The following is a 72,089-nucleotide window of genomic DNA, read 5'->3' on the forward strand; positions in this document are numbered from 1 at the left end:
TCCACCCTCCCAAATCCAACAAATTATTTATCATAACTCTAGGGGAAATGTTCAGGCTCATGGAATCACTTAAAGACAGAAGTCAGATGCTATAGGGGAGGACTGGGAAAGCAGGAGACCTAAAAATTGTTGCTTTGAGCAAATTATTTGAACCAATTTCTTCATTTGAAAAGTAGAATTTACCTGCAGAGTTGTGGTTATGCCCACATGGTAGCTACACCAGATGGGGTGTGTTCTCATAAGTTAGTTCCTTTGCCAAGAGAATTGTTAAATATTTTATACATCACCTCTGGTCCCACACCTACTCCCCTTGGTTGTGAAGGTCAAGTAAGACCTCAGTAAACCTGAAGAACACTCTACTCTGATGTTAACAAGAATTAGTATTCTCAGGGACTCAGGACTTACTTCATAGTCATGTAATGTATGCAGTCCTACAGGGCTTGTGCTTAGTTTAATGTCCTGCTGTCCCCATCTTGCAATTCTTAATGACAGGAAACCCCCATATTTTCATATTGCATTGGATTCCACAAATTATGTAGTCAGTCCTGAGGACAAAACAAAGGCAGTGGCTGGTAAAATTCAGGAAAATATTCTAATGTGTCCAATCTGATACCAGAGGACTAAAAATATATCACAATCATTTTTTTTCTGGCTGAAGTTCTTTGAGTGTTGACTTACCTGCCTTCTGACTGTTGAGAGAAAAGAGTTGCTCTTGAGGAAGTGTCTGTGTCCTGTACAGTGTAGGACAACAGTAAGTTCACATTTGTTCACATGTAATACATACAATACAATACAATGTTTTGTATTGTATATAATTTGGATTGAATATAATACAATGTTTAATAAATAATAATATAAGAATAAACTCCATGTTTTGCATACTCACAACTGTAAACATACTTTTGCCCCATCCTGTACATGGTCAGCATGGTGCGTTAGTCCATTTGGGCTATTATAACAATATGTGATAGACTGGGTGGTTTATAAGCAACACACATTTATTTCACATTTATTTCTCACAGTTCTGTAAGCTGGCAGTCCAAGGCCAAGGCACTGGCAGATGCAGAGCCTTGTGAAGGCCAACTTCCTGGTTCATAGCCTGTACCATCCCCATGTGTCCTCATAGCGAAGAAAGGGCCAGGGAGCTTTCTGGGGTTTCTTTTAACAGGACGTGAATCCCATTCATGAGGGTTCCACCATCAGGATCTAATCACCTCACAAAAGCCTCACCACCTAATACTCTCACCTTAAGGGTTCAGATTTCAATATATGAATTTTAAGGAGACATGAACATTCAGTCTATAGCACATGGTGCGTGAAAAACAGTAAGCAAAAACATCTGAAGAACACAAACATTGTCTTCAGAAAGAACAGCTTCCCAGCACCTGCTCTGTGGCTAGCCCTGTGCTAGTTGCTATGAGAATACACAGCTACCCCCACCATCCTCAGAAGTCTTCCAGCTTGATGGAAAGGTAGGACACAGAGCTCTCTGGATTTCTCTTTGGGATTAGCTTCAAATGGGGCACAGACCTGTGGTTCAGGGGTACAAATATGCGATTCAGAAAGGGCCTGTGGGAGCTTGTGCTGTCAGAAAAAGCTTCTGGTCAAGGTGAGACATCCAGCAGTGTCTTAAATGATGCAGAAGAGGAACGGAACCAGCCAAGCCTTAGCTCTGGGTATAGACGCTAACATACTCCTTCATGTTGGGTCTGACTTTTGAATCCATCACAACAGACTGGAGTTAGGGGTACTGCAGGCTGGGTTCTCTGGAAGCAGACACTCAGATGAAGTTCATAGTGTGTATTCATCTCTTGAGCTGCAGTAACAAATTACTACAAAGTGGGTGGTCTGAAGCAATAGGCTTTTATTCTGTCACAGTTCTGAAGGCCAGAAGTCTAAGATCAGTTTCACTGGGCTGAAAGTAAGGTGTTGGAAAGGGTTATAAATCCTTATCATTCTGACCAGGCTAGAAGGCAACTGTCTCAGACTCTCAGCCTGCCTGACCCTGCCCTTCCAGAAGCTTGGCCTGTCACCTTCACTGTCATGGCTGCCCCAGGGATAGTGCCTGGAGCAGTCAAAGGCAAACCCCTCAAGCAACTTATTTGCCATAAAATAGGACTTTTGTTGGCCCAACTTTAAATGTGAGTGAAAGGACCAGAATTAGGTAGGCCAGGGTAAGAAGCAGAGGCTGAAGGGGAATGCAAGAAAAGCATGGATTGGTAGCAAGGGTTCTGAACTATCCCAGCAAGTCACTCTTCATCCCTGGGCCTCTGTTTCTATGTCTGCACTGTGAAGCCTGTTAAGCCAGGCCTTCTAACCTAAAGGTGGTTATTCAGAGGTAGAAAAGAGAGGTTAACTAAGAAGTCCTTGTGGGGGACAGGGCTGGCAGGGAGGCTGGGCAAAGGTTCAAAGAGCTCACCACTAATGTCTGTGGGGCCAGGGCAAAAACATATGTGGAGGCCCACATACCACACGGCTAAATATTTAAAAGCCACAAAGCAAACTAACAAACACTTGGTAAAATATGTTTTGTTGCTGACCTTGAAAAAAATTCTATAATAACCTGTAAGGTCAAGTTTCAATGAAAATTCTCAGACTCCTTAGAGTCCTACATTGGAGGCTACAAAGTGGAGAAAGCTGGCCTGGGTCCAGCTATGGCTACAATGAGAATGGTCTGCTTACAGACCTCTTGTTCCAGGGAATGGAACTGGCTAGGTGCCCTGTACTGAGCTTCAAAATACATCTTTGTGGTTGGGCTGATGCCATGCTTTCCCTGGGCTGTTCCCTGCAGCAGAGGCATAAGGGATGCCCATTATTGGATACTTGTTGCTCATCTAATGGCTAGCTTTGGCTCAAGGACACCCTGACAACCTTGCCAAAGCTTCCTTCCATTGTGTAAAGCAGTCTAGAATACTCCTACTCAACCTTCGGGCTCAGACTTGCAATCTGGCCTGCTGGCTCTTCCAGCTGTTTCTGAGTCCCTCCTTCTTTCCTTCCACACAAGCACCTTCCTTAATACAATCCTTGACTGTTTTATCCTGTCTTGATACTTGCTTCTCAGAGGATCTGGATAAACACACTGACCTCCAGCCCATCCCCCACTTCTTACCTCTGGCTCTTTCCCACACCATGATGTGCTTTACTTGTACCTGTATGAGGCCCCAGACATCCAGGGTGTGTCCTTATCCATATGTGCCTTTGGCCTGCGGTCTTCTTATCCTGGCATGGTGTGGGGAGTGTGACAGAGGTAGCTAGCTCAGAGGTAGAGGGAGCAGGAAAGGGCCCCTTTTGTCTGAGTCTAACCTAACGTGCTACTGGCCAGGGGCCTCACCCCTCACGCCAGCCTCTTGACCTCCACTGTTCTGCCTCATTCATCCTGCCTGTGTATACTTCTGAACATACCTTATAACCACCTGGGCTAAAAGTAGGAAGCATATTTCCCTGGCCCTTTACATCTCTGTCTTCTTTCACTAATTCGAGACTCTGGTGGAGAACAGAGGAAACAGAGGCTCAGAGGTTGAGTGAGTGTCCACACTTGGATCTTCTGATGCCCACCTCTGGCTCTTTTGTGATGTTCCAGCTAGTGGAGACAATGACACTGTGTCACACAACTGCCCTCCAGTCACTGGAGTGTTCCTTATTCCCTGGGAAATTAATGTGCATTTCTGCTAATGTCTAAAACATCTGCTTCTTTCAACTTTGCAACAACCCAGCTGGGAAATGGAGAGCCAAGGATGTCGTCCCTGGAGGCCAGCCAGGCTCCAGCCCATTAGAACTTATCATTATACTTGCAGTCTGGATAGCGGTAGGCAAATCTGGGATCACAGGTTCTCAGGGGTCTCAAGATGTCCTTCAGCTGGCTGGCAGCCCCTAGAACTTCAGGGTCTGGGTGGGTACTCTCTCCACACTTAGCCAGAAGGACATCTATCTGCTCCTGCACTGGAGAGGGGAACTTTCCCTGGAGAAGTTGAGGCAGCACCTGCTGACACACCAGCACCAGGCTCTGCTTCTCAGGGATGGTATCACAGGAGGGCAGCTCGGTGTTGCAGCCAGTAACCAGGCAGCTAAAGATGTCTTTATTCTCTCCTGCCCTAGTGGCTGCTTGGCAGTCTGGAAGAGAAACAGGAAATGTTATACACCCTACAACCTGCTCTCCTTGGGGGAGGTGCCATTAATTACAATCGCTGGGTGAAGTGGTTTAGTCTCCTAGCATCTCCTGTCAGCAGGAGATTTAGGGCTCTAGAACACAATGGCCCCTGCTGAGAACAACATGGGAGGAACTGCTATAGTAGGTTGATGCCCGGGCATGGAAAACACACTTATCCCTACCAGAAGTTGGGCTTACAACTATAGGGCTCACCTCTGTATTGTGATTCTCCCATTCTTACTACTGAATTAGGGAACTCAGGAAATTACTAGAACCAGTATCATTTGCCCTTTAAAAATACAAAGTTGGTAGAAAGAACAGGTAATTCAGAATATGCATCCAATGGATTGTAGTGGGACTGATATTCAGTGGTTTACATATCCCAAATATTCTGAAATCAGCCATATTTCTTCTAATAAAGGCAAACAAGGAAATGAGTAAGTGTGGTTTAATTGGTCTATTTTGGTAGGCTTTCTCATATAAAAAACCCTCTGTCCTATTATTTGGTGCATAACATTTGGTCACCATTAGAGACTGGGATACTCAAAGGGCTCCAGAAACCCTGATGAGTCTATACACACTGTGAAAACCATGATTCACTTGTATACCTCATGTGGTACCATGCTATTTAATTGGAAACTTTATAAAAAGCAAAGGTGCCAAAATGTTGTAAAATATACAAGTGAATCAGCCAGATAATTTTCAGGCAAAGCCTAAAAGCATCTGATGAGAAAAGCACTGAAAGGGAGCTAGAACCATGATCAGTGTGTGTGTGAGGAAGGGCAGGACAGGTCCATGGACCACAGAGACCAAACTGGACAACAGTATTGCCCTTGGGGCCATGCCATGATGCAAAGTGCCTCCCCCCACCCCGGACAAGATCAAGGCCAATTCCCCTTTGGAGATAGAGTTGGCAGCGTGAATTCTAAAAGGGGAGAGGGACATTTAATCTGAACTTGGGCTGCTCTCTCTATGACATACAGAGGCTGGAAAGGCCTAACGGTGCTATCCCTGGGCACCCTTTCAAGCTCCTGTCACTTTGACTTCCCTTTTGACAACTGCTCAGCCATCCCATGCTGAGTACCTTCCTGCTTGTCGATGACACCCAGGGCACTAGCATCCCGGATGAACAGATGCCCATTGTTAAAGATACCAAACATGGTGGCATCCACATGGGTGAAGTAGAGGAAGTAATTCAAATCGTTGCTCCTCAGAGACTCCAGGACCCTGAGGAGCTGGTAGGCCAGGTCGGCTGCCTGGTCTGGGGGTGCACCATAGAATTCCTGCAGTAGGTTGGTGCTGGTGCTGACCAGGAATCGTCCACAGGACCCCAGGTACTTGGGCAGTGGCCATCCTTCGGCTCCAGGGAAGATCTGCCAAGCCAAGGGGAGGAGGAGGCATTAGATTAGAGAAAAAAAATCACAAACACAGTGTTCTCTCTCTCTCTCTTTCTCTGCCGCTGCCTCTCAGTCTCTTGGAATGAAGCAACACTGGCATCCCATTCCTCCCCTCTTTCTTTACTTGTTTTAGATGAATAGATTCAAAAAAGGAAGCTCTTATTTCTATGTGCTGGATTGCATTTTAACAGTGTCTCCAAGTGAGATATAAGAATGTAAGCTATGAAAATGCTAAGGCACTTGCCAGGATTTTAGATGGTATTCAGATTCAAGGGAATATGTTTATTTTTAAGAGGTGTATAATTGAAAAAATATGATTACTATGTGAGATTTCACAAATATCACTGCTTAGGAAGAGGCCATGGGGGTGGTGGAAAGAGGGTCAAGTTAGAGATGATTTAGAGAAAAATATTTTTAAAAATAACAGTGCATGTGGAGGGTAGGGTGGAGATGGGAGAGGGAATGGGGGGATAAATGGTAAGGGAAAATAAAAAATAAATAAAATTTTAAAAAATTAAAAAAATAATAGTGCAAACCCCATGTTCTATGCAAACACCAAGGTCTGTGGTAGGCCAAAAATCAAGAAGCCTCCCCTTGGGAGAAACCAGTTTTGGGAACCACTGAACTGGCCCAGAGTCCCTTTGTACTTCCCTGTCTTGTTGACAAGTATATCCCCAGACTCTAGTGTTCATCATTCCCCTATTGATGGACATTTAGATTACTTCCATTTTTTTTCTCCTTTCCAACTGTATGTACCTACAGGGCACTCTTCCTGGGGGGTCATTCTTTGGCTATTTCCCCACCTCCTGGGCTTGCTCAAATCTTACTGATCAGAGTTGCTGTCCTTCACAGAACCCTTTGGGGCTACCTCATACAGTGAAGGTGCCTGTTATACCCCTACCTACCTCAACTCCCACACTGCTTTTCTTTACAGCAACTATAGCAGTTTCTCCCTGTAGAAGCCAATGAACCGAATGCCACAAAGGTACTAGCATGGGCTGGTTGCCCCATATCATGCAATAAAGAGGGAGAGAGCTCAACTCAGGGTTGTCCCCCTAGGAGTCTGATGTAAACCTCTTTCCTGGAGTGGCTTTATAGGGTTGCTATGTACCTGTAGGAGGATGGGATGCGTGTTGACAGCCAACGTGTAGAGCAGGCGCAACTTGTCACGGTCCGTGAAGTGGTCCATGAAGATGCTACCGGCATCAGCCACCTCAGCATAGCGCCGAACCACACGGTCCAGAAGTCGCTGTGAGGGGCAGCGTAAGAGGGGGCTAGGCAGGCCCTGTGGGGAGGTGGATGAGAGCGACTCTGAAGGTTGCCGAATGCTTGTGGGAGGTCACAGCAGGCCAGGGCACTGGAAGGCCCTGTTTGTTGGGGATACCTTAGGGTTGGGGGACTAAGTGGACCCTGGGAGGAGAGAGACCCCAAGAAGGTGGAGGGAGTGGGGAGTGGGCTGAGTGCTCCTAGGGGTTGGCACAGGAGGACGAAGAAGAAGACCCCTGGGGTGGGGAGTAGGGCAGGAAGAGGCCCAGTAGGCTACACAGGAGGGGGTAAGGAAGCCCCTGGAGTGGAGGAAAGGGGCCAGAGCTATCTTGGAGGCAAGGGACCCCCTACAGGCCGTCAGCAGGCAGTCTAAACCATGGAGCTCTGGTCTGCATTCTCATCCACCATGGTGCCCCACCCTGCCCTTCCACAAAGAGCTGATCTCAGGCTGAATTATGAGATCAGGCCTCTGCAATTGGCCTTTTTAATTCCCTCTACCATTTCACTAGGATGTCACCACAGTTATGATGTTGCACACTAGCATCTTATGTATGCCACTTTGTTCTTGGAATAAAATTGGGATATGGGCCTAGGCTTATTTCCTATGACTTTCTAACCATCTCCTACACCTTTCTCCTCAGGCTGAACAAAGACAATGAGCCTACTAATAAAAGTAAAGAATCATTTCATAACAGGGCCCTGGGGCCCAGTCTGCGACAATTAACCCTGGCTCCACATATACCAGCTAGCTGTGTGACCTTGCACAAGTAACTTAGTCTCTCTGTACTTCAGGTTCCATTCTAAAATGAGGTGCCAGTAATAACACACTAAGAGGTCATAGGGATCAAATAAATTAATAGATGTAAAATGCTGAAACAGGGTCAGGTGAGCAGTAAACACTCAATAATACTATCTGTTCTTATTAAATTAAAAAGTTAAACTCTCAGCACAGACAACAGTGGTGATAGGCAATGATACCAATGACAGAAAAAGTCAGACTTTGTGAGTGAGAACAGGGTGTTCAAGTTCCAAGAGCCTGGCTTTGAAGATCACAAACCACACCTGAAAATCCCAGGGCAGAACATGTGTTCACAATGTGTCTATAGACAGTGTTTTCAGGTGGCCTGCCTAGGGGAGGCTCTAGCTGAGTGAGCCATTGGGACAGGCAGCTAGAGGCAGTCCCCAGAGCCCTGGGAACTGCAGTATGGGGCAAGGACAGCAATGTGGAGCCCTTGATCTGCCCAGTGGGAACCCAGGAGGGTGGAAAGACTTCAGGGGACCTAGAGGTCAGAGCCTGGAGTTTGGAGAAGGCTAGAACAGGCCAACAGAGTAAGTTGTCCAACCATCCTGCTTGCTTGGGACTGAAAGTTTCCTGGGACACAAAACTTTCAGTACTAAAACTGAGAAACCAAGATGGTTTATCACGCTACCACAGTGCCACAGCCTGATCATGGCCTTGGGCAGCATAAGCTCCTACCCCCAGATGAGGGCCAGTAAAGACTGGTAGAGGCCAGTGTGGATGCCTGTTAATTTACTACAACCTGGGCACTTAACAGGGGCCTTCTGTGCAGGGTGGTATTAAGAGTAATTGTCACATTTCTTCACCACAATCCCTAACAGTCTTTAAAACAGTCAACACAATTTAGTGGGTTTGTCACTATATGGTCAGTTGTACATGTCAACTTGGCTAGGCTATGGTGCCCAGTTATTCAATCAAACACTAATCTAGATGTTGCTGTGAAGATATTTTGTAAATATGGTTAACATCTCCAGTCAGTTAACTTTTAGCAGATGAAATACTTCTTGATAATGTGGGTGGGCCTGTCCCAAACAGTTTAAAGGCCTTACAAGCAAAAGTAAGGCTTCCCTGAGGAGGAAGGAATTCCATCTCTGGACTGTAGTGTGAGCTCCTGCCCAAGGGTCTCCAGCCCACTGGATTTGAGATTTTTCAACCCCCACAATCACATAAGCCAACTTCTTGAAATAAACCTGATTTACATATACATAAAATTATATATTATACTATATATAATAATTTTCTATGTAAACTTTTATATTAATTAATTGATCACATGTCAATTGAATATGAATTAATAATGTTTTATATTTGCATAATATATTATCATTATAATTATAGATTATATCTCTATAATACACACACAGATTATATGCTGGCTAAGGATAAAGCACTTGTTCCTTGTGGAAACGATAGCAACTGAGACCAAAACTAGATTTGCTTTCATTTTTTCTAGATGACTTTTGGCTGCTTCCCCAAAGCAAATATTACTCAAAAGACAAAGATTTACCATCACTAAACATATTTAAATACTTGCTCCAGTGGAAGTAAATGTGTAGAAGAAAGAACACTAACTGCTCTTAGAAAGAAAATCTAAGACAAGTGGCATGGCTCTCCCATTCAGATCAGAAGTCAGGAGTTTGAGATCACAGTACTAGCTGAAGACACAATCTAGTTCAGAACTCTGATCTTTCTTTCCAAGGACATATGCAACTGACTATCAGAGAGCTATGAATACAACCCAGTACAGAATCATAAATGGACTTGAAATCTTTTTTTTTGCTCATCAGTTTTCATTAGTATTTGTGTATTTAATGTGTGGCCCAAGACAACTCTTCTTCTTCTAGTGTGGCCCAGAGATGCCAAAAGGTTGGACACCCCTGGAAGCCTTAGGACATAAACTTAAGGCAAATAAAAATTATTTTATGTTTGCAAATTATAGCACACATGTTAAAGACAGCAGATATGCTAACTCTAGTCATTTTATTCCTCTTCTTACCCTTTCCAATGGCCACCACTGTCTTCCCCATCAATGAATTAGGCCACAGACAGTGCCCATGTTGTCTATATAGAATGGTTAACCAGTGCATTTTTTTCCCATGCACTGGGAGAAAAAAGGGTTTTAAAGTTGGCCATCCTGTGCATGTTCATTGTGAGACATTGAAACAACATGGAATTGTACAGTGCAAAAATGAAAAAATCTCCTGTTGCCATTCCCAGAAGCCACCATTGTTATGTGTGGGGATACACACATATAGTGATATCAGAAGAAAAAAGCTCAAACGTGATTTTTTCCAGTAAGAAGGTTGCTATGGCCAGCTTGATTTGGAATGCTGAGGGAAATCTCAAACAAATGAGTTTTTACTTGTAGTGAATTTACTGTTATCAAGCTCTCCTAACACCCAGGGAGAAGAAGAGAAAGTTCAAGTACTAATAAACCTGTGAGTTGACTTTCTGGTTACACACTTAAATATCTTCTACATGATTTCATTGTTAAAGATGCTTGTGAAGCCGGGTTTAGGTTAGTTATGTATCATAGTTAATCAGTGTGTCATAATTAAAATGATGACAAGTCAGATGGAGGGAAAATGGCATCAGGGTAGGAGGGAGCAGATTCAGCTTCCCCCTACACATGGGAGAGAATCATGGCCGATCTACAGAGTGGAGGAGCAACCAACCAACATACCTCAGCATATGTGAAAATAGGGGGCCAAGGATTGTGGCCAAACCGAAAAACAAGTTGGTGAGAGGAGTGCTGCAACACAGTAGGGTACCAAGGACCAGCACAGGGTGGCGGGGGTGCTGCAGAGAGCCGGGACAACTGCTCCCTCCCCAGCTGAACAGGGTCTGAGTGGCACCGAGAGGAACCCAGTTGCTAGCAAACACACCAGGGCTGTGAGCACCCTCAGAATCTGTGGACACTGGTGGGGTTGGGTTGCCCAACGGGCGCTGACCCCCACAGTCACTGGTCTGGCTGGAGAGTTGGGCTGAGGAAAAAGCCAGGCTGAGCGGGCAGGCTTGAATAGAAGGAATTTCTCAAGAGGAAGGAGTGAAAAGACAGACACTGTTTGGGGAATTCTCCTACAGCAATCGCCGGCCTCCCTGCCACCCAGCCAGGCAGCGATCCCGAGTTTGCACAGAGGGTTGTGCTTGTGTGGAGGACCCTGAGCACCCCCATAGTGCTGGGAAGAGTGAGGCATCTGCCAAGGGTGCGCATGCAGGAGAGCACCACCACACCCCAGTCCACAGCAGTAACCCTGCAGAAAGACCGGATTCCCACACCCAGGGCGCAGGGCCCAGGAGCCACAATAGCTCCCCAGACAGTGTGCACCACTTACTTAGTGCAGATTCCGAAGGAAGAAAAGCCATACCAATCACCCCTCAGCCTGCTGCAGCCAGCAATATCAGAAAAAGTGGTTTGGCCACTTTGAAACCAAGAGACTTTTTAATTTTATTCTATTTTTAAAAACAATTGTTAATTTTTTAATTTTTATTATTTTTATTCTCTTTTAATTTCTTTTTCCTTTCTTTCCTGCTTTCTTGTTTTATTCTCTCCTCCTTTCTTTCCTCCAGTTTTATCTCTTCTTCCTTCCTTCGCCTGCCTTTTTTATTTTTAATTTTTAAATACCTACAAGTAAGACAACCTGAATCTGTGAAAAGACCAGAGTTGAACCCAAAGAAGGGGAATCACAACAGCTGCGACAGTGAGACAAATTTCAGTTTGCTATTAGAAAACCTGCAAGTTATTACATATTTGTATTATTATTTTTCTATTATTCTTACATGTTTGTAAATAGTATTTTTGTATTCCTCTTTTTTTCTGTATAGCATGCATTGCTAGGCTGGTATATTGTATCACTTGCCATGTTTCCCCTGATATCTCTTTCACAGTGTATTGTTAATGTACTGTCCTTCACCTTACCTGTGTCCCATTAGCACACTACTCAAGGTTCTGCACTCCCTATTCTTGTTATCTAGATCTCATAGATTCTGTCATATGATTGTTGCCCTAATATTATTAATTGTAAATTGTTTGCTGTTCCATGCAATTGTAAATAATTCACAACACCCCTCCCAGATCTTAGCCCACTTCAAAATTTCCAGAACTCTACTACTGTAGTGGTTAACTCTATTCTCTCACACACTACATCTATTTACTATCCTTTACTCTCACCTTACCTCAGAATCTCACCTCCCACAACCTCGCTGCTCTCTAGATCCAACTCACACTCCTTCCTTCCCCAACAAGAGTCTTATCTTCTTTCCATCCTTTCTAAAACTCAGCTAGCTGGGTGGAAGATCACAGTTAATACTATACATAGCCGAAGGATCTCCTATCTCTTCTCTTCTGGATGCTACTGTAAATATCATAGAATACTCTCTTGCTGTCTTAAACCATTTTGCTTCCCCCCTCGAACAGATCACAAAAAAGTGTAGGTGGAAGTGGTGAACAACAGGATACCCACTGGAAGAAGAAAGCCAACAACAAAGGAACCACTAACAACTAACAGATAACAACAGAAGAAAGTGAAGGAGGGAGTGGAAATCACACAAACTTCAACCCAGGACGTAACTGGAAATATGACTAAATAGTAGAGACAGTACCCAGTACAAACAACTGAACAAGAGCAAGAGAGAATCCTCAAAACCTTATACACATGGAAGAATCAGCTTCAACAGAACCTGCCCTCACCACCACAACAAAATACAAGAGGTGGTGGACAGAGTGACCCTCATTTAACCAGCTGGTGGGAAGGAACCACCAAAGAAAGATCCAACAATAATGAAAACCCAAAGGCAAACACAAAGCCTACTTAAATGACAGCCCAAGACCAGTGATCTCAGGAGGTCAAGGAAACTGCACCACTGAAACTCACTGGTATTCTACCACAGAAGATCACACCACAAACCCAGGGAGTCAGAACAGATCAATTTAAGAAGCTGAGGCTAACAAGAAGAGTCTCACAAACAATGGGAAGACAAAGAAACAATCCCCACATGAAAGGAAAGGAGGAAGCCTCAGAAAGAATGCTAAATGAAATAGAGGCAACTCAACTATCAGATATTCAGTTCAAAGAAATGATTGTCAGGAAGCTCAATGAGCTCACAATGAGCTACCAGAAACTACAGGGAAGCTACAATGAGCTCCCTGCAAACTATATCAACATGAAAAAGGAAATAGGAACTATCAACAAGGGAAAAGAGAAAATGAAGAATACAATTTCTGAACTGAAGAACACAGTAGAGGGAATGAAAAGCAGGATTGATGAAGCAGAAGATGGGATCAGCAAGCTATATGACAAAGTAGAAGAAATCACCCAGAAGGAGCAAGAAAAGGAAAAGAGGCTCAAAAAGAATGAAGAGGGATTAAGAGAAATGCAAGACAATATGAAAGGTAATAATGTCCGTATAATAGGGATATCAGAAGAGGAAGAGCAAGGGATAGAAAACCTATTTAAAAAAGTAATGATGGAAAACTTCCCTAATTTGATGAGAGAAAAAGTCACACAAATCCAGGAAACACAGAGAGTTCCAATCAAGAGGAACCCAAAGAGGGTCACTTCAAAATATATCACAATTAAAATGGCAAAGTACCAAGACAAAGAGAGAATCTTAAAGACAGCAAGGGGGAAACAGGAAGTAACTTACAAGGGAACCCCAATAAGGTTAGCAGCTGACTTCTCAATGGAAACACTCCAAGCCAGAAGAGAATGGCAAGAAATATTCCAAGTAATGAGAACCAGAGGTCTGCAACCAAGGCTACTTTACCCAGCAAGGCTCTCAATCAAGATAGAAGGCCAAATAAGAAGCTTCCCAGATAAAAGAAGTCTAAAAGAATACACCTCCACCAAACCAGCTCTGCAAGAGATGCTAAAGGGCCTGCTTTAAGGGAAAGAAGGAGAAGAGAGAGAGAGAGAGAGAGAGAGAGAGAGAGAGAGAGAGAGGAGCACAGGTACAAAAATGTCATTGAATAAGTACCTATCAGTAATAACCTTAAATGTAAATGGATTAAATGCTGGAATCAAAAGACATAGAATAGCTGAATGGATAAGAAAGCATTACCCACACATATACTGCCTACAAGAGACCCACCTCAGGATAAAAGACCTGCATAGGATGAAAGTGAAGGGCTGGAAACAAATTTTCCAAGCAAATGGACAGGAAAAAAAGGCTGGAGTAGCAATACTCATATCAGATCAAATAGACTTCAAAAAAAGGGTCATAAAGAGAGACTCAGAAGGTCATTTCATAATACTCAAAGGAAGAATCCACCAACAGGACTTAAACATTGTAAATATATATATACCCAACATAGGAGCACCCAAATACATAAAGAAATCTTAGAGGACTTCAAGAAAGATATTGACACAAACACAATTATAATGGGAGATTTTAACACCCCACTGTCAAAAATGGACAGATCTTCCAAACAAAATATCAACAAAGATATTGTGGCATTGAACAATGCCCTAGAAGAGATGGAGTTAAGTGATATACATAGAGTCCTTCATCCCAAAGAAGCAAAATACACATTCTTTTCAAATGCACATGGAACATTTTCAAAGATAGACCACATGAGAGAACACAAAGCAAGCCTCAAGAAATTCAAGAAAATTGAAATTATACCAAGCATTTTCTCTGATCACAAAGGGCTGAAACTAGAAACCAACCCCAAGGGAAGAAACGCAAAACACTCAAAATCATGGAGATTGAATACCATGCTATTAAATAATGAATGGGTCAAGAATGAAATAAAGGAAGAAATCAAAAAGTTTCAGGAAACAAATGAAAATGAACTCACAACAACCCAAAACTTATGGGACACAGTGAAGGCAGTTCTGAGAGGGAAGTTCATAGCAACACAGGCCTACCTAAAAAAGATAGAAACATTTCAAACAAACAACCTAACCCTAAGTCTACAAGAACTCGAGGAACAACAACAAAGACAGCCCAGAGAAAGCAGAAGGAAGGAAATAACCAAGATCAGAGCAGAATTAAGTGACATAGAGACTAAAAGCACAATTCTAGAGATCAATGAATCCAGGAGCTGGTTCTTTGAAAAGATAAACAAAATCAACAAGCCTTTAAGCAGGCTCATCAAAAAAAAAAAAAAAGAAAAAAAGAAAGAAAGTATCCAAATAAACACAATCAGAAATGAAAGAGGAGAGATTACAACTGACACCACAGAAATACAAAGGATTGTAAGAACTTACTATGAAGAACTATATGCTAAGAAATTTGAAAACCTAGGTGAAATGCACAAATTTCTAGAGATATATAATCTTTCAAAACTCAATAAAAAAGAGGCAGAAAGCCTGAACAGACCAATAACAGCAGATGAAATTGAAGCAGTAATCAAAAAACTCCAGAGACAAAAAAGTCTGGATCTGGATGGTTTCACAGGAGAATTCTACAAAGCATTTAAGGAAAAGCTAACCCCTATCCTTCACAGACTATTCCAAAAAATCCAGAATGATGGAAGACTCCCAAATTCTTTTTATGAAGCCAGCGTCATCCTAATCCCAAAACCAGATAAAGACACAACAAAGAAAGAAAACTTCAGGCCAATATCACTAATGAACATAGATGCTAAAATCCTCAACAAAATATTGGAAAACCGCATCCAACAATACATTAAAAAGATCATACACCGTGACCAAGTGGGATTCATTCCAGGGATGCAAGGATGGTACAATATTCGCAAATCAGGAAAAGTAATACATCACATAAACAAAAGCAAACACAAAAATCACATGATCATATCAATAGATGCAGACAAAGCATTTGATGAGGTACAGTACCCATTTATGATAAAAACACTCAGCAAAGTGGGAAGAGAGGGAGCGTTCCTCAACATAACAAAGTCCATATAAGAGAGACCTACAGCCAACATCATACTCAATGGGCAAAAACTAAAATCTTTTCCACTAAGATCAGGAACAAGACAAGGTTGTCCACTTTCACCAGTTTTATTCAATATGGTATTGGAAGTTTTAGCCACAACGATCAGACAAGAAAAGGAAATAAAAGGCATCCAAATTGGAAAAGAGGAAGCAAAACTGTCATTGTTTGTAGATGACATGATAGTGTACATAGAAAATCCTATAGACTCCACCAAAAAACTGCTTGACCTAATAAACTCTGGCAAAACAGCCGGATACAAAGTCAATATCCAGAAATCAAAGGCATTTTTGTACACCCTCAATGAAACAGCAGAATCACAAATCAAGAAAAAAATCCCATTTGAAATAGCAAAAAGAAAAATAAAATACCTAGGAATAAATCTAACCAAGGAAGTAAAAGATCTGCATACAGAAAACTACACAACACTGAAGAAAGAAATTAAGGAAGACACAAACAAATGGAAACATATACCGTGTTCATGGATTGGAAGAATTAGCATTATCAAAATGTCCATACTACCCAAAGTAATTTACAAACTCAATGCAATACCTATTAAAGTGCCAATGGCATATTTCACACACATAGAAAAAAACATTTCAAAAATTTATATGGAACCATAAACGACCCGGAATAGCTGTTGCAATTTTGAGAAAGAAAAGCAAAGTAGGAGGGATCACAATACCTGATATCAAACTGTATTACAAGGCCACTGTAATCAAACCAGCCTGGTACTGGCATAAAAACAGGCACATGGGCCAATGGAACAGACCAGAGAGTCCAGAAATAAGCCCAAGTCTCTATGGTCAATTAATATTTGACAAAGGGGGCAGCAACATAAAGTGGAGTAAAAACAGTCTCTTCAACAAATGGTGTTGGGAGAACTGTACAGCTACATGCAAAAAAAATGAAACTCGAGCACCAACTTACACCATATGCAAAAATAAATTCAAGGTGGATAAAAGACTTAAATATAAGCCATGTCACCATTAAAGTCTTAGAATAGAACATAGGCAGGAAAATCTCAGATATTTCATGCAGCAACTTTTTTACTGATACGTCACCCAGAGCAAGGAACATAAAGGAAGGAATAAACAAATGGGATCTCATCAAAATAAAAAGCTCTGCATGGCTAAAGAAAACAGTATTAAAATAAAAAGAGAACCAACTGTATGGGAAAACATATTTGCCAATGATACCCCAGACAAGGGTTTAATCTCCAAAATATATAAAGAACTTACATGACTCCACTCTAAGAAGACAAGCAACCCCATTAAAAAATAGGCAAAGGACTTGAACAGACACTTCTCCAAGGAGGACATACAGAGGATCCAGAGACACATGAAACAATGTTGAATATCGCTAGCTATCAGAGAGATGCAAATTAAAACACAATGAGATACCACTTTACACCAGTCAGAATGGCCATCATAAACAAAGCAACAAACAAGTGTTGGAGAGGTTGTGGAATAAAGGGGACCCTAGTGTACTGTTGGTGGGATTGCAGACTGGTACTACCACTATGGAAAACAGCATGGAATTTTCTCAGAAAACTAAAAATAGACCTGTCTTTTTTTGACCTAGCAATTCCACTGCTAGGATTATATCCTAAGAACCCTGAAATACCAATCCAAAAGAACCTATGCACCTCAATGTTCATAGCAGCACAATTTACAATAGCCAAGTGCTGGAAGCAACCTAGATGCCCATCAGTGAATGGATAAATGAATGGATCAAAAAACTATGGTACATTTACACAATGGAATTCTATGCAGCAGAAAGAAAGAAGGAGCTCCTACCCTTTGCAACAGGATGGATGCAACTGGAAAGCATTATGCTAAGTGAAATAAGCCCAACGGTGACAGACAAATACCATATGATCTCACCTTTAACAGGAACCTAAACAACAAAACAAAGAAACAAGCAAAATATAACCAAAGACACTGAAATAGAGAACAATCTGACAGTGTTTGGAGGGGAGAGGAGATGGAATTTCAGGGGAATTTCAGGGGAAAAGGGGAAGGGTTTATAGGAAGAAGTATAAAGGACACATGGATAAAAACTAGGGATGGGTGGAATGGGAGGGAGGAGGGGAGGGCTGGGTGGGTGGGTTGGGATGGGAGTAAAAGATAGAAAATTGTACTGCAACAATTAAAATAAAAAATATATAAAAATGAAAAAATAAACATAAAAAATGATGACAAGTCCACGACTTTATCAGTTCTTGTGCATAATTAAGGCAAGTTACTGAACATTTCTTTAAGCTTCACTGTATTTAAAACCATGAAAACCTCCATTTGGTTTATGTTACTAGTGGAAACAGTTCACAGTTCTTTTCCTGCTCCAGTAATTGGATTTTTCCCCTTTTATTAAAGTTTCTTTTGATTAATTTTCTTCTAAAACCGAGATACAACCTGAGGCTTCTTGGTTTGTTAACTTTTTATTCTACAAGTGCTTGTCACCACAGTAATTATTATTTTTATTGTTATTTTTAATTTTAATTGTTATTCAAGTACAGTTTTCTGCATTTTACCCCCATCCCAGCCCATCCCCCAGCCCTCCACCCCTCCTGTTTCCACCCCTTCTAGTTTTTGTCCATGTGTGCTTTATACTTGTTCCTGCAAACCCTTCCACTTTCCCCCTGAAATTCCCTCTCCTCTCCCCTGTGGTCGCTGTCAGCCTGTTCTCTATTTCAGTAATTATTTTTAAAAATAATTTGCATGATTTTAAAAGTTTACAAAAATGTCCTCATAATTCTCAGTTGTGATACTTTATGACACAGTTCATCCTTTCAGCCACTGTTCCTGGTACTAGAGGAGGGAGGGAATTTGGTGTAGTAGATGGTCCCCAAATCATTTCTATTGTGCTTTGAAATTCATAAGATATGGTAGATTTATGATAGGCCCCTTCCTTGTAATAAAGTTTCTCTTTGCTACCATTTGCCTACACTGATAAATTGAGGTTCCCTACAACTCAGTCACTGATGGAAACTCAGGCTCAAAGGGTAGAAACAGAGATAGGAAATCAGTCAGGAGTGGATCCAGAATTTGGAGTTTGCCTTGGAGCATCTCAGAATGAATAACATATCCAGGAGGGTTGAATAGATGTTAAAACAATATTAAATTAAACACTAAACAAACTTGGTGGGGTGATATGAAGGATATACAATGTTTCTCTTGTACTGGAAGGCCCATCTCTTGCAGAGCTCCAGTTTCCATGTAAAACAGAAATTCAAACTCTGGTTGACATCCTTTCCTTAGGCTTCTGTTTATATTCTTGGTGCATTCTACTTTGGGTGACAGTTATGTTTTTTAAGTAGCTATTTAATTTGCTGGCTCTGTGATTGGCTTGGTCAGTGTGAGTTGGCTCTTCTGTGGGTGTGCTGGTAAGACCACCAAATGGCAGCTCCAAGAGAGCAGGGACTTTGTCTCATTAACCATTATGCCCCTAGTACTTGGTAGAAAGTTCACACTTAATACCTGCTTGTTAAACAAAGCAGTGGAGTAATTATTGAAAATCCAATCTTGGACTGTAGTGAATTTACCATTGTAAATGCCAAACTCTGAGGCCCTTTGGGAGGCAGCAGAAATGATGGCCTTTCTGGTGACACACCTGTACATTGCTATGTATTATGACCTATGAGAGTGATGACTAAAAACCATAGCTGACATTATTGAATGCTTGCTCTTTTTCAGAGACATTTCCATGGAGGGGGGGTAGGTGCTGTGACAGCCCACATTGAGGATTTTGTGTGTCAGAATATATAGGGACATACTCAGGGTTTCCTACTAAGTGGAGGTCCCAGCACTCGAACCACGGCCAAACCATACTGCCTTCTTGTATTGAACCTGAAGCCCACTTATGTTTTCTGTCTCCTGTGCTGTCAGGTGATTTGGACCTTGAGAGCAGGGCTTGGATCCTGTGTGTTCTCATTTCTCTGGGAACACTGAATACTGGCAGGCCTATGGCAGATGTGTCCTCCCTTCCCTACTTTTTTTTTTTTTGCCAGATGCTGTGTGTATGTGGCCCCATCCTACTTTTGCCACACAGCCTCCCTGAGCACACTCACTTGCCCATTCACCCTGCCTACCAGCCTCCCTGAGCACACTGACTTGCCCATTCACCCTGCCTACCACTTTTAGGCCAATTTGTGGAAAGGTCCACTGTCCTCGAGCCACTTTTCTTGAGAAATGCAAATGTTCAGTCTCTACCCCAGATCTGATGAATCCAAACCTTTGGGGAAAGGGCCCAGCAATGCTTATGTCAACAAGTCCTCCAGGGGATTCTGATGCTCACTTAAGTTTGAGAACACTGTCCTATAGAATGAAATTTAGCTCCCCACCATTCCTGCCATTGCAATGTTTACCCACTGCTCTCAACACATACTGTAATCATGGATCATAACACTTGCTGCCTCCCTGAATCATACCTTATTCTCAATTCCACATCCTTGCTCTGCATGCTTTTCTTTTATTCTCTGGAAGACTTTCCAGTGACATTTTCCCTAGCCCATCTTTCCTCTCTCAGTTGAGCTCACACCTCCTCTAATCAGCTTTACTGACCCTCCACACCCTAGCCCTCATTTTCTTCCATCTCCTGGGATTTGTTACACACACTTTATGTTGTATGTGTCAGATTTCTCCTTAGCCATTCAGTGCCTGTGGATAGGAATCTTGAGTAACTACGGTCTGTAAACTCCTTAGCTCCTAGTTGGGGGTGGACACCTAGGAAGTCCTGAAGAAGTAAATACTAGGTCCCAGACAGATTGATATACCACAATGCACTTACTTAGACTGTTTTCCCAGACCCTGAGAGGCTAAGAGAGGCAGTTGGTGGTCCATCCAGGAACTGTAAGGTCATGTCATATTGGGGAGGAGCAAGGAGCATGACCACACAGAGAGATCCAATCTGATGATAACATAATGGAGTGGACATGCAGAGGAGCAGAGATGAAGGGTGATGCTGTCCTGGAGGCAGAGACAGACCTTACCACTTCCAAGTTTCCATGAGACCTGGATGGATGTACTTCCAATGCAGGAAAGCCCCCTTTTATTTCCGTTGCTCTGAGGAGGTTTCTAATCCTTGAAACTACTGACCCCTAATTAAGATACAAGCAATTATTTCCTTTTGGAAACATACACCATTGTGGTCAGGTAAGTGACCATCTTAGCTGAATTTCCCACCATGCCTTCATGGAATATATGTAGCAGAAGCCCTGGTCAGAGCTACCTTCCCTTACCTACCTGTTCCCCTTGTTGTCAAACCTTTGGCAAACAAAAGCTCACTTGGTGGCAATCATGATCCCCTGTTCCATGCAATAGTCAAAATCTTGGATGGCCCTTCTGGTGGAAGTGATGACTAGCTTTCCCCTCCTATTGGAGTCTATCTCTTTCTTTCCCTCCATCTTGTCCCTCGACTTCCATCCATTCAAGGGCTCTGAAGGATTTGACACTGAGATATTTGTGGGCTGCTCAAAGATTTTCACTGTGGCAGGTGAAATAATCATTGTGGCAGGCAATTCAGCTGATAGTTGGGACTGGCAGGACAGCTGGTACAGAGTAAAACACAATGTTTCATGGCCTGTCATTTTGATTCAGTTATGCCAAGACTGGTGATAATTTTTCACTGGGCCATTTCATTTTATGGACTGCTGTCTTTTCTCCCTCCCTACTTCCATGCCTCTGTCCCTCCATCCCTCTCTTCTCAAAATAAAAGAAGTTAAGTGCTTCTGACAACTCATTTGTATATGTAAGCTTGCAGAAACTTCCATAGGAGCTCAGTGGCTTCTGCTGTGCAAAAGTCCTATAGTCCAGGAAGGTCAACAGAATTCTGATTGTCAGGAAAACCTTCCAATCAACCTTGTATTTTCCTGTGGGGGGAGTGCTTGGCAGGCTTCTTCCTCTCCCCAGTTCCTCTGTTAGGTTGTACCACTTGCATCAGTCAGGATTCAATCAGAGAAGGAGAATCACTAGATTTTTTGTTTTTATAGGGATTTGACCTTACATAATTGTAGGAGCAGGTTAAATAGTCTCTATGAGGCTGGTGTCCTCCCATCTGATGCTGGATCTTGGAGTCTATGGGCAGACAGTAGGGAAGGGAAGATGGATGAAAAGTGGGGGAAGGTCAAGTACAAGATTAAATCCACAAGCACAAATTGGAGCTCACAAGGAAGAACTGAAATCCATGTCAATTCTTATTGCCTTTGAGTTTGATGGTGTTATGACCAGCAAGAGTCAGGGTCCTTTTGTATGGAGCTAAACCTTACCTAGGAAGCAGAAAAACTGAAGGAGGCAAGGGAAGGCTCACACAAGCAAGGGGAGCCAGCAGCTAGGAGACATTGTGTGTGAGTTACAAAATGGCTACTGTTTTCTTTTCACCCTCCAAAGCTCCCATTAGATTCTCTCTGTGACTCACACTAACAGGAAACATACAGGGGAGGGAATTCTGGGAATTGTAGTTCAGCTTGTCCAAGTTGACACATTACAAAGACCACCATATCATCCTTGGCTTTCTTGCATCTCCCATAGTAACTTTTCTCTTCTTTGACCTGAATGAAGTATATCACCGGGGCCCAACAACCCTGAGTGCATATTTGGGGTGTGGAAGGTTATTATTTTGAGGAAAGCCTAGATACATCCAGTTACTTTCACAAGGTACCATCTACCAGGTCCTTTCTTGGATAGGGGAAAGGGTCAGGAAGCAGAGAAAAGCAGATGGTGTCCACTCCATCCTCACAAACAATAATCTTTTCCTCTAAGATTCCCTAAAGAGTAGGTATGGAAAAGTAGTACAAGAGTCTCTGGTAGAGCTGAGTGTTTACCCTGAGAAGGAGTTGCTGGCTGTTCAAGCCCAGGTCTGTTACTAGGTTCAATTACCTTTTGTGACTGCATTGTAGGGAAAGCCAAAAAATTTGGGGACACTTTCCCCAACCCAAATAAACTGCCATAACCACTCATGTGAGTTAAGAAATTTGTAAAAGCTCCCCCCACCAGACTGTTCCAAAATTATTGAACAAAAATTTATCAAGGCCTTATTTTGTATAAGGCATTATTCTAAACAGTGGAGTCATAAAGATAAATAAGAGAGGGCCCCTACCTCTAAAGAACTGGTACTCTTGTGAGGCAGAGTGACATGCACAGTGCAAAGATCAATATGAGGAAGAATATGAAAAATGCTATAAAAGATGTAAACAAAGTGCTATGAGAATACAGAAGAGAGAGCATTAAAGGAATCCAATAAGACTTCACAGATGAGGTGACATGAGAATGACCTTAAAGAATAAGTAGGATTTTGGCAGGTGGAGATCTAATGTCAATGCATTTCAAGCTGAAGGATCAGAATTGAGCAAAGGCAAGGAGTAGAATTCAAGGCCATTGGATACAGACATGGGTTTTTGGGAAAGAAGGCTGGAAAAGTATGTTGGGACCACACTTCAGGGACTCTCAAATACAATATTTAGAATTTAAGTTTTATTGTATAGATAATGTATATAACCTTAGAAGCAAAAACTGTTAGCAGGGGTTAAATTCAGTTTGGCAATATTCATCTAGAGATTTAATAATGTATATACCCTTTGATCCAGTAATTCAACTACAGGGAAATAAGGAAGCAACAAAGCCTAATATTTAAGGGCACGACTCCTGGATTCAAGAAATAAACCTATGTTCAAATCCTAGTTCCAAAAATTTTCTAGCATTTGTAAAAATTTGGAACCCTACTTCCAAAATTATCTTGAGCAAGGTATATAAATCTCTGTATGACTCAGATTCCTCATCTGTAAAATGACTGGAACAAGAAAGGGTTGTGAAGATTAACTGTGACAAACATGCATGAAGCATGCATGGCCCACAGAGAGTAGTCAGCGTGTGGTAGTTTTGAAAAGGAAATTTGACTAAAAAATATCATATGAATTTCAGGCAAAGACTTTGTGAAAGATGTTCACCAAATTATTATTTATGGTAACAAAAAATTAAATGATGTGAATATTCAAAGATAATAAATCAAATTATGGTATATCAGTGTGATTAAATAGTGCTTATAAATAGTTTTAATGATATGGGGGATAGTATGTGATACGATGTTAAGCCATAAAAGAATGTGCAACATTAAATATAGAACTTATTTTTAATCAAGTTAAATATGACTAGAAGAAAGAGTAGAAGGAAAAGTGCTAGTGTTAACCCTTTGACCCAATAATTCCACAGTAGCTGCCTCTGGGTCATGCATTTTAAGTGATTCCCCCCCCCCCTAATTTCTAATAGGTTTAAAATTTTTTATTGAAGTATACTTGGCTAACAATATTATATTAATTTCAGGTGTACAACATAGCGATTCAACATTTACAGTACTTTACCATGTGATCACCAAAATAAGTCTAGTGACCATCTGTTACTGTGCAAAGTTATTATGGTATTATTACTATATTCCTCATACTGCATACTACATCCCTGTGGCTTATTTATTTCATAACTGGAAGTTTATACTTCTTATTCCCCTTCACCTATTTCACCTGTCCCTCTACCTCTCTCTCCCCTGGCAACCACTACTTTGTTCTCTGTATCTTTGAGTCTGTTTCTGTTTTGTTTTGTTTTGTTTGTTCCATATTTCCTTATAGGTTTTAAAATATATAAACTTTATACATTTTCAAAACAAGAAAAATGGCTTTAACAGCTATATTCAGGATTTGTATATATGCATGCCATAGCACCTGTCTCTTTTTTTCCTGGGGAGTAGAATATTCTGGAATTCTAGTTCTAGTTCTGGTTACTACAGAGTAACTAGCATCAGACTTACCCTTCTGCTGTCAATAGCTCTAAAACCTGGACAAAATTTATATAACAACTGTTTTCAGGCATTGGACCACAAATAACATAGGGCAATGACTTGTATGAGAAAGGATGTTTGTGAGGTTAACTTCATATTCACACTATCTTTTTCCCTGAGGGAATTTTCTAAGCTGCAATGTAGGGTCTTGCTAGACAAAGGAAACAGCAATCAGCGTTTGAGGCTGCCAGAGTGGTGAGGATTTGGGGGAGGGAGTAGGTCTTATAAAGGATAAAGCCATAAAAGGGAACCCAGAAATAAATGTAAAAGTTCCCCTCAGGTCTTTGGCCAACTCCTAAGCTGCATAGGAGTAAGGTAGGAGTCTAGAGGCTTGGTAGAGAAGCATATTAGAAGGCTGTACTGCTGAACAGAGATTTCAGAGATGGCATAATGCTGTTAAGACAGAGGTTAGAGTGTGGGGTAGACATCTTGGTGAGCACCCTGGGCTTTCAGCTGAACATCAGAAAGCCCATATTCCAGTAGTAAGGATCATATCTTACCAGCAAGGTCCATGTCATAGGACTAAGGGCAAAATCAAAAGAGATCTGTACTCACGTAGCCTAAATTCCAGGCTCAAAAAGGTTAAGGCCTTGGTTCTCTCCTGGGGCCAGTTTTGCTCCCAAGGGGACATCTGACAACATTTGGAAACAGTTTGGTTTGTCACACTGGGGGTTGTGATGCTACTGGCATCTAGTGAGTAGAGGCCAGGGATGTTGCTAAACATGTTACAATGCACAGGATAGACCCTACCCTCATCCCCCCAACAAAGAATGAGACTCCAAAATGTCAATAGTTCTGAGATTGAGGATCTCTGGATTTAGATAATCATTTGGCAATTTAATTGGCTACTAGAACAAAACTCAACAATCTTTAGAGGAATATAACATAATTCAGAACTTCTACAATGTATTATCCTTAACATCCAACATAAAATTAAAATTACAAGAAAAAGTGAAGAACCAAGGAAAGCTAATTGATAACCAAGAAGAAAAAAACAATCAAGAAGAGCAAAACCAGAGATACTGTAATCCAGATATTAGACTTAGCAAACAAGGAATTCAAAGAAACTATGGTTAATATTTTAGGAAAATAGAGGGAAAGAGAGGCAAAATTAATGAAAAGGGGAAAATTTCAACAGAGATTTGGAATCTGTAAGAAATACTAGTAGACATTCTAGAAATACAAAATGCGACATCTAAAAATAAGAATTTATGGACTGGATTTAATAGCAAATGGGAACAAGAGAATGTAAGATTAGTGAGCCATATATGAGAAGTAAATATTAAAGTTTTTTGAAGTAAGCAGGAGAGTGCCTTTATGACAATGGCATAATCAAGACACTAAAAGCATTAAACTTAAAATAAAACAATTAATAAATTGAACTTCATTTAAATTAAGAATTTTGGTTCATCAAAAAGATAACATTATGAACATAAAAAGGCAAGACATGGACTAGAAGACGATATTTCTAAGTATTATTCCCAATAAAAAACTTGTATCCTGAATACAAATATAACTTATTTATTTTAAAGTATATTTTATTGATTATGCTATTACAGTTGTCCCATTTTTTCTCTCCCATCTTTATTTTCCTCCACCCTGCACTCCCCTTCCCATCAGCATCCACCTGCCCCCATCAAGTTCATATTCATGGGTCATACATATAAGTTCTTTGGCTTCTCCATTTCCTATACTATTTTTAACTTTCCCCTGTCTATTTAGTACCTACCATTTATCCTTATTTTTTCCCCTCCTTTTTGTTAAGGTATTATTCCTTGGACCTTTTCCCCTACTGTCCTCCCTTCCCCTCCCCACTGATAACTCTCTATGTAATCTCCATTTCAGTGATTCTGTTCCTATTCTAGTTTTTTGCTTAGTTTGTTTTTGTTTTTACTTTTTTTTTAGGTTGAGTTGTTGATAATTGTGAGTTTGTTGTCATTTTACTGTTCATAGTTTTGATCACTTTCTTTTTCTCAGAGAATTCCCTTTAACATTGCATATAATAAGGGCTTGGTGATGATGAGCTCCTTTAACTTGACCTTATCTAGAAAGCACTTTATCTGCCCTTCTGTTCTAAATGATAGTTTAGTTGGATTGAGTAATCTTGGATGTAGGTCCTTGCCTTTCATTTCTTTGAATACTTCTTTCTAGCCCCTTCTTACCTGCAAGATTTCTCTTGAGAAATCAGTTGATAGTCTTATGAGAACTCCTTTGTAGGTAACTGTCTCCTTTTCTCTTTCTGATTTTAAGATTCTTTCCTTATCTTTAATCTTGGGTAATATAATTATGATGTGCCTTGATGTGTGCTTCCTTGGGTCCAATTTCTTTGGTACTTTGTAAGCTTCCTGGACTTCCTGGAAGTCTATTTCCTTTGCCAGATTAGAGAAGTTCTCCAGAGACAAAACCCAATAAAAATGGATAACTTAAGCCAGCACTTCATAAACTATGAAATCAAAGCAGCCAGTAAATATATGAAAAGTGTCTATGTCCTATTAGTTATGAGAAGAATATGAATTCAAACCACACAATGAGATACTGCTAGACATCCACCAAGATGACTAAAATGAAACTCTAACAGTGTCAAGCATTGATGAAGATGTGGAATGATGGCACTTTCTCTTCCATTGCTTATAGGAGGAAATCAGTAGAACCATTTGGAAAACTGCTTGTCAGTCTCTACTAATTCTGCCCATATGTGCATGCAAGCACTGAGCAGTTTCACTTTTGTATGCTTATGTTTGCCAACTGACATATATAAGAATGTTTGCAACAGCTTTAATTCACAATAATGCAAACTAAATACAACCCAAATGTTCATCAACAATAGGATGAATAAATTGTGACATTATACTGTGGAATATTACACTGCAATGAAAAAACAAACTACTGGTTCATTCAACAGTATAGATAAATATCATGACAATGTGTTGAGAACATATTCTGTGACTCCATTTAAATGAAGCTCAAAAACCAGGCAAACTAATTAATGTGATTTAGTTCAAAGCAATGATTACTATTGGGAGAGGGTAAGGAGATCAATTGTTCTAGTTTTCCAGAGACTAAGTAGTTTCCAGGATGTGGGACTTTTAGTGCTGAAACCAGAATAGTTTCAAGAAAATTGAAGGTTGGCCACCCTAGGAGGGGGTCTTTTTAGGGAAGGGACACAAAAGAGCTTTCTGAGGGGCCAGAAATGTTCAATATATTGATGTGGATGGTGGGTGTGTGAATAAATATATGTGTAGATCTGTGCATTTAAGTATATAATTTAAACTTTGATTAAAATACTTTAAAATAGCTATTGGCTTATTTTTCTTAGCATATGCTCTCCAGTTCCATCCATGCTGTTGAAAAGGGTAGGAGCTCCTTCTTTCTTTCTGCTGTATAATATTCCATTGTGTAAATGTACCACAGTTTTTTGGTCCATTCATTCACTGATGGGCACTTAGGTTTCTTCCAACACTTGGATATTGTAAATTGTGCTGCTATGAACATTGGGGTGAATAGATTCTTTTGAATTGGTGTTCCAGGCAGAGTGGAAGGGGAGAGGATAATGGGGAAAGAAGGGGAAGAGTCATTAAGGAACATGTATAAAGGACACATGGACAAAGACAAAGGGGGAGGATTGAATGTGGAAGGTGGGGATGGGTAGGGCAGGGGAAAGTAATGGGGGAAAAATCAGGACAACTTTAATTGAACAACAATAAAAAATAGTTATTGGGCTGGCTGAAAAGTTCACTTGTTTTTTCTGTAAGATGGCTCTAGGAGTGCTTAGTTGTCTTTAACTTCATTTGAAACAATTTTCTTAGATTGTATTGTGACAGCTGTCATATCAGTGTGCATTTAAAAAAAACACCAAATTGGTGAATTTTTGTGTAGCAATTTTAATATCAAAGATGGAAGAAAATACACATTTATGACATATTATGCTTTATTATTTCAAGAAAGGTAAAATTGCAACTGAAATGCCAAAAATGATTTGTGCAGTGTATGGAGAAGTTGCTGTGACTGATCAAACATGTTAAAAGTGGTTTGTGCAGTTTTGTCCTGGAGATTTCTTGCTGGATGATGCTCCATGGTCAGGTAGACCAGTTAAAGTTGATAGCAATCAAATCAAGACATTAATTGAGAACAATCAATGTTATACCACATGAGAGATAGCTGACATACTCAAAATATCTAAATTAATAGTTATTGGTTAAAATGAAACAAATGTGCCTTTTATTTTATGGGAAAAACCATACAGACTTCTTTTGTCAATTCAATATATTTTGCAGAGTGTAGAATAAAAAGAAACTAAAGACATTTTGAGTAGGGCCATGGGGAGAATTTGGTAGATAACAAAATGAAGACCTCATTTTCATTTTCAATGTTTGCTTATCTTCTTTGTCAGGTGTTGGGCCTTTGATCTGAAGAAGGTGGAGCAAAAAGTGGTGAACAGGAATACAAGGACAGAATATATAAAGGAAGCTTTCATTTTTCGGAATGAGTTTTCTCTTCTGGATCATGCAATGATCTTCCCTGCAAAGATATTGCTGAACACTGGGTGGTGAATGGAAAGAACAGAAAAGGTATGAAAATCCATTTCTGTATTTGAAGGAGCAAGAGGGTAGATTTCACAAATTAGTGATTAGTGAACTAATCCTGGCTCATAGGGAATATTCTAAAACAGGTTATTAATAGAAGAGGAAGTGATTCATTCAATCAAATTGTTCTAGACTAACTTTTCTTTGGCCTTATTATTTGATTTTTAATCAGAGAAATACAATAGACTATGTAGATTTGAATAGAGACTTGTAGATTAGGATATGTAAATTTTAGTGAGGCATTCAACAGAAGTCCCTAATTATCTTTGGGTTTACTTTCCACAGTTTTGGTCTGCAAATATTAAATTTGGTCCAAAAATATTAAATAAAAAATCCAGACATGAACAATTCATACATTTTAAATTGCATGCCATTCTGAATAGTGTGATGAAATCTCATGCTATCCTACTCCATCCTACCCAGGATGTGAATCACCTTGTCTAGCATATCCATGTTGTATATGCTCCCTACCCTTAGTAACCATCGGTTATCAGATCAATTGAGAGAGAGAGAGAGAGAGAGGCCACATTCACATAGCTTTTATTACAGTATATTGTTATAATTGTTCTATTTTAGTATTAGTTTTTATCTGTTAATATCTGACCGTGCCTAATTTATAAACTGTATCATAGTTATGTATATATAAGAAAAACCCTAGTATATATAGGGTTCAAAACTATCTGGGGTTCCAGACATCCATTGGGGGCCTTGGAACATATCCCCTGTGGATGAGACTACTACAATTCTCATGCTAGCCCTATAAAGGAGAAAGTGAACTAAGATTTCATCTGCATAGAAAATTAAGATGACTAGTAATTTGTTAATTGAGTTTACCTAACAATTAATGGATTAATTCCAATGGAGTAAGAAAGCTTTCTTTTTTGGCCTTGTTCTGTTTAACTATTTAAAAAAACATTACTGGGACCAGTATAAAAGTTGTGTTCATTAAAATTGAAGATTATCTGTAATTGGGGTGATAGCAACTAAGATAAGTAACAAAATCAAGTTGATAGGCTAGTGCAATGGATTTAATCTAAAAGATCATATTTAATAAGATAAATAAAAGGCTATGTCTTTGAAAATGAAAATCTATCTGCAGAAGGGGTTTTAGTTAACACAATGTTTAATATGTGACAATATGAGTGGAATGACCAAGATATGAAAATGAATTGAGGATGTTTAGACTTGGAAGCCAGGATTTAGGAGGTGAATATGTGGGAGGAGAGAATGTAATGCATAAATTCAAGGAGTAGAAATAATTTAGTAAATTAAATGAGTGAAAAATACAAGAAAAAAGTTTGAGATGAACTTTATAATGATCTACTCTTTTCAAAGAAGGGATAGGCTATTTCTGAAGGTAGTGAGTTTTCTGTTATTGTATGGTGGGGCAAAGGATACAAATATTTTGAGAGTTTGAATTAGTGAGTTTTCAAGTTTCTTTCAACCCCAATGTTCTCTGATATATATATGGGTCAGTGGGTAGAAATTTATTTTGATATTTAACAAATTGTTATATTTCTCTGTGATCTAATCTCTTATATATCAACTAGGGATAAATATACTTATTTCTTACTCTATCAAAAAGATTTACAAATTAAATCTTCCATAGAATCCTTAGTAACCCTTAGAGGGAAGGGCCAAGAAACTGAGAAAATTTTTATTGTTATAAGTGGCCCTGAGTTGGGACAAGGTTGACATGCTATTCTCCATTTTTATATCTTTTTGTATCATTCCTCCACATCAATAATTATATTTGTATTGTCAGCTGCCTAATACAACACTGTACTGATTTCCAATTTTCCTCTGAGCAATGATTTGACAAAGTTTACACTTTAGACTGGGGATAGACATAGTTTTCATCATTGTTATTTTCTTGATATGATTATAATTTCAATTATTTGCTCTGTGGTTCAAAAGATAATCTTTTTTGTTATTTTTTAAAGATTATTTACTTATTTATTTTTATGAAGAAGGGAAGTGAGGGAGAATGAGAGGGAGAGAAACATCAATGTGTGGTTACCCTTTGCATGCCCCCAACTGAGGACCTGGTCCACAAGCTAGGCATGTGCCCTGACTAGGATTTGAACTGGTGACCCTTTGGTTTGAAGGCTGGCACTCAATCCACTGAGCCATGCCAGCCAGGGCAGATAATCTTTTTTTCAATTCTACATTTGGTAGGTTTTTGTTTTTTCCTTTTTATTATTGTTAATATCTGGTGTTATTGATTTTTTAAAAAAAGATTTTATTTATTTATTTCTAGAGAGGGGAAGGGAAGAAGAAAGAGAGGAAGAAAAACTCCAATGTATGGTTGCCTGTTTTGTATCCCCTATGGGAGACCTGGCCTGCAACCCAGGCATGTGCCCTGACTGGGAATCGAACCCATGACCCTTTGATCTGCAGGCCAGAACTCAATCCACTGGACCACACCAGCCAGGGCTAATAAATACTTTTTAGGACATAATCAATACAGCTACTAGTTCTATCATTAATTCTTTCAAGTGAATGTCTTTTAAAAGAAAAGATTTTGTTTTTTCCTTAGAGAGAGGGGAAAGGAGGGAGAATGAGAGGAAGAGAAACATCAACACACAAAAGAATCATCAGTCGCTTGCCTCTAGCATGCCCCCACCTGGGGTCCTGGTCTGCAACTCAGTCATGTACTCTGACCAAGAAGAGAACCAGCAATCTTTTGGTTCACAGGCTGGTGACCAATCCATTGAGCCACACCAGCCAGGGCTCAAGCAAATGTCTTTATAGATATATATTATATACTATATAGTTTAACCTCTATTTACTTCACATTGTATAGACATACATAGAGGCACAGTCAGTCTCCAGGCCTCTGGGCCACATCAGGATATAGCAAAAACATTTATTAGAGAGTACATGGAAATAGGGATAGTGAGATAGCAAAGGAAGAAATCGTAGCAAGAACAAAGGATGGCCTGCTTTATTTAAGAACAGGCTTGGTTAGCTAATATGTAAGTTCAGGGAAAGCTGAGAGCCCTGTGCATCTGAAGACTGCTTTGGATGGTTTGTCTTGGTGATTGTCCAGGCTTCAGTTATGCTTTTCTGGGTTATGCCTGTATTCTGCATTTGAGACTCATTGGGAAGGAACCACCGGTGACTCATTATACATCTGCTTTCCTGAGTTTTTTCTTGCCTCTTTTTTCTTTCCCAACTTGTCTGTATCAAGGCTGGGGAAACTTTCATTGTCTCCTTTTCTTTTAAAAACATCCTTACCCAAGGACATGTTTATTGACTTTTAGGGAAAGGAAGGTGGGGAGAGGGAGAGAGTGAGGGAGAGGGAGAGAGAAACATTGATCTGTTGCCTCATATATGCTCTCTAACTGGAAATTGAACATGCAACCTCTAGGTATGTGCCCTGACCAGGAATCAAACCTGCAACCTTTTTGGTGTATGGGATGACGCTCCAACCAACTGAGCTGCCCAGCCAGGGCTGTCTCCTTTTCACTCATGAGAATCATCAAGAATAATTTAGGATTCATTTTAGTGGAGGGGCTGCATGATCTATTAATTCCTTTTCTATGAGCCTATTCTACAATGAAGACCTGGAATTTAGGTTAATCTCAGTCCCATTCCAAATAACCCCTTTGGCACAAATGCTGAAGTAACAAAGTCTCAGTGGTTTTAACCACAAACATATCCCATGATTCAAAGCTTAGTTGTTTCAACTCTCAATACAATAATTTCATGATTGGAAGTGAGCTGTTGGAGGCTGGCATCCATGCCATAATCTTTCTCCAGTTGGCACCTCAGACTCTCAAGTGCAACAGAGGAAGCACTGTGACTAATTCCCATAGGTCACAGGGAGCAAAGCCTCATGATATCATGGTCACAATGTATCTCTGAAGGTGTTCTGCCTTTCAAAAGACCATACAGCCAGAGGGTATGTGTTATTGTCCTGGGCGTATTGCTCTATGTGAGAGGAACAAAGCACTTTTACTTGCTTAAATTTTCCATTAATAGCCATTTCATCTTCAATGTCCATGTTAGGTCAGTATAGCCACCAGTCAGCTGTTTTTCTTTTTCACCATCAATATAGCCACATTATTTTTCACCATCAATATAGCCACATTATTTTATAGCCAGGTTAGTCCTTAACCTGGTAGCTTGTGAGAGATGAAAATATTTAGAGTCCAAAAACTAGCTGTGACTCCTATATAAAATTTGCATTGTCATTTGAATACTTTATCATAACCTATATTGCATCAGAATGAGTTGTATATGACCTGTCTTTCCCATTAGAATGTCATCTCCCAGAGAGCAGGGACCTTGCTTTGACACCTTTATACTGTCCTGGGGCCTAGTACAGGTCCCGTAAACACCCCTTAAATATTTTTGAAATAAATTTAAACACAAGTGAATTTTGTTTGTTTAGTATTTACCTCTAAACCCATATTCTGATTAAATTGTTAATGTGCATTTTGGTTAATTTACTTATTTCCCTTATTCTATTTGAACAAATAATTGAGATCAAGAAAGTAAAATTGTCAGCCATTCTAGCCATTCTTGTTTAAACAAAGCTGCCTGAACACTATACCATCTAATGGGAGCAAAGACTCCCTGTCAATCAAACACATTCCCATCTGAGAAAGCAATGGTTTGTGCAAAGCTATCGCTTAGAATGGAAGGGCAGATAAAATGCTTCCCTGATAAGGTCAAGTTAAAGGAGTTTATCATCACTAAGCCCTTATTATATGAAATGTTAAAGGGACTTATCTAAGAAAAAGAAGATAAAATATATGAACAGTAAAAAGGCAGCGAACTCACAGTTATTAACAACCACACCTAAAACAGAAGCAAATTAATCAAACAAATAGAACAAGAACAGAATCACAGAAAAGGAGATCACAGGGAAGGTAATCAACAGGGAGGAGGAGGAAGAGGGGAAAAGGTACAGGGAGTAAGAAGCAGAATAGGTAGTCACAAACTAGACAGAGGGAAGTTAAGAATAATATAGGTAATGGAGAAGCCAAAGAACTTATATGCACAACCCATGGACATGAAGTAAGGGCCAGGGGGAATGCTGGAGGGTGGGTGGGGGGTGATGCAGGAAGGAGGGGGATAAAGGGGAAAAAATTGGGACAACTGTAATAGCATAATCAATAAAATATACTTTAAAAGGTCAAACAACAACAAAAGAAACTGTTTATGTTTAGAACGTCAGAAGTAGCTTGTAGTTCTGGGAATGAGAGGGGGACACAATGGAGGATATGTGTTTCCCTCTGATTAGCCGTGTGCTAATAAGGGTAGCTGCCTCTTTGTGCTTGGCATAATTGCAGAGGAAGCCTTCTTTGTGGTTTTTTGAACAAGCACATCATGATAAACTGGGTGGTGTTCTTGACTGTGGTTCTGTTTGTGGACTAGTAATTTAGGCTGTGAAATATTCCCATATGAACAATGCAGCTTTTAGAGGATAAAAGTCCAGGCTTCATTAGCATAAATGCTACATGCACATGCACACACACCATGGACCCACACAGAAGGACACATACACATACACATACATTGTGTTGTCTCATCCTCTTGCTGATTCATGGTCCTGATTCCCTGACAGCCCTTTGCTGCAGTGACTACCTGAGGCTGAAGAGAGCATCCTTAATATAAAGCTGCACTTAATTCTTCAGGCAAGGAACCACAGACTCCCTGGGTCAGCCTCTGATGGTGACAACTGGAGCTTTATATCCAAGTTTACTTTATTTATTCATAAGAAGAATTGACAGTCAAGGTTTTGAGGCTCCTGTACCAGCCAGTTCTCTCCTGTCTTTAATTTTCTTTTCTTGTTTCTCTTCTCTTCTCTCACTTTATATTTCTCTGAGCAAAACCTGTGCGTTTCTTCACCCAGACACATACCAATACACATGCAGACATGCACATTTGAGGGCTCTGGCCTATATCTCTGTTGGCAAGTGGCTTTTAAAGAAATCAGGGAAAGCCCACTTAAACTATGTGCTGAGAGTGTGCCTGGGATTGGCCCTTTCAATAGGTGCTGTGCCATTTGGTATGAACTGAAAGATAAAGTCTCCCTACTGTCCATCTTACAATATCTCTCCAGTTGACTTCTGAAACTCCCATATAAATAGAGGAATATCATAATTTTCAAACTAGACCTTAGGATTGGTGTTCAGCCAAATCTGAAATGAATGGTAATTTAGAAATAGATTTTATCTCACATTCCATCTGAGATCATATCAGAGGCTGCTTGCATGGGATATTATTAAGAAGGATTCTGGGGCTCCATCTGGTTTTAGTGGGAGTAAAATGCAAGGATGTATTAGGAAGGTCTGAGATAGCCATTGGATTGGCTAGTAGGATCATTAAAATATTGGCTTTATAGACAAGGGATTTCTTGAGGGGCTAATGGTGAACATACTGACATGAATTAAATTACTAGATTAGCTGCCCATCACCTCTAAGGGCTCTAAGAGAATGGAATTATGGGATTGGTGAAGATTTTAAAATGGTTTCTTTTTTAAAAATTGAGGTGCAATTCACATAATATAAAATTCACCATTTAAACTATTTTGAAGTGAACAATTCAGTTGCTTTTAGTACATTCACAGGGCTGTGCAACTATCACTGATCTTTAAATCCAGAATTTTTTCATCATACCTAAAAGAAACCCTGTACACATTAAGCAGTCACTCCTAATTCTTTCTTCCCTTCAGCCCTAGCAACCACTAATCTGATTTTTGTCTGTATGAATTTGCCTATTTTGGATATTTCTTAAAAATGGAATCATACATTTGCCCTCTTTTTGTTTGGCATCTTTTATTAGCATGACGTTTTCTAGGTTCACCCATATTATAACATTCATCAGTACTTCATTCCTTTTTATGGCTGAATAGTATTCCATTGTATGGATATACTAACATTTCTGTTTATCAGTTTATTAGTTGTTGGACATTTGGGTTGTTTCCACCTTTTGGCTATTGTGAACAATGTTGCTATGAATATTCATGTACAAGTGTTTGTTTCAACAGCTGTTTTCAGCTTTCTTGGGTAGATAACTGAGTTTCTCCACCCCCACCCATGCACTTTTGTTGATGATGAGCCTATTTGAAATTATCTTATAGGTGAGTTTTGTTAAGAAGGAAAAAAGAGTTTGGTTCCTGCCTAAATGAGGTCTGATAGGGAAAAGTTATAGAGTACCTTGGCCATGCTATGGAATCCTGAGGGGTAAAGGTATCTGCAAAGGAGGTCAGGAGAAGGAGGAGAAGGTGCTAAAATGGGATGGCAATGACCTTGAGCTTGGTGGATGGAATAAGAATGGAGTTCATCCAGAATTTCTAAAATATCTGTTGATATTTCTCTGTCTTTTAGAAGGAAAGAAAAAATCTCTGGTGGGTGTGAGAAGATGGGCTAGGAGAGGGCCAAAGAAAAGTGAAAATGGTTGTGTTTTAATAAGGTGTTGCTAATGGTTGCATTTTTAGCAAAAATAAGCAAAGCTTGTTTAGCTACTTTTAATACAAGATGACAAAATTGGTAGAGCAAGTTTTAGCATAACAAACTGAAGAACTGGGACCCCTTTACCACAATAATGTTGCACCATCCATTTCTGTGGTGATGGACTTTTTTTAAAAAAAAACACAACAACTTCACATCTATAAGCTCATTAGCATGAATGAATCAGATAGAACAGGCACTATCCACCACCATATGAGAAACAGGAAATCCAGGCACCCAGCACATTGCCTGATGATAGTAGGCATTCAATGAGATTTGTTAAATAAGTGAAGCAGAGTCATATCAAGTCAAAGAACGTGAGAGTTGGGCCCTGACTGGTGTCACTCAATGGATTGAGTGTTGGCCTGCAAATCAAATGGTTGCCAGTTCAATTCTTGGTCTGGGGCACATGCCTGTGTTGAGAGCCAGGTCCCCAGTGGCAGGGAGGTGCAAAAGGCAACCACACATTGATGTTTCTCTCCCTTTCTTTCTCCCTCCCTTCTCCTCTCTAAAAATAAATAAAATCTTTAAAAATGTGAGAGCTGGAAGAGCATCCAGAAGTCCTCCTTACAACCCATTCTTAGAGAAGGAATATCAGGGCAGAGTAGGGAAGTCTTGGGCTTAACTACAAGGTTAATTGGTCAGTCAGTGGATGAAGGACGCAAGTCAATAGTCTGTCCTTTTCTTCCATGCAGTGTCACCATAACATCCAGTATTTTGCTTTCTCTTTGTGTTTTTGTTTGTCCTCACCACTGGACCATATGCTCCTAGGGGTGAAGCTTGTGTCTGATTCATCTTATAGGATACATCACAGTTACTGAAACTTGCTGAACAGATGAACAGGATCTGTAAGCTCTCTGCTCTTCCTGGGTCTCTGCTCCTTCTCATTCTGCCACAGCTTTTGGAGGCAGAGTCAGGACTCAATCACAGTTTCCAGGCTTCATAGATCTTGCTTATACCACAATGCATACACTCATCAAGGTAGGAGCACTAGATGTCCCTGGAGGGTTGCTTCAGACCTCTCAGAACCCTGGGATAATTTTTCTTCACTGTTTTATTATGGAAGGGTCTAGAAGATGAGGGAAAGAGGGAGTTTTTCTTAGTTCAAAGTCTAAGGTCAGTCTATCCACTTTCTGTGGAATTTCAATAGTATCTTGCACACCAGGGAGTTCTGTCTTTTGCTATGTTGTCCATGTCTCAGATGGAGGTGTTCTAGTGCCTGGAACTAGTGCCTGGGGGGATCTGTGCCTTTCAACATTGGGACCTGAAAACAATGGGGGCAGAAAGATGTAATGGGATTTTCAAGAGGTTCTGAAATAATTCCTTGTGTTATCTTGTTTTGCTCTTCCTGGGGACTTCCATTTGTTCCTGTACACATATTTGAGGCAAAGCAGAGGAGGTCCTATAATGGCCCTTCTTATGCCTCCATAATAATGTGGCAAGCCTGCAAATTGCAGATGGTGGGTACCCAGGTCAGTGCATGGAGGGTCTGTCTACAGGCCCAGAAAGAGAGGCATGCAGGGATTACACCTAGGTTATGAAGCATAGTTTAGACCCTAGTGTCTGTCTTCTGTGTCCTGGTTCTACCCAGTGTTGAGCAGACCCCCATGGCCTACTTCCTAGTTGAGCTTCCATTTCCTGTATCCCATATCAACTCCAAGACCCTTATGTTGGATCCTGCCACCTCTCCAGCCTGTTAATGGCTTGGTTCTCTCTGACTCTTTCTCTCCCCACTCCATGCCAGTGAGATTCATAGACTACAGAGTGCAAAAGGAATACATTGGAAAGCTCAATGTCAGATGATGGCCATGTTATCAGCAATTCTACTCTTCCTGATTTCAAAGCAGTTTCCACACGACCTATGAGCAAAGCCAGATGGTCTTGTCATCTTGTTTGCTCTCTGTCCCTCATCTCGAAGAAGTCAAGGAAAGGTATAAATTTTCAGGGGTCACCTGGGCAGCCTTAGGTGCCCATGTGAAAGGGCTAGTAGCCTTAGGAGTATGAGAAGCAGCCTTGGCATCCCCCCTGAGGGGGCCAATTCAAATTCTTCAGCCTTATCATGGCAGGGTGGTTGGGTGAGTCTCTTCCTTCCCATCTTTGCTGAAAGTGAGTCTCCCCAGTCCTCTGAGGTGGCATCTACTGCCCTAGGGGCTTCAGTGGGATGTGTGAAGATATAAGGCTGTGCTGGTCTGGATGAAGAAAGATGACATTTGAGATGATAATACAGGAGGAGACCAATGCAGTAGTATATCACAACACCAGCAATGTGCTGAAGTTCTCAGGTCAACCTACTAATGGGAGTGGGTGGGAGCTCTCCAGTGGGAAGAGGGAGCTGTATTATGAAAGTCCACTTCTGTAATAACTGAGGCTTGGTTCTTCTTTATGGAGGGTGATCAAGAGGAAGCTGATTTTTACAGTGGTCTCTCTGGATGATGAAACAGGAGCTTCCAAGAGTGGGCACTATTTGGGGGTCAGTAAAGGCCCCCTCAGAAGGTTATAGGTGAGCTAAGCCCTGTCAGGGCTGGTGAGAGTCATTCTGTAGGGTCTTCAGGTTATAAGCAGCAGCTAGGAACTTTTCCCCAAATAGTCACTGAGGGTCACATCAGAGAGAATTGAAGATGACAATGGGAAGAATACTTGTAACTAAATCTTGCTGAGTTTCTTTCTTGTCACAAGCCACTCTTCCATGACATTGTTTTGTCCCACTTTAGACAGACCACAACTTCTTTTTCCTAGACTGAGGTGTAAGATAGGAATAGATGCTGCCCCATTTCACCCCTCCTATCTCCAGCCACATGATCAGTGCACTTACCTGCACCAGGTCCGGTGTGAGGCGCTTGGCCTGCAGCCATTTCTGGAACCTTCTTGTTTTCCTCAAGACATGCTCAATGCTGCATGTTTTTGGGGCTGCTGCAGATGCACAGATTCTCTGGTCTGAGATTTCATTCTGGTGTTTGCTGATCAGCCTGCAGATCTCCACGGGACGCCAGGTTTTAGAATCATCTGAGTAATTTGCAGGGTAAGAAAGCAAGTAGTCCAGAGGCAGTTCAAGGTGGGAGGCCAGCCAGTTGTCAAACCTGGAAGAAGAGCCCTTTTAGGATCCACCTGGGAGATGGAGGGATGAAGCAGGGGCTAAGCAGAAACTAGTCACAGCACTGCCAGAGCCATGGCCAGCAGATCCCTGGGGGACAGTGAGACAGGGGATAACATCCAGTCTGATCCATTTCTCATTTCTAGACTGGGATGTTCCAAACTCTTTCTATGAGAAGACTACTTTTGTTTCCTCAAGCCTAGGCAAGTATATATGATGTCAGAATACATGCCACACACAGACTTTATTCTTAACATACCATCCCCACTTTACAGATGTGGAAACTAAAGCTCATAGAGCTTAAGTACCTTGCCAAAGGTCAGAAAATATGTAGCCAAACAGGGGTGAAAATCCAAGGCCCGCTGTCAGGAAAACCCATGATCTTTCCCCTTCTCTACCCTGGTTGCAGAAATAGCCCATCCTTTGACCAATAGCTGCATTTTGGAACTGTAGTTCTTAAAAAGGCCTGCATTGGGGAAACCACTGACTTTTAACATCCAACCCCAAGCAGCCCCATCAATTTTGCTTTCAGTCCAACGTGTAAGTCATCAGTACCAACTGAGTCACAGGGAACAGTGGCTGCTAGATGGTCACTAAATTCAAAGCCATCTGGAATCATGAGGTGTGTAATTTCACACAATGGCCTGGTCAGTCTTTAATCCTCCCTAGGGCAGAAACACTGGCCTATTACTACCTACTACCATCCAAAACCTCACCTTAACCTTTTTCTTCAGTCATTTCTCCAACTTTGTGCAGACCTTTCCATTAAGAAAGAATGTTAAAGCTCCTTCTGATTTATGTATAAAAATTACTGAGTTAACATTTACCTTCATTATTATTAATAATTGAGGGTCATACTAAAAATGAAAATTAGGCTTAGAAGATACATGATATATTTAATATAAATAAGCATCTTTAAATTCTTATTAATGAGTATTTTTGGGCAGCTTCATGATAAGTTTTGGAAGAATTAGCAGTTTGATTAGCCCTAAACCCTACATTATTTTGTTTCCTCACTTATATGACACAGCTTTATCCTAAGAGACTGCAAGCTTTTCAAGGAAGTTGCTCTAGTGGAAACAGTTGATAAGTACCTTCTGCAATTCAGGACCATTCAAACTGCAATGGAATTAGGTACAAAGAATCATGTTCAAGAATATTGCCACAAATTTTGTTAAAAATATGAAACACTGTGAACTTGCAATAAGTTAATTTTACTGGAATTTTCAGGACAACCATGGGAAATGATCCATTCTTCTGGGAGGATGAGGAAGGGCCTAGGTCTCTGAGGCAGGCCTGTATGCCTGTTTCCTGTAGCTCTTCCTGCTCATGGAGGTTCACCCTCCTCCTTCCATCCCTCCCCACCCAAAGTACCTGTGACTAAGGAATTACAACTAGGTGGCTATCTTAAAGAATGATTATAACAACACACATTTATGAAACACACGTGCTAGCCATTTTGCTGAATTCTTTTCATATACCAATTCAATTAAACCTTTCAACAAGCCTATGAGATCAATACTCTTATTAACCATACAGATGAGGGAACTGAGGCACATAGAAGTTAAATATTTGCCTAAAATCACACAACCAGGAATTGGAAGAAGCAACATTCAAGGCCCCAAAGCTTACAATTGTAACCATTTTGCCATTGCTTACTCCTCTATCATCATTTTACAAATTAGCTCTTAGGAATAAATTGATGACATTATTGGGGATTATAGCCAGCAGGTCCTTCAAAATCATTTGGTCCCTGTTCCTTTCCACATCATACTTTGAGGATGAGAAAACTGAAGGCTACTTGTCTGATGAGTGAGCCACAGACAATTAATGGCAGAGGAGGACAGATCTCAGGGCTTCTTATCTTCTATTTGGTGGGGGTGGTGTGAGGAGGAACTTCCTGCCCTGTGGGACAAGCTCATTGTTTTTTTTCTGTCCCCACCTCATGAGGAAGCTATGCTGAGAGAACAGCCCTGACTTCGTAGGTAACCTACAATGAATGCTTGGTGCATGTTTAGCAGTGGCTCAAGGCATCCCATAAGGATCAATTCAGGACAAACAAGTTTACAAGCCCCATTTCTCCCTCATTTAAAATGGTAATAAGTTTATGAAACTGAAGGAGAAAATGTATATTCCTAAGACTTTGATGACCTATTTTATTAAATAGAAGAAGTCAGTGAGAAAATGGGCCCTGCTTTTTAGTCACTAGACTATATTCATTTTATTCATTTGAAATTTTTATTCATTTTTATTTCATTTCAAAACATGTTAATATCCTGGAATTTGGAAAACCACAAAACACAGACAGCATTCAAATCTTTCTTTTGAACTGAGATCATGGGCATGTTTGAAGTGAGGCTGGCCAAGTCCTCATTGGATTGAAGTATGAAAAAGCAGGGCCAGTTTCTCAGAACTGGAAGGCAGGGTGTGTGTGTGGGCGAGAGCAACAACACCTAATGAGGATAAAATACCCTCTTCCGTTGCATACTTCTCATGCTTTCTTCCAGTTAAAGACTAATTCTGTAGACATGCCCTCCTAAATAGTTTTTGCTTCTCTTCCCTCTTCTCTATCTTTTAGCTTTGCACGGAACCCTTAAAACATCTTGCATTTTCCCAAAGCTCCCAGGCACAGTTCATACTTCTTAGAGCAATTTATAATGCTTTTTCTAGGCCTGTCTCCTGTTACTCTCATTATAAGCTTGCTTTGGTCTCACCAAACCACTGACTATTCTTGCTAAGCCACATCATTTTGGGCTTCTGTGCCTCCACTTACCTTGCCATGTGCTAATACCTTTGTCTAAGACACTTTCTTCCTCTTTCTTTACGGGACAATTCCTAACCAAGCCTTTAAAAACCAGACAGGTATCATCTCTTCTGATTCTCACTCCTTCATCTCCTAGTTGAGAAAAAATTTTCCTCCCACATGTTCTCATGATATCCTGTGCATTTTCTATAGTTCTCACACTCTGCTTTAACCATTGGTTTATGTCTCTACCTTTCCAATAGAAAGTAACCTCTTCAGTACTTAGTAGAATGCTTAACACCAAGTTAGTGCTGAATACATTTTAGTTGGGTTGATGGATGGATGGATGAATGGGTATTTGGATATACATATGGATAAGTGAGTAGAGGGATACATGGAGGGCTAGATGGATAGGATGCACAGAATGATGGTTGGGTGGAAGAATGCATGGAAGGATGCTTGGGTGAGTGGGTGGATGGATGGATGGGTGTGTATATGGATGATTGATTGAATGTGTAGATGGATCCTTTAGTCATGAGCTCTGGACCCTCCCAACACCTTGAATTGATTTGAGGAAGTGAGTTAGAACCATAATTACTCATCTTCTGGTGTGAAGGAGGCTGGCAAGGGCAAGGGAGAAAGGAAGGCAAATTCAAGCCTAATGATTTACTTATTTTAATGTGAGCCCTCTACTACTCAGAAGTATTTAGACATTCTTTACAAATTTGGGTTTGGGAGTACAGATGTAAGTCCCAGTGGATATAATAAAGAAGGTGAGGTAAGCCATCTGTCCTAGGAAGAGCATAGGAATTCCTATGAGTGATTCTGATCAGAAATACTGCCACTAAGTACTCCCCCCCTTCCCTTCTTTTAACCTGCACATACACAATACTGATCAATCAGATCCTGGTAGATGTCACCACTTAGTGTGATCACTTAGGATTTTGCATATAGGTACATTTTTAGTAGAAAGAATATGTAAATTAGTTTTATTCATTTTTCTAGCTTCTCCTAACTTTTCCATTCAAAATTTGAAAGTCAACATGGAATGCATGGGAAAATTGATACTGAAAACATTCAAAGGTCAGTGGTTGAGTATGGAAAGCATCAGATCCATTATTAACATTCTCACTAAAGAAAAGATAAGGGAAAAAAGAAAAGGTGACATTCATCTACTAATCATTTGTCTTCAGCCTACCCAGCCAGCCTAGGAAGATCATTCTCCATTTGTTGCTGAACAAAAGGCATTGTCTAATCCTTAGTGAAGACCAAGCATGCAGTATTAATGCTTGCCTGATTACAGCATTTCATCCAAATGTCTGAGAGATCTGTATAGGTTTCCTCCTAAGGTATCATCATAATCATTTTTAAAAGTGGAGAAATGTTTTGAGATTTAAACAAGAACAAGATGAACAAATATACCATTAGAAAGAGATGCAAAGGAAGAGAACTTGTAGACAATTTAGCAAAGAAGAAATACAAATGGCAAATAAGCCTGAAAAAAGAAAAGGACCCAACTCAGGAGAAATACAGTGTAAAATAGTAGTAACATTAAATATTTGTGTGTAAGAAGAGAGCTCTATAGGTAGAAGTTTCCATTTGGATATCTATCATATATATTTCTGTGTCAAAAAATACAGGACTTTTTGGATTTATATGATAGATAGATTTTAAGAGTTTGTCACAGGAATTAATCACTGATATATACAAAGGTCTAATTACAGGAATGGTCAACACCGCACTGTTTATAATACTGAAAAGTGAAAACCTAGTTGTCTCACAATAATGGATTAGTTAAATATTAACTTTGGTTGATTGATACAATTGAATATCATGAAGCCACTCAAAATCAAATTGTGAAAAGTTGTTTCCAAAATATTGTTAGATAAAAGTTTACAAAAGAGTACATACAACATGATCACATTTTGTTGAAAAAAATTTGTCCATCTTAGGAAAAAAAAGGTGGCAAGCATGATATACACCAAAATATTAACAAATGGGTGATCTCTTAGTGGAAAAATTATGTGTGATTTTCATTTTGTGGTTTCTTTAAGCAATATTTCCTAAAAATTCTAACTAAACAGGCATTACTTTCAAAATAAGAAAAATGTTATTTGTAATGTAGAGAAAAGGACTATAAACAAGTCCACACACCAGAACCACTGACTTTCTCTCTCTGCTCTTTCTGTGATAAGGAACATGCATTCTTCACATGGAGAGCTCTAAACCCCAATCTGCCCTGCCTGGTGCTTTCCTGCTTGCATCAACACACTTCCCTTTCAGGCACACATGGAAAATGAATTCTGAGGGAGCTTAAGTCATATCCTGAACTTGAACAGCACACAAACTTATTTGGGGATATGCTTCCTGAATATGGCCAATACCTGCCTGGTGAGAAAAACTTTATGAATTACCAGCTGGTGAAGAGTCAACTGCAAGATTCACTTACTCTTTGTTTACTTATTTAGAGGAGGATGTGAACCAGGAGCTCTTCCTTCATTGAATCCCTTAATTTCCTTCCCTTCTGTCTTTAAATGTGTCCATATTCTCACTGCCTCCTTTCTCCAAGGAATCAGCCCCACTTTACCTGTGTTCTTGGTCCTCTCCATCCCATTTCTTAGGTAGGAAATCTTGACCACTTTCTATATCTCCATCTTTACTTCCTCTCACATTGGTAGAGTTGGAAACAAAATGACTCTTTAGCTGAACCTACTAGCATCCTTTCTGTCCTGCTTTGTTACCAATGACCTTTCTCCTGGTCTAAGAGAGCTGGTCTGACAGCCCCTGCCAGCACCACAGGTCTACCCTGAACACTTCTTTCCATAAGGTCTTCTCAAAACGCAAGTGTCATCTTGTCCCTACCCCACTTAACTTCCTCACCACTACTTGCAATAGAGCTTCCCCAGTTGTGTGTATGTGTGGGTGGGTGGGTGGGTGGGTATGGGGGTGGGTTCAGCTTTCAAAATGCCTTAAAAAATAGTCTAATAAGTAAAGCCCACATCAACTCCATTCAATATCTCTCATCTTGCAAAGGAAGTTCAACACTTTTGATTGATATTTTCTATTTGATATTTCTGTTTAGTAACTTAGTTGAATAATCAAATATGCCTTTGGTTAATACACACTAGAAATAAAACACTGTAAATCAATGCTTTTTGTTTAGTCACCAAATCTTACATACCTGTGGTAGTCCTTGGGACTGGGCAGAGGAGAAGAGGCCTATTACAAAGGGTCTTTAGTATTGAAAAGGCTGGGAATCACTTGTCCACAGGCTAAGATCCTAATTCCTGGGCACGGTATTCAAAACTTCCTGCACCATCTGACTCTTCCAAACTTTCTCCTTCTGCCACACCTCCACATATACCCAATGCTCCAGTTACTAAGTGTTTTTCACCTCTTCCCATTCCTCTGGATCTTTGCTTAAGTTGATTCTTCTACCTTGAGCTTTTCCCCTCCCACTAAATTTCATCTTATCCTTTAAGGCCTTGCTCAGGATGAATTCCCCTGGAGAAACATTTCCCCAGTCCCCAATTGGAATTAATATCCCTTTCCTTGAGCTCCCAGAGGTCCTTTACACTTCACTCCTGGTCTGCAACAGACCAGGCCTTATTATTGTTATTTGTAACATGGCTTTCTCCTCCTAAACCCTTTGAGGGCAATGACCAGTTGTAGCAATGTTGCTACAGCACCTGCTGGGTCTTGGCCATGTTAAAGGCTCATTGACTATGTGTTGACAGGCTTGAATTTCAGAGTGTGATCTCATTTTTTGAAGAGAACCATGTGGATCACAATTTACTAAACCTGAGTTTCTGTCTGATCAAGGCAACATCTCACAACAGAAAACCGGTTTAAAAACTTTGGAGCAAACTACACTGGCTTGAATCCCATCTCTTCCACTTATCAAATGGTGACCTTGAGCAAGTCACTTAATCTTGGTACGTCTCAGTTCACTATCTGAATAATGAGTGAAAATAACTCCCAGGATGGTTGTGAGGAGTAAATAAAAATAGCTTTTAAATGTCTGTCACATAGTAGACTTTTTATGAATTTTATTTTCCTCCTTCCATGAGAAGTGAACTTGATTAGTGCCATAGTCCCAGGCAACTCCATTCATAAAAAAGAAAACTTTAGTCCTGGTTGGTGTGACTCAGTGGATTGAGTGCTGCCCTTTGAACTGAAAGGTTACCAGTTTGATTCCCAGTCAAAGCACATGCCTGGGTTGCAGGCCAGGTCTCTGGTTGGGGGTGTGCAATAGGCAACTGATCAATGTTTCTCTTGCACATCGAGGTTTCTTTCTCTTTCTCCCTCCCTTCCCCTCTCTCTAAAAACAAGCAAACAAACAAACAAACAAACAAACAAATAAATAATGTTTTAAAAAAGAAAACTTTAAGCTTTCACTTCAGAAGGATACTTTGGATTTAGCATTTAGGGCTGTAATTTGGCTTCATAACTTACCCCCTTCTCCACCCCAACTACAACCCATCACTACTATGATTAAATGGCTTTGCTTCTACTCCTGTCTATAAATTACATCCTGGCTCGTTTTCAACAAATTCCTGGACATCTGTACATCATGGGAATGCAATTTTGCCCCTCAGTTATCTGATTGAAATTCTGACCTTATTTCTTCTTTAAAAAACTTCTTGCAAATAGATGTTCCAATGCAGGCATTGCATTTATCAAGGCCGAGGAAAGTCCTTCCAAAATTGTATCTGGTTCTGACTTGGTGCACCAGAGGAGAAGGAGGAGCTGATGAGGACACAGAACAGCTCAGGAGTGAGACCCAAAGCAGCAGGGCTGACCAGCCCAGGCAGGGAGCAGCAGCCTCAGGGCCCAGCCAGGACTCCATCAGGGCCCAGGACGCCAGCTGCAGCTTTCAGCTGTCCGCTCAGGGCTGTGCTGAGGTAAGTCTTGGCAAAATAAAGGGGGCTGGCCTTAGGGTGTTGACCCCATCCCAGCCTCCCACATTTCTGCTTGAGGATGCTAAGGAGCTTGGGGCTAATGAGGCTGGGGAGGAGATGAGGAAGTACATGGAGGATGCTGATAACACGGTTTCCAGAGCTACTCTTCCTCTGCCTGTGGTGGCTGCTGCAGGCTGGGAGGGGCTGACTGGCAGATTTTGGAAAGGACAATGATTAAGGCTTCCCTGTGCAGTCCTTTTGACAAACACGGGATATCCTGGCTGAGCAGGAAAGTCCATGCAGGATGTATATCCGACCTGGGTTCCACCTGGGAGTTTCAAAGGACCCACAGGAACTCTGCCTTCACTGTTTTAATTCTGGATCTCTGTGTCCCTATGTGTGTGTGCACACACATGCACACACACGCACACACACACCAATTTCCCCTCAGTGGATAATTTTCAGTGGATAATTTGGCCTGCCTCTTGACCAAACATTCCTCTTTCATTTGCGCCATATTTTGGATGTGAAATAACTAGAAGTCAGTTTACTGTCCATTAAGTGGCACATTTAATACTGATTTGAACAGTAAAGGCTTTGCTGCTTAGAGAATAGAAAAACTCAGCTTAGTGTATGCTTCAGTTCCTCTTTTTCATCTGAGAAGTAGAGCAGAGAAGGAACTTGGTGGCTTCTGGTTGGATGAGGGGAACACCAAAAAGATCTCACTGCCTGAACCTGAACCTGAAGCTGTGTCCAACCCCTGTACCCCCATGCCTGAAAGTCCCTCCTCCTTTTACCACCCTGCCTCACTTCTCAGTGGATGGCTTGATTTGGTGAGATTCACCTTCTTCCTTACACCAAGATAAGGTCCACAGCATGGAGTAGACAGGACTACTAAATTAGGAATAGAGAACCTATGAGGACCATATCAGGGAAGGCATGTTTAGGTCTGGAGAAGGAAAGAGGAAGGAAAGAGGGGGACAGGGTTGGCTTCAGGAGAATTGGGGAATTTTACTAAAGATTAGTGAGAAGAAGAGGATAATGGAAGTTTTCTGATAGTTAAGCATGTGTTTACTAGCCAACTGCATATCCTCCTCAGTCAAATGTCTGATGGTGTTTGTTTTTTATTGCTGTATCATGAGAATTCTTTGTATATTCACTAGTCCCTTGTTGGATATGTGGCTTGAAAGTATTTTATTCCAGATGGTAACTTGTTGTTCATCTTCTTAACAGGGTCTTTCTCAGAGTAAAATTTTTTATTTTGATGAAGTCCAATTTGCCAATTTTTCCTTATATGGATCATGCTTTTAGTATGAAATGTAAGAACTCTTTGCCTAATTCTAAGTCTCAAAGACTCTCCTATAGTTTCTCATGCTGTAAATGTTTTACAGTTTTGTATTTTACATTTTGAATTAATTTTTACATAAGATGTCTTTAGGTCAAGGTTCATATTTATGCTGATGGAAGACCAACTGCTACAGCACCATTTGTTGAAAAGACTGTCTTTCCATTGAATTGGTTTTGCACATTTGTCAAAAATCAGTTATCTGTACTTGTATGTGGATATGTTTGGGTTCTCTATTCTGTTCCATTGATTTATGTGCCTATTCCTCTGTCAATAACACACCGCAATCTTGATAGTTATAGTTGTAAAATTAGTGTTGAAACTGAGTACAGTGATTTCTTCCACTTCTTTTTCAAAACTATTTTAGTGGTTTGAGTTCATTTGCTTTTTCATAAAATTTTTATTTTATTTCTTTAAATTATATTTTATTGATTATGCTATTACAGTTGTTACAATATTTCCCCCTTTGTCCTTCTCCACCCAGCACCTCCTGCTCCCTGAGGCAATCCCCATACTATTGTTCATGTCCATGGGTCATGCATATAAGTTCTTTAGCTACTCCATGTCCTATACTGCATTTTAAATCCCCATGCTTATTATTTAACTACCAATTTCTACTTCTTAATCACTTCACCCCCTCACTCATTCCCCAACAACCGCCTCCCATCTGGCAACCATCGAAATGTTCTCTGTATTCACGATTCTGTTTTTCTTGTTTGCTTACTTTGGTTTTTAGATTCAATTGTTGATAGACTTGTTTTGTTTGTTTCTTTTTGCTATTTTATTGTTCATAGTGTTGATCTTGTTTTTCTTAAATAAGTCCCCTCAACATTTCATATAATAATGGTTTGGTGATGATGAACTTCTTTAGTTTTTTCTTGTCTGGAAAGCTCTTTATCTGACTTTTGAGTCTAAATGACAGCCTTGCTGGGTAGAGGAACCTTGGCTGTAGACCCCTGCTTTTCATGACTTTGAAAATTTCTTGCCGATCCCTCTAGCCTGCAAAGTGTCTTTTAAGAAACCAGCTGACAGTCTTATGAGAACTCTCCTGTATGTAACTAACTTCTTTTCTCTTGCTGCTTTTAAGATTCTCTCTTTATCTTTAACCTTTGGCATTTTAATTATGATGTGTCTTGGAGTGGGCCTCTTTGCATCCATCTTGTTTGGGTCTCTGTGTTTATTAAACTTGCATGTCTATTTCCTTCACCAAATTAGGGAAATATTCTTTCATTATTTTTTCAAATAGATTTCCAACTTTTTGCTCTTTCTCTTCTCCTTTTGGTACCTCTATGATGAAAATGTTGGAACATTTGAAGTTGTCCCAGAGTCTTACACTATCCTCACTTTTTTGTATTCTGTTGTTCTGATGGTTTTTTTTTTTTGCTTCCTTATGTTCCAAATCATTGATTTGATTCTTGACTTCATCCAGTCTACTGTTGATTCCTTGCAAATTGTTAAGTCAATTAGTGTATCCTTCATTTCTGACTGGACCTTTTATATGCTGTTGAGGTCCTAACTAAGTACCTTGAGCATCCTTATAACCAGTGTTTTGGGCTCTGCATCTGATAGATTGCTTATCTCTATTTTCCTTAGTTCTTTTTCTGGACTTTTGATCTGTTCTTTCATTTTGGCCATGTTTCTTTGTGTCCTCATTTTGGCAGCCTCCCTGTGATTTTTTCTATGTATTAGGTAAAGATGCTTTCACTCCATGACTTGGTATGGTGGCCTAATGTAGTAGGTGTTCTTTAGGGTCCAGTGGCACAGCCTCTTCTGTCACCCAAGGTGGGTACTCAAGGTACACCCTTCACATGGGCTGACTACATCCTCCTTTTGTAGTTGAGCCTTGATTGCTGTTGGCAGATTAATGGGTGGGATTTGCCCAGGCCAGTCAGCTGCAAGGACTGGCTGTGATCACTGACCACTATCCTTCATCCTCCGTGGAGGATGAGCTGTGCAGGAGCAAGGTGGTGGTACTCTGACATGGTCTATAGTTTTCCACTGGGTGCACACATTCTGGGGTTTCCTCGGTGGTGCAGGCCAAGGTCAGCCCCCATCTGTGTTCTTCCTGGGCCACACTGTATGGGCTATAAAGCAATCTGAGATGGCTCCTACTTGTGCTGAGCTTGGACATTCCCAGGTGAAATGAAGCTGTGAATCTAGGCTGGCTGCTACTAGTGCCAGTCCTGGGACCACTTAGCAAGTGGTATGGGGGATTGGGCATTCCCTGAGGCTGGCTGTTGCTTGTTTGAGAAGATTTAGGAAATTGTGAAGCATGAGCCAACATTAGCCATTCATATGGAAAAGCCACTGTTAACAGCTTAGGTGGGCCCATAAGTTGGGTAAGGCAGAAGAACCTCAAGGGCTCTCCAGGTTGGGGCAAACAGTGTTAGCCAGGTTGCTGGAGTCTCAGATATGGGATCTGCCTGCTGACTCTGTGGCTTTATGGGGGACAGTTCAGAAAAGTTACAATGGCCACTGACCATCTTTCTGTTTGGGAGAAAGCTGTCCCTCAGCTCTCTCATTGATGCCAGACACTCCAGTTTCTCCTCCATGCCACTAGTGTCTTTCAAGCTGGTATCCTGGTGCTGGATCTCAGAAGGAGTGAGTCTGAGTAAGTCCGTGTGTGGGTTGTTTAAGAGGAACTGCTTGGAACTCCAGTAGCTTTTTCTTCAGGCTCAATCCCCACTGGTTTTTACAACCAGAAATTATGGTGACTTATCTTCCTGGCACTGGAACACTGGGCTGGGGAGCCTGGTGTTGGGCTGGGACTCCTCACTCCTAAAATATCCTTTCTGAATTTTTATCTATGACACATGTATGTGGGATCAGTCCATTCCGTGTCTCCACCTTTCCTACCAGTCTGCATGAATGTGGTTTCTTTAATTTCTTTAATTTCTGAAAGTTGCTGGACTTTCATCAACTCAACTTCTGACAGTTCCAAGTTCTGGTTGTTCTGTAGTTCAGTTGTAATTTTGATGTGGTTGTGCAAGGAGGCAAGCTGTGTTTATCTATGAGTCCACCTTGAACAGAAGTCCATAAAAATTTTAGAATACCCTTGTCTATATCTATAAAAATATTGCTGGAATTTGATAGGAACAGAGTTAAATTTGTATATTAATTTGGTTAAATTTATTCCTAAGTATGTTATTGTTTTTTTATGCTATTGTGAATAGGATTCTTTTTCCAGATATTTTGCTGTTCATGCATAGAAATGCAACTTATTTCTGTATATTGATTTTGTATTCTGCAATTCCACTAAATTTGATGATTAGTTATAAAAGGTATTTTTGTGAAGTCTTTAGTGTTTCCTACACATAAGATCATGTCATTTGCAAACAAAGACAATTTTACTTCTTCTTTTCTGATTAGAACATCATCTCTCTATCTTCTATCTATCTATGATCTATCTATCTACCTACCTACCTATCTATCATCTATCTACTATATCTATCATCTATCTATTTATTTTTGCCTGACTGCTCTGGTTAGGACTTCTATTACTATGTTGAATAAGAGTGATAAGAATTGGTATCCTTCTCTTTGTCCTGATCTTAGAGAAAATGCTTTTAAACTTGCACTGTTAAGTGTGACGTTAGCTGTAAGGTTGTCATATATGGTCCTTATTGTACTGAGGTACATTCCTTCTAACCCAATTTTTTGAGACCTTCTTTTTATCATGAAAGGTTACTGTACTTTATCAAATGATTTTCCTGCATCTATCAAGATGATGATATAATTTTTATCTTTTACATTTATTCATTTCCTTATGTTGAGTAATCCTTGCATCCCAGGGATGAATATCACTTACTGATGGTATATGATCATGTTAATGTACTGTTGAATTTAATTTGATAATATTTTGCTAAGAATATTTGCACCTATATTTATCAGGAATATTGGCCTATAGTTTACTTTTCTTGTAGTTTTCTTACTGACTTTGGCATAATGGTAGTGATAGCTTCATAGATAAGTTGAAGAGTGTTCCCTCCTTTCAAATTTTTGGGAAGATTTTGAGTAGGATTGACATTGGTTTTTCTTTAAATGTTTAGTAGCATTCACCAGAGAAACATCTGGTCCTGGGATTTTCTTGGTTCAGAGATTTTGACTACTAATTCAATTTCATTACTCATTATTAGCCTGTTCAGATTTTCTATTTCTTCATGATTCAGGCTTGGTATATTGTATATGTCTAGGAATTTATCCATTTCTTCCAGGTTATTCAAATTTTTGGTATATAATTGTTCAAGGTAGCCTGTGATGATCCTTAGCATTTGTATGATATCAGTTTAATGTCTCTTTTATTATTAATTTGCTTTTGTCTTTTTTTATTTATTTGGGTCTTATTGTTTTTCTTAGTCTAGCTGAAGATTTGTCAATTTTGTTTATCTTTTCAAAAACCACCTCTTGCACAGACACAAGCAAAAAAAATGAAACTTGAGCACCAACTTACACTATACACACAAATAAATTCAGGGTGAATAAAGGATTTAAATAGAAGTCATGACACCATTAAAGTCATAGAGGAGAACATAAGCAGGAAAATCTCAGATATTTCATGCAGCAATATTTTCACTGATATGTCCCCTAGAGCAACAGACATAAAGGAAAGAATAAACAAATAGGGTCTCATCAAAATAAAAAGCCTCTTCATACCTAAAGAAAACAGTATTAAAATGAAAAGAGAACCAACTGTATGGGAAAACATAATGGTCAATGATGCCTCAGACAAGGGTTTGATCTCCAAAATATATAAAGAACTCAGATGACTCCACCCTGAGAAGACAAGCAACCCAATTAAAAAATGGGCAAAGGACTTGAACAGGCACTTCTCCAAGGAGGACATACAGAGGGTCCAGAGACATATGAAAAGATGCTCAGTATTGCTAGCTATCAGACAGATACAAATTAAAACCACAGTGAGATAATCCCTCACACCATTGAGAATGGCCACCATCAACAAAGCAACAAACAACAAGTGTTGGAGAGGTTGTGGAGAAAAGGGAATCTCAATGCAGTGTTGGTGAGATTGCAGACTGGTGCAACCACTATGGAAAACAGTATGGAATTTCCTAAAAAAAAAAAAAACAACTAAAAACGGAGCTGTCTTTTGACCCAGTAATTCCACTGCTGGGACTATATCCTAAGAACCCTGAAACACCATTCCAAAAGAACCTATGCACCCCAATGTTCATAGCAGCATAATTTACAAGAGCCAAGCGCTGGAAGCAACCTAGGTGCCCATCAGTAAATGAATGGATCAAAAAACTATGGTACATTTACACAATGGAATTCTATGCAGCAGAAAGAAAGACGGAGATCCTACCCTTTGTGACAGCATGGATGGAACTGGAAAGCATTATGCTAAGCCAAATAAGCCAGGCAGTAAAAGACAAATACCATATGATCTCACCTTTAACAGGAACATAATCAACAAAATGAACAAGCAAACAAAATATAACCAGAGACACTGAAATTGAGAACAGGCTGACAGTGACCAGAGGGGAAAGAGGAGGGGAGTACAAGGGAAAAGGGTGAAGGGTTTCTGGGAAAAATTAAAAAGAACACATGGACAATAACAAGGGGGTGTGGAAACAGGGGAGGAAGGTGAGGTGGGCTGGGGTGGTGGGGAAGGGTGGGAGGAAAAGGCAGAAAACTGTACTTGAACGACAATAAAAAATGTATTAAAAAAAACCCAGCACTGATCTTTTCTATGGTTTTCCTGGTTTCTATTTTATTTATTTCTACTCTAACGTTTATTTTGCTTTTCTACTTACTTTGGGCTTAGTTTATTCTTCCTTTTCTAGGTCCTTTAGGTGTAAAGCTGGGTTGCCTATTTCAGATCTTTCTTTTTTTTTAATTTTATTTTAATCATTGTTCAAGTACAGTTTTCTGTCCTTTACTCCCATCCCAGCCCACCCACACATCCCTCCCCACCTCACTCCCATTTCCACCCACCCCTAGTTTTTGTCCATGTGTCCTTTATATTTGTTCCTGTAAACCCTTCCCATTCTCCCCTGAAATTCCCTCCCCTCTCCCCTTTGGTCACTGTCAGCCTGTCCTCTATTTCAGTGTCTTTGACTATATTTTGCCTGTTTATTTGTTTTCTTGTTTAGGTTCCTGTTAAAGGTGAGATCATATGGTATTTGTCTTTTACTGCCTGGCTTATTTGGCTTAGCATAATGATTTCCAGTTCCATCCATGCTGTCACAAAGGGTAGGATCTCCGTCTTTCTTTCTGCTTCATAGAATTCCATTGTGTAAATGTACCATAGTTTTTTGATCCATTCATTTACTGATGGGCACCTAGGTTGCTTCCAGCGCTTGGCTCTTGTAAATTATGCTGCTATGAACATTGGGGTGCATAGGTTCTTTTGGAATGGTGTTTCAGGGTTCTTAGGATATAGTCCCAGCAGTGGAATTACTGGGTCAAAAGACAGCTCCGTTTTTAGTTGTTTTTTGTTTGTTTGTTGTTGTTGGTTTTTTTTTTTTTTTTAGGAAATTCCATACTGTTTTCCATAGTGGTTGCACCAGTCTGCAATCTCATCAACACTGCACTGAGATTCCCTTTTCTCCACAACCTCTCCAACACTTGTTGTTTGTTGCTTTGTTTATGATGGCCATTCTGACTGGTGTGAAGTGGTATCCCACTGTGGTTTTAATTTGCATCTCCTTGACAGCTAGCGATATTGAGCATCTTTTCATGTGTCTCTGGATCCTCTGTCCTCCTTGGAGAAGTGCCTGTTCAAGTCCTTTGCCCACTTTTTAATTGGGTTGCTTGTCTTCTTAGAGTTGGAGTTGTGTTAAGTTCTTTATATATTTTGGAGATTAAACCCTTGTCTGAGGTATCATTGGCAAATATGTTTTCCCATTCAGTTGGTTCGCTTTTTATTTTGATACTGTTTTCTTTAGCTGTGCAGAAGCTTTTTATTTTGATGAGATCCCATTTATTTATTCTTTCCTTTATGTCCCTTGCTCTAGGGGACATATCCGTAAAAGTGTTGCTGCATGAAATGTCTGAGATTTTCCTGCCTATGTTCTCTCTAGGACTTTAATGGTGACATGGCTTATGTTTAAGTCTTTTATCCACCTTGAATTTATTTTTGTGTATGGTGTAAGCTGGTGCTCAAGTTTGATTTTTTTTTGCATGTAGCTGTCCAGTTCTCCCAACACCATTTGTTGAAGAGGCCACTTTTACTCCATTTTATGTTACTGCCCCCTTTGTCAAATATTAACTGAACTTAGATACTTGGGCTTATTTCTGGGCTCTCTGGTCTGTTCCATTGGTCCATGTGCCTGTTTTTATGACAGTACCAGGCTGTTTTGATTACAGTGGCCTTGTAATACAGTTTAGTATCAGGCATTGTGATCCCTCCTACTTTACTCTTCTTTCTCAAAATTGCTACAGCTATTTGGGGTCATTTATGGTTCCATATAAATTTTTGAAATATTTGTTGTATGTCTGTGAAATATGCCATTGATACTTTAACAGGTATTGCATTGAGTGTGTAAATTGCTTTGGGTAGTGTGGACATTTTGATAATGTTAATTCTTCCAATCCATGAACACGGTATATGTTTCTATTTGTTTGTGTCTTCCTTGATTTATTTCTTCAGTACTATGTAGGTTTCTGAATACAGGTCTTTTACCTCTTTGGTTAGGTTTAATCTTAGGCATGTTATTTTTCTTTTTACTATATCAAGTGTGTTTTTTTCCTTGATTTCTGCTTCTTCTGTTTCATTGTTGGTGTACAAAAATGCCTTTGATTTCTGGATATTGACTTTGTGTCCCACTGTTTTGCCAAATTCATTTATTAGGTCAAACAGTTTTTTGGTGGAGTCTATAGGATTTTCTATGTACAATATCATGTCATCTGCAAAGAGTTACAGTTTTGTCTCCTGCTTTTCAATTTAGATGCCTTTTATTTCTTTTCCTTGTCTGATCACTGTGGCTAAAACTTCCAATAATATATTGAAGTGTTGAAAGTGGACAACATTGTCTTGTTCCTGATCTTAGTAGAAAAGATTTTAGTTTTTTTCCCATTGAGTATGATGTTGGCTTTAAGTCTCTCATATATGGCCTTTACTATGTTGAGGAATGCTCCCTCTATTCCCACTTTGCTGAGTGTTTTTATCATAAATGGGTGCTGTACTTTATAAAATGCTTTTTCTGCATCTATTGATATGATCATGTGATTTTTGTGTTTGCTTTTGTTTATGTGATGTATTACTTTTCCTGATTTTCCAATATTGAACCATCCTTGCTACCCTGTGATGAATCCCACTTGATTATGGTGTATGATCTTTTTAATGTATTGTTGGATGCGGTTTGCCAATATTTTGTTGAGGATTTTAGCGTCAATGTTCATCAGTGATATTGGCCTGAAGTTTTGTTTCTTTGTTGTGTCTGTCTGTTTTTGGTATTAGGATGATGCTGGTTTCACAAAAAGAGTTTGGGAGTCCTCCATTTTTTGGATTTTTTGGAATAGTCTGAGAAGGATAGGGGTTAGCTCTTCCTTAAATGCTTTGTAGACTTCTCCTGTGAAACCATCTGGTCCAGGGCTTTTGTGTGTCGGGAGTTTTTGATTACTGCTTCAATTTCATTTGCTGTTATTGGTGTGTTCAGGCTTTCTGCTTCTTCATCATTGAGTTTTGGAAGATTATATTTTTCTAGAAGTTTGTCCATTTTATCGAGGTTTTCAAATTTCTTGGCATACAGTTCTTTGTAGTAATTTCTTACAATCCTTTGTATTTCTGTGGTATCAGTTTTAATCTCTCCTCTTTCATTTCTGATTGTGTTTATTTGGGTCTTCTCTCTTTTTTTCTTGATGAGTCTGCTTAAAGGCTTGTCGATTGTGTTCATCTTTTCAAAGAACCAGCTCCTGGATTCATTGATCCTTAGAATTGTGCTTTTAGTCTCTATGTCATTTAATTCTGCTCTGATCTTGGTTATTTCTTTCCTTCTGCTTGCTCTGGGCTGTCTTTGTTGTTGTTCCTCCTTTTGTTGTAGACATAGGGTTAGATTGTTTGTTTGAAATGATTCAACCTTTTTTAGGTATGCCTGTATGGCTATGAACTTCCCTCTCAGGACTGCCTTGGCTGTGTCCCATAAGTTTTGGATTGTTGTGAGTTCATTTTCATTTGTTTCCAGAAACTTTTTGATTTCTTCCTTAATTGCCTTCTTGACCCATTCATTGTTTAATAGCATGCTATTCAATCTCCATGATTTTGATTGTATTGGGGTTTTTTTTCTTGAGGTGGGTTTCTAGTTTCTGTTCCTTGTGATCCGAGAAAATGCTTGGTATAATTTCAATTTTCTTGAATTTGTTGAGGCTTTTTTTGTGTCCTATCATGTGGTCTATGTTTGAAAATGTTCTGATGTTGCATTTAAATAGAATGTGTGTTTAGCTTCTTTGGGATGGAGGGCTCTATATATTATCAGTTAAGCTCATTTCATCTAGGGCATTGTTCAGTGCCACAATATCTTTGTTGATATTTTGTTTGGAATATCAGTCCGTTTTTGACAATGGGGTGTTAAAATCCCCTATTATAATTGTGTTTGTGTCAATTTCTTTCTTGAAGTCCTCTATGATTTTATGTTTTTGGGTGCTCCTATGTTGGGTGCATATATATTTACAATGTGTACGTGTTCTTGGTGGATCCTTCCCTTGAGTATTATGAAGTGACCTTCTGGGTCTCTCTTTTTGGCCCTTTTTTTGAAAGTCTATTTTGTCTGATTTGAGTATTGCTACCCGGGATGTTTTTTTTCCTGTCCATTTGCTTGGGAAATTTGTTTCCAGCCTTTCACTTTTAGCCTTTGTAGGTCTTTTATCCTGAGGTAGGTCTCTTGTAGGCAGCGTACGTGTGGGTCATGCTTTCTTATCCATTCAGCTATTCTATGTCTTTTGATTAGAGTATTTAATTCATGTATGTTTAACATTGTTATTGATAGGTACTTATTCATTGCCATTTTTGTACCTTGTTACTCTCCCTCTCTCTCTCTCTCTCTCTCTCTCTCTCCCCCTCTCCTTTTCCTTCTTTTCCTTAAAGCAGTCCCTTTAGCATCTCTTGCAAAGCTGGTTTGCTGGAGGTGTATTCTTTTAGACTTCCTTTGTCTGGGAAGCTTCTTATTTCACTTTCTATCTTGATTGAGAGCCTTGCTGGGTAAAGTAGCCTTGCTTGGAGACCTCTGATTCTCATTACTTGGAATATTTCTTGCCATTCTCTCCTGGCTTGGAGCGTTTCCATTGAGAAGTCAGCTGCTAACCTTATTGGGGCTCTCTTGTGTGTTACTTTCTGTTTCTTCCTTACTGCTTTTAAGATTCTCTCTTTGTGTTGGAATTTTGCCATTTTAATTATGATGTGTCTTGAGGTGGGCCTCTTTGGGTTCCTCTTGATTGGGACTCTCTGTGTTTCCTGAATTTGTGTCACTTTTTCTCTCATCAAATTAGAGAAGTTTTCCACTATTACTTTTTGAAATAGGTTTTCTATCTCTTGCTCTTCTTCTTCTCCTTCTGGTATCCCTATTATACGGATATTATTACCTTTCATATTGTCTTGCTTTTCTCTCAATCCCTCTTCATTCTTTCTGAGCCTCTTTTCATTTTCTTGCTTTTTCTGGGTGTTTTTTTCTTCTTTGTCTTCCAATTTGCTGATCCGATCTTCTGCTTCATCAATCCTGCTTTTCATTCCTTCTACTGTGTTCTTCAGTTCAGAAATTGTATTGTTCATTTCCTCTTAGCCCTTGTTGATAGTTTCTATTTCCTTTTTCATGTTGATGTAGTTTCCGTGAGTTCATTGTAGCTTCCCTGTAGTTTCTGGTAGCTCATTGTGAGCTCATTGAGCTTCCTGACGATCATTTCTTTGAACTCAATTTCTGATAGTTGAATTGCCTCTATTTCATTTGGCATTCTTTCTGAGGCTTCCTCCTTTCCTTTCATGTGGGGATTGTTTCTTTGTCTTCCCATTGTTTTTGAGACTCTTCTTGTTAGCCTCAGCTTCTTAAATTGATCTGTTCTGGCTCCCTGGGTTTGTGGTGTGAACTTCTTTAGTAGAATAGCAGTGAGTTTCAGTGGTGTAGTTTCCTTGATCTCCCAAGCTTGCTGGTCTTGGGCTGTCATTTAAGTTGGCTTTGTGTTTGCCTTTGGGTTTTGATTGTTGCTGGGTCTTTCTTTGGTGTTTTCTTCCCACCAGCTGGTTAAATGAGGGTCACTCTGTCCACCACCTCTTGTATTTTGTTGTGGTGGTGAGAGCAGGTTGTGTTGAAGCTGGTTCTTCTGTGTGTATAAGGTTTTAAGAATTCTCTCTTCCTCTTGTTCAGTTGTTTGTATTGGGTTCTGTCTCTACTGTTTAGTTGTATTTCCAGACGGGTCCTGGATTGAGGTTTGTGTGGTTACCACTCCCTCCTTCACCTTCTTCTGTTGTTATCTGTTAGTGGTTCCTTTGTTGTTGGCTTTCTTCTTCCAGTGGGTATCCTGGTGTTCACTGCCTCCACCTATTCTTTTTTGTCATCAGTTTGAGGGGAAAGACAAAATGGTTTAAGAGAGCAACAGAGTATTCTATGATATTTACAGTAGCAGCAAGTAGAGAAGAGATCGGAGATCCTTTGACTATGTATAGTGTTAACCATGATGTTCCACCCAGCTAGCTGAGTTTTAGAAAGGATGGAAAGAAGATAAGACTCTTGTTGGGGAAGGAAGGATTGTGAGTTGGATCTATAAAGCAGGGAGGTTGTGGGAGATCAGATTCTGAGGTAAGATGAGAGTAAAGGATAGTAAATAGGTGTAGTGTGTGAGAGAATAGAGTTAACCACTACAGTAATAGAGTTCAGGAAACTTTGAAATGGGCTACGATCTGGGAGGGGTGTTGTGAAGTAATTACAATTGCATGGAACAGCAGTTATTTACATTAATATATGGCAACAATCATATGACAGAATCTATGAGATCTAGGTAACAAGAATAGGGAGTACAGAACCTTGAGTAGTGTGCTATTGGGACACAGGTGAGTTAAGGGACAGTAGATTAGCAATACACTATGGAAAGAGATATCAAGGGACAACTGTCAGGTGATACAATATATCCAGCCTAGCAAATCAGAGTATACAAAAAGAAGAGGGATACAAAAATACTAGTAAAAATGTATGAATACTGGAAAAATAATAATAATAATAATACGAATATGCAATAACTTGCAGGTTCTCTGTAATAGAGTGAAATTTGTCTCACTCTCCCATCTGTTGTAATGTCCTTTCTTTGGATTCAACTTTGGTCTTTTCACAGATGCAGGATTTTGTCTCACTTGTAGGTATTTAGAAAAAAATAAAAAAAAATAAAAATAGAAAAGGCAGATGAAAGAAGGAAGAAGAGATAACATTGGAGGAAAGGAAGGAGGAAGGAATAAAACAAGAAAGTCATAAAGAGAGAATAAAGAAATCAAAAGAGAATAAAAACAATAAAAATTAAAAAATTAAGAATTGTTAAAAAAATAGAATCAAATTAAAAAGTCTCTTGGCTTCAAAGTGGCCAAACTGTTTTTTCTGCTCTTGCTGGCTGCGGCAGGCTGAGGGGTGATTGGTATGGCTTTTCTTCCTCAGTCAGCTGCGCTTGCACTGGCTACCATGCTCGCTGTCTGGGAAGCTAATGTGGCTCCTCAGCCTTGCACCCTGGGTGTGCGTATCAGATCTTTCCCCAGGGTTCCTGCTGTGGACTGGGATGCGGGGATGCTCTCCCTGCACACGTGCCCTCGGCTGGGTGGCAGGGAGGCTGGAGTGATTGATCACTTTAGGAGAATTCCCCAAACAGTGTCTGTCTATTCACTCCTTCCTCTTGAGAAATTCCTCCTGTTCAAGCCTGCCGCTCCACACAGTGGCCTGGCTTCTCCTGCAGCCAAACTCTCCAGCCAGACCAGTGACTTTGGGGATCAGGGCCTGCTGAGCGACCCAGCCCCTCTGGTGTCCACAGCCTCCAAAGGTGCTCACAGCCCTTGTGTGTTTGCTAGCACCTGGATTCCTCCCAGTGCTGCTCAGACCTTGTTTGGCTGGGGAGGGAGCAGTTGTCCTGGCTCTCTCCCAAGGACTCTGTGGCAAACCCAGCAGTGGGCACTGGGCCTGGGGCTGCAGCCCCCGGACCACATGCTGGTCCCTGGGACCCTACCTTGTTGCAGCACTCTTCTTAGGGTCCAGTTTTTTGGTTCCGCCACTAACCTTGGTCCCCTATTTTAACATGTGCTGAAGTATGTTGGTTGCTTGCTTCTCTACTCCATAGATTGATCAGGATTTTCTCCCCTGAGCAGAGGGAAGCTGAATGTGCTCCTTCCTACTCCGACGCCATCTTAGCTCAACCCCAGATCTCTTGCATTCTTAAGTGCATGTTGAAGTCTGCTTCATGGAGGATCCAACTGATACAAATATGACTCTTCTATGCACTAACATTGATCCTGGGATCAAATGTCTGATTTGGGGTTAAGGATAGGCTCAGAAATAATTTGTTTAGCATGAGTCTCAAAGAAGAGAACTGGTAAGTCCCCCAGATCACTTGGGCTTTGATTCTTTCTCAACAATATTTACCTTACTGTTTAACATTTGAAAATTAATATATATATAATAATTTTCCCTAAATATAAAAAATAGCAACCTGATAAGCTTTTTCTCTGCCAACACTGTCTGCCCCAAGAGGTAGATCTATTCTTTTGTGATTCTCCTTTATATGAGTATGGTTTAAAAATTACCCCTTAACATATTTACAATCCCCAGCACCCTACTTTTTAATTTTTCTGATCAGGACTTCAGCCTTACATTGTGAAGATCTGAAGTTTTATAAAGCACTTTCATTTTTATTATTCCACTAGATTCTTATAACAAACTTGTTAAGTTGGCTACAAATAACAACAGCAATTTTTAGATGAGGAAACTGAGTTTTAGAGATATTTAATGAGTGCCAAAGTCATACAGCTAGTCACACATACATGCCAGGCCCTAGACTCAAACTCAGCACTTCTAAAGTATAATACAATGCACCATCCACTCTACCACATTGCATCTCAAGATATGGTTTGAGTTTACTGGTGGTTTCAGTGAGTCTAACTCAAATCTCCAGATATACATAAGTGGCATTGGGTTCTCCGAGGGCTTTCCACATGTTTTGACAACACACCCAAAGAAGATAGCATACTTCTGAATCAAACACGTGGGACTAGCCTGTGCCTTCTCCCCTCTATCCAGTTGGCATGACTTCACAGAGCAGCTAGTGTCTCTGAATACCCACATGTTATCATGAAGTATTTGTAACTTCAGATGTCCAAGATTTACCCTAGGAAAAGTTGCCAGTCACTGGGTTTCTTGATTCCATTTCTCTTCCTTCTTAGCTCTGTGTTATTTTTGTTCTATTCACCATTATCTTCATGACATTTGTTTTAATTTCTCTCTGCTTTCTTATTCTCACTTCCCTTTTGGACATTTTCTTCCATCCTGCAAAAATTCCCATACTTTCTTGCCAGTAAATTAGCTCATAGAAGACATTTCTCAAACCCTGCCACCTTCCTTGATACCACAAGAACAGTTTCACCTACAACATCTCCAGTGGTGAGTGGTTTAGGCAGGAAGGCAAATCTAGATATACCATTAGGCTGTTGAAAATCTTCTTACATTGCACATAACCTTTGAGTAGCAAGAGAAATGGTTATCTCTTATGGCTTCCTGGACAGCTCTGCCCTGAACAGCTCATGAAGCTGGCTTTTTGAACTTTAGGTTGCTGAAGAGTCCTTGTCACTTTCTGTCCCAGATGTGTCCTTTGATGCTGGACACTTGGTCTTTTCCCCTAGAGAGAAGAAAGATAAGGAACAATTGAAGGAGCTTAGGTTATTTTTTAATACCATTAAAAAATGTAATATATTTTATTGATTATGCTATTACAGTTGTCCCATTTTTTCTCCCCTTTATTCCCTTCCACCCTGTACCCTCCTCCCACCAGCATTCTCCAACCTTAGTTCATGTCCATGGGTCATACATAAAAGTTCTTTGGCTTCTCCATTTCCCATACTATTCTTAACCAATCCCTGTCTATTTTGTACCTACCATTCATGCTTCTTATGCCCTTTATCTTTTCCCCCATTCTCCCCCCTTTTCCTCCCCACTGATAACCCTCTATGTGATCTCTATTTCTGTGATTCTGTTCATTTTGTAGTTGTTTGCTTAGTTTGTTTTCATTTTTGTTTTTTGTTTGTTTTAGGTTTGGTTGTTGGTAGTTGTGAGTTTGTTGTCATTTTACTGTTCATAGTTTTTTATCTCCTTCTATTTCTTAGATAAGTCCTTTTAACATTTCATATAATAAGAGTTTGGTGATGATGAACTCATTTTACTTGACCTTATCTGGAAAACACTTTATCTGCTCTTCCATTTTAAATGATAGCTTTGCTGGATAGAGTAATCTTAGATGTAGGTCCTTACCTTTCATGACTTCAAATACTTTCTAGCCTCTTCTTGCCTGCAAAGTTTCTTTTGAGAAATCAGCTGATAGTCTTATGGGAACTCCTTTGTAGGTAACTGTCTTCTTTTCTTTTGCTGCTTTTAAGATTATTATGTTTAATTTGGGTAATTTAATTATGATGTGCCTTGGCGTGTGCTCCCTTGGGTCCAATTTCTTAGAGACTCTCTGAGCTCCTGGACTTCCTGGAAGTCTATTTCCTTTGCCAGGTTGGGGAAGTTCTCCTTCATTATGTTTTCAAATAAGTTTTTAATTTCTTGCTCTTCATCTTCTTCTTCTGGCAGCCCTATGATTCGGATGTTGGAATGTTTAAAGTTGTCCTGGAGGTTCCTAAGCCTCTCTTCATTTTTTGAATTATCGTTTCTTCATTCTGTTCTAGTTGAATGTTTATTTCTTCCTTCTCCTCCAAACCATTGATTTGAGTCCTGTTTTCCTTCTTTTCACTGTTGGTTCCCTGTACATTGTCCTTTATTTCACTTTTCATAGCCTTTACTTTTTCTTCTATTTTGCAACAATACTCAACCATTTCTGTGAGCATCCTGATTACCAGTGTTTTGAACTCTGCATCTAATAAGTTGGCTATCTCTTCATCACTTAGTTGTATTTTTCTGGAGCTTTGATCTGTTCTTTCATTTGGGCCATATTTCTTTGTCTCAGAACACTTGTTTCATTATAAGGGACAAAGCATTAGGTATTCACCAGGGCAGGGCAACCCACTTTGCTGCATTGAGGTGCTGTATGTAGGAAAGGAGTCTAAGAGGGAACACTGTCACTTGCTCAGCTTTCTGCTGGCTTTCAGTCACTTTCTCCTCTACCCACAAGCATATTGGGTCCTTCTGGTGTTGATTCTTGGTGTGGGTGGGTTTGTGTATGCTCTAGGACCCTGTGGGTCTCTCCAGTGAACTCTCCTGTGAGACTGGGTGTTTCTCCTGCTGCCTCAACCCCCCAGAGGATTTTTTAATCAGAGATTTTGAGGCTTTATTTCCTTGATTGGAACCCTGGGGTACACAGCCAGTCTAACTCCCCAGTTGTTCCTCCTGGTTTATCCACATGCAAATGTGGGACCACCAGCTCTCCCACCCCAGTCCTTCAGCCCCTGCCTTGCCGCACATCCTCTCCATCCTGGCTGCCCATCTCCATCCCTCCTACTGGTCTGGATGAATATTTCTTCTTTAACTTCTTGGTTGTCAGACTCCATACAGTTTAATTTTCTGGCAGTTATGGCTATTTTTTGTTTTGAAATTTGTTGTTGTCCTTCTTTTGGTTGTCTGAGTAGGTCAAGTGTATATACCTACACCTCCATCTTGGCTGGAATTTTTTTTTATTACCATTTTTTAAAAGAATAAAAACAATGCATTTTCTTAATAGAAAACTTGGAAGATGAAAAATAAAGTAAATAACAATTCTGGATAATAACTTTAATGTTTTTCAATGCATTTTACCATCTTGTTTTTTTTTCCACTTAAAATATGATAAAATAATTTTTGGTGACACTGAACATTTTTCTTAAAGTAGGATTTTCCATGGATGTGTGCCATAATTTATTGAACCAATCTTTATTATTAAGACATCTGGTAAAAATTACACATGATTTAATTTATCAAGTAGCAGTGTTTCAAAACAAAAGAATTTGTTTTGTTTCCTGAAAGCTTTGGGAAGGTATATCAGATAGGATATTTTTAACTGAAAGTAACCGAATATTCATATTAATATTGGTCTAAATATTACTAAGAAGCCCAGATATTCAGTGGGCCCCAGCAGCTCAAATCTGTCATCAAGGAGATAGGCTCTTGCTATCTTTCCACTTGTATATTAGGCGAGTCAGTTTTCCCTCCAGGCTAGCTTCCCTGCTCATAAGTTGATGGCTGCAGTTCTAGGTATCCCATTCTGACACATCATCTTCCAGTGGAAGAACGGAAGACATCTATGTTTTGGAGCAAGGGACTATTTTTCAGAATCTGCCCTTATTATTAGCTAGAATTGGATCAAATCCCACCCCATCATTTGGAACAGGAGTGAGATCCCAGTGGTTGGCTTGGCTCTATCTCTAGAGCTTGGGATAAGAATACATCTTCTGGTAAGGTGGACAAAGAAAGCAAAACAAATTGTGGTTAGGAAAGAAGAAAGTGTTGAAATGAGTGCTTGTTTGGGTTCCACTGGAAACAAATTCTCAAACAAAGATTTGAGTGCAAGTAGATTATTTAGTAGGTGATCCTAGGAAAAACTGGTTGAGGGAGTGTATCTGAGATAGGGAAATGAAAAGAGTCAATAAAGAGTATATTACTAGCCAGCTACCACCATGGACACCTGGGGTTCATATGTGCTGAGGAGTTCTGGGACACAGTGGAAAGCACACACCTCAGAATTAATCTGACTGGAGTTGGGGTATTTATAGACCAACTCTTGTCAGTCATTGGTTGAAGGCTGATAAGTCACTCCTAATTCACAGTTTTGCTTTCTTTTTTTTTTTAAATAACTTTTTTTTTAAAGATTTATTTATTTTTAGAGAGGGAAGGGAGGGGAATAGAGAGAGAGAGAGAGAGAGAAACATCAATGTGCAGTTGCTGGGGGTTATGGCCTGCAACCCAGGCATGTACCCTGGCTGGGAATCGAACCTGCGACACTCACAGTTTTGCTTTCCATGGTTTTAGTTACCTATGGTAAAATGCAGCCCAAAAACTTTAAATGGAAAATTCCAGAAATAACTAATAAGTTTGAAATGGTGTGCCATTTGACTATTGTGATGAAATCCTGCCCTGTCCTACTCCATCTCACCAGGGACATGAATCCCTTTGCTCAGCGTATTCACGCTGTATATGCTACCCACCCATTAGTCACTTAGTAGCCACCTCAATTATCAGATTTACTGTCATGGTATCACAGTGCTTGTGTTCAAGTGACCCTTATTTTACCTAGAGCACAAAAATAGTGATACTGGCAATTTAGATATGTCAAGAAGAAGCCATAAAGTTCTTCCTTTAAGTGAAACAATATGTACAGGGAAAAACATAGTATATATGAAATTCAGTACTTTTTACAGTTTCAGACTTCCTCCAAGGGCCTTGCAATGTATCCTTTGAGGATAAGGGTGGACTATTATGTTAGCTCTGTGGTAGTTCCAGCCAGCCCCACACAGGCTGGGTGAACTCAGAGGTGTCAGGAAAAGCATTGCAGTGTTTGAAGTTGAAACCTATCATTTTAGTGGCAAATAAGGGAATTAAAGAAGTGCAAAAGAGGTGGATTGATGAACTTGGAGTCAATGAATGGCAGATCCTGGGATGGAAATGCTGGTGAGACTATTAACTTAACATAGACTAAATACATGTTTAGGACACCAACAAAGTAGGAGTGTCAAATTTTGGCAAGAATTTGATATTTCAAGTATTGAAGTTGTCATTATGGAATCATTTAAAACTCTGTTAAACTTCCTTATATTTATTTTACAATCTGAGTTGGGTTTATTTTGAATTATAGTATATATGGGGTGGGGTATATAATGCTTTTAGCACTTTGGGGTTCTTCTCAAGTTTCTGACCTAGACTTGAACCCAGGTCCCTGGGCTCAAGTCTAGTGAGCACTGCCTGAAGCCAGGCTATGTTTCCCAAGAGATAGACTATCACTGTTCTTCCCTAGGGCTGCTGTCAACACTAGGCTATATTGTTCTAATAATAATGTCCTCTGACTTGACTCAGCATGAGAATGGTGCTGCTGAGTGGGAAGATATATGTAAATGCATTTCGCTGTTTCTTGAAGTACATTTTCTGGAGAAACAAAACAACAAGAATGCTCATAGATTTTTAGATTATAAAAGCTTCTATGGTTGCATAAGTGATTTTTGTTGCTGTTGTGTTAAACCATAGTGTTTTTTAGAGCTCTTGAAATGTCAATATGTTCTATGGAATTCCAAGAGACAGAAATAGCATGCAGTATTTACTAATTTTTTTTCAGCAAGGAACACTTTCTAGCAGAAATTTTCACAGGCTAGTGTCCCTCACAACCCCCTTGGAAATGTTAATAGAATCTCTAGCTAATCAGTCTTCCCATGAATATTTTAGGTTGCCTGATTCATCTTGTAATAGGGAAAGCTGTGGTTGAGGAATTGAGGCCTGGATTGTTTTCTTTTCCAGTGGGACATTCTATGACAACATCAATGGTATTATTGATGCATAGAATATGTTTTTACTTACTTTTCCAGGAGTGATTGAGAGTTTGCGTCAACCCAGCTATAGCTGTTTACTCTGCTTGTCTTGTGATCAAAACCAGATGACCTTACCAGCAGAAGTGTGAAATCAGATGAACCACAGAAATTATAGTCTAACCAGTGAAACAAACATCAGTGCCTCATGAGGACCTCGGACTGGGGACAATCTTTCTGCCTCCTTTTTAATTGTGTTTCTTAACTGTCTTTACTTGGAAAGGCTTCTGTGGTCTGCATTTGATCAATCAATTAGTTTCTTATATTTGCAAGGCTCTTTGCTTGGCAAAGAAATGAGAGCTAACAGGCAAACTCCCTGCAAAGTTGCCAAGGATAGTTGGAATGTGATCCTTAGTTGCAGACTGTCAGACTCCAATGGGCCCTCCGTGCAGAAGTCTTCTCATTCCCAGAGCATTTTAAAACTTCAGTTCCCTTTCCTTTCTTGTGACACAGTTAAAAAAACAACTTTTTGCTGTGGAGGAGAAAAGCTTGATTCTGTACCTTGGCTCTTTGTTGGAAAAGAAAGTTGGAATGAATTAGAGTGAATTAGGCTGCCCCAATCAACTCCTCATAGGCCTGAACCATCAGACAGACAAACTATATGGGAGTGCTCTGGCTAATGGTTACAAGTACATGCTCCCAATGTGGCTTATTATTACCTATAGATTTGGCCAAGAGTTTAACAGGAAAAACTTTGCATCTGATAGCACTTCTACTAGTTGTGGACCATAAACTTGGCAGAAAGGTTCCACAACATGACAGAAGGGAGATGTGGTATTTCATAAGGCAGCCACTGTTTTTTTTATGTAAACCATAGATCCCATTGATAACAAGCCCAAATTCAGACATCCTTAGCATGTTAAATAAGTGGAGGATGGAGACAGAGAATCAAGTGGTTGTTTGAAAAGGGTGCTGTTTTCAGAGCCAAGAATGAATAAGCTCTAGGTATTTCCCAAAGTAGCTGTGGTTAAAGAGTAGGAAATATGTGTATTTGGGTAGAAGAAGCTCTTCACACTTCCCTACACTCCCAGTTGGAGTGATGATATTTTTCAGAGTTACAATTGTCTATAGAGAATTGCTGACTTGACCAATGAAACCTTGGTTTGTGAGGATGGGAAACAGTGATGTCAATTGTATCTGGAGATGGTCTGTGTTCTTTCCCTTTAACTCTTACCTGCCTTCCACATGTTTGTAAGACAGGATGAATGTTTGGCAACCCCAATGTGTTTTTTTCTGATAAGTGTATTAACTGCAAATGGCCTGTATTGATGAGATATTAATAAAAAGCATAGTACCTAGAGTGGGGTGTGGGGATGACAGCAAATGGGAAAAGCAAGTAAAAATCCAGCTTAACTGGCCAGTCTCTAAATCACTAGAGCTTTTAACTAAGGTCTTCTAAACTTGGCTGGTGCGTTTAAAAAGCTGACTCCTTCTCTGTGTACATGTAGGTAGAAGCTTTTCAGGGGCCCCTATGAAGACATTTAATGACATTTTCTGTAAGTAGATAATACATTTTCTTTAGTCTCTGTGTCCCTTCCCCACCCCTCCCACACACCAACTCCTCAACACAGTCAACTTAGACTTTCCTTTTGGAGGTTTTATTGCCCCTCCTGGGGGTTTTCTTGGGCAGGATTTAAATGGTTCTAGATCAACTGTCTCTCCAATGACATTCTGTCTCCACAAACACTGGGAGCGTGGGCTACCGCTAACACAGCAAACCCTTCCCAGCTACCAATCTCTCTGTTGTGAGAAGTTTTTGGCATGAATTGGAAACTGGGCCATTGTTTCTCCTCTAAGTTCCAGGGAACACATTTCAAACACTGCAAGTGACCCTGTTGAAACCCCTTCATAAGCTTGAGGTGAGTAAAGGCCACCACTACTTCTTTTCTGGGAGTATATTCAGAACACAATAATCTCTAGAAACATTCTGCCTAAAATTCTTCTTTTTAAAAATCTCCAACAACCCAATTCTTTGATACCCTCAATGAAGATGAATAATCCAATTGGTTTTCAGAACCCATGTTGAAATCTCACAACTCATTTTGACTCTGATATTGATTGCTTTATGGTCTTTGATGAAAGTTTCATTCAACATCTTGCTCTGGTAGACTACTTTGAATTTAGGGAAATGTTTTCTTCTTTTAAACTGTTGCAGTTTGCAGTCTCTGAGTAGTAGATGTGGAGACAGTTACGAGTACAGAAGTTCCACTGGGGAATAGCACCAGTGCAAGGGAAAAGAAGAAGTAAGGTTGGGCAGGGGAAATCATCAAACTGTCATGAGACCTCTCTCAGTCCAGTGGAGAGCTCCAGTGCAAAACCTGCCCAGTCCAGGAGTCTTACATTGTTGAAAATGGGTAGGCCATTTACCACCATCTTGCTCAGTGAGTTGCAGGAGGCTTTTCCCAAGAAGAATGTGCATTTAGCTACCACCATTTTACTCAGTCATTGACTATGGCCAATGACTGTCATACCCTGAGAAAGATATGACCTTAGGTTGAAAGCAATGGTGAACCCTGATGAGACCAAAAAAGTGGAGACTATCAGTTAACCACACTTTTTAAAAACAGTTTGCACCTTTTATCTATCTATCTATCTATCTATCTATCTATCTATCTATCTATCTATCTATCTATCTATCATCTATTATCTACTTATCTATCTATCATCTATCTATCTACCTATCTAATCTATCATCTATCATCTATTTATCTATCATCATCATCATCTATCATTATCTATCATCTATCATCATTTATTTATATTTTTCAAGCAGATAGTTTATTTTTTATTGTTGCTCTATTATAGCTGTTCCACTTTCCCCCCATTTCTCTCCCTTACCCCACCCACTCCTACACCCACAGTCAATCCCCACCCTGTTGTCCATGTCCATGGGTCATTTATATATGTTCTTTAACTAGCCCCTTCCCCTTCTTTCCCCCCTTATCCCCCTCCCTCCTCCCTTTTGGTCTCTGTCAGTCTGCTCCTTAATTCCATGCCTCTACTTCTATTTTGCTCATTTGTTTCCTTTGTTCATTAGGTTCCACCTATAGGTGAGATCATATGGTATTTGTATTTCACTGCCTCTTATTTCACTTAGCAAAATGTTCTCCAGTTTCATCCATGTGGTTCCTTTTTTCTTTCTGCTGCATGATATTCAATTGTCTAAATGCACATTTTTGATCCACTCATTTACTGATGGGCAGTTAGGCTGTTTTCACCACTTGGCTATTGTAAATAATGCTGCTATGAATACTGAAGTGCATAGGTTCTTTTGATTTCGTGTTCCAGGATTCTTAGGATATGATCCCAACAGTGGAATCACTGCATCAAAAAGCAGTTCCATTTTTAGTTTTTTGAGGATATTCCATACTGTTTTCCACAGTGGATCCACCAGTCTGTATTCCCCTCCAACAGTGCACTAGGGTTCCCTGTTCTTCATATCCTTGTCAGTACTTGTTTGTTGGTTTGTTAATGATTGCCATTCTAACCAGTGTGAAGTGCATAAAACATTGTGGTTTTAATTTGCATCTCTCTGATGGCTAGTGATGCTGAGCATCCTTTACATGCCTATGGGCCATCTGTATGTCCTCCTTGGAGAAGTGTCTGTTCAGATCCTTTGCCCATGTTTTAATTGGATTGTTTGTCTTCCTGGCATTGAGTCATATGAGATCTTTATATATTTGTACAAGGTATGTTGGCAAATATGTTTTCCCATATAATTGGTGCCCTTTTCATTTTGCTGATGTTTTCTTTAACAGTGCAGAAGCTTTTTAATTTGATATATTTCCATTTGTGTATTCTTTCCTTTATTTCCCTTGCCTTAAGGGGTGTATTGGTGAATTTATTCCTCCTTGGGATATCTAAAATTTTACTGCTCATGTTTTCCTCTAAGGCTTTTATCCATTTGGAGTTTAGTCTGGGGTATGGTGTAAGTTGGTAGTCTAGTTTCACTAGTT

General features: G+C 40.0%; 1 protein-coding gene across 1 annotated transcript; it reads right to left on the minus strand.

The window, feature by feature from the left end:
* Nucleotides 1-1,844: 1,844 nt before the first annotated feature.
* DIPK2B (divergent protein kinase domain 2B) lies at nt 1,845-47,089 on the minus strand. The gene is made up of 5 exons (XM_045860533.1): nt 46,835-47,089; nt 39,194-39,458; nt 6,656-6,829; nt 5,232-5,520; nt 1,845-4,110 (listed from the first exon to the last, which is right to left on the minus strand). Exons 1-5 carry the CDS (start codon nt 47,062-47,064, stop codon nt 3,770-3,772), a joined length of 1,299 nt encoding a protein of 432 aa, XP_045716489.1. The 5' UTR covers nt 47,065-47,089; the 3' UTR covers nt 1,845-3,769.
* Between the last annotated feature and the right edge of the window lie 25,000 nt (nt 47,090-72,089).

Source organism: Phyllostomus hastatus, unplaced genomic scaffold (genome assembly GCF_019186645.2).
Source record: "Phyllostomus hastatus isolate PE091 unplaced genomic scaffold, TTU_PhHast_1.1 phas_scaffold_200, whole genome shotgun sequence".
Classification (NCBI taxonomy): domain Eukaryota; kingdom Metazoa; phylum Chordata; class Mammalia; order Chiroptera; family Phyllostomidae; genus Phyllostomus; species Phyllostomus hastatus.

Excerpts from the sequence above, each read along its gene's own strand:
- DIPK2B (XM_045860533.1), bottom strand. The coding sequence starts at position 47,064 with ATGGAGTCCTGGCTGGGCCCTGAGGCTGCTGCTCCCTGCCTGGGCTGG. Across the intron at positions 6,830-39,193 it reads TCACACCGGACCTGGTGCAG|GGCCTGCCTAGCCCCCTCTT; the intron begins GTAAGTGCACTG and ends ACCTCCCCACAG. Across the intron at positions 4,111-5,231 it reads TGTCATCGACAAGCAGGAAG|ACTGCCAAGCAGCCACTAGG; the intron begins GTACTCAGCATG and ends TTTCTCTTCCAG.